Source organism: Podarcis pityusensis (genome assembly GCF_964106645.2).
Source record: "Podarcis pityusensis genome assembly, chromosome: 4".
NCBI lineage: Eukaryota > Metazoa > Chordata > Lepidosauria > Squamata > Lacertidae > Podarcis > Podarcis pityusensis.
The window spans coordinates 38147307-38199119 of NC_138027.1; the positions used below are offsets into that span (position 1 = coordinate 38147307).

At 41.8% G+C, this 51813-nt stretch overlaps 1 protein-coding gene across 1 annotated transcript; it reads left to right on the forward strand.

Annotated features, from left to right (window-relative positions):
- Nucleotides 1–695: 695 nt before the first annotated feature.
- PLCXD2 (phosphatidylinositol specific phospholipase C X domain containing 2) lies at nt 696–25033 on the forward strand. Its single transcript, XM_081003386.1, has 4 exons — nt 696–1774; nt 18045–18505; nt 20319–20560; nt 24410–25033. The coding sequence occupies exons 1-4, from the start codon at nt 1672–1674 to the stop codon at nt 24558–24560; spliced, it is 957 nt and encodes a 318-aa protein (XP_080859512.1). The 5' UTR covers nt 696–1671; the 3' UTR covers nt 24561–25033.
- The last annotated feature ends 26780 nt before the right edge of the window (nt 25034–51813 follow it).

The window sequence follows — 51813 nt, forward strand, 5'->3', positions numbered from 1 at the left end:
CAGTTCCCCTGGGAATGTCCCGGTGCCAAGGGACAAATTGATGATATCCCCCAGGGGGGCCCGCACCTCGTCTGGACACGCTCTAATCAGCCAGGACGGGCATGGGTCGAGAGGACAAGTGGTGGGCTTTCCAGCTCGGAGGAGTCTGTCCACATCGGCTGGGGATATCTGGTCAAAGTGGTCCAATACTGGACCCGAGGACAGTCGAGGGGCCTCCAGTTCCTTCATTGTATCCAAATTGGCAGGGAGGTCATGGCGGAGCAACAGGACCTGCTCCGCAAAAAAGCTCGCAAATGCCTCACAGCTGTGTGTCAATTGTTATTTAAATTTGGCTGTCCTTCGAGGGACGTTAAAGACCGAATTATACTAAATAATTGCGCCGGGTGAGAGCTAGCGGATGCAATGGAGGCTGAGAAGTAGGACTTCTTAGCGGCCTTCACTGCCATCTCGTAGGTTTTCATAAAAGCCCTATAAGATGTTCTATAAGATAAAGACAACTTCTGGAGAAAGTGGGTAAAATTGAGTGTTCTCTCACAAATGACAGTCAGATGATGAGCCTCATTCACCCCCCCCCTTAAAAGAAAAATCATAAAGGAAATTCAGAAGATCCTTTTGGCTACTACACTCCTATTAGAGAGACCCAAACAGTTGCACACACACACATAATAATAATGGCCTGTATCACCTTGCAGCTAACATGTTTATTGCAGCAGAAGCTTTTGTTGAGGAGAGAACCAACTTCATCAGAAGTTTGTCCATCCTGGAGTTTCATTTTTAATGTTTCTGTCAAAACTGGGAGAGGAAACCTGTGGCCCCTCCAGATGATGCTTTCTGAAAGCAATAGTTGTTTGACTGCGGATGATCTCCATCTGGAGGTTGCGGACTCTCCTTCCTTTGAGGTTTTTAAGGAGAAGTTGCATGGCCATCTGCGACGAACTCTTCAGTTGAGATTCACGCAGCGCAGGGGGTTGGAATGGATGACCCACGGGGTCCCTTCCGATTCTATGATTCTGCCACCTTAGTGCCACGTGCCCTCAAAGAACCCACACGTTGGGCGCGCCGGGGAGAAAATTAGCCCAATTAGCGCTGAGCCAGCCTTCAACCAATGGGCGGCTGGCTGGGAACTGCCCTCCTGTACCAACCGGCTGCGCCAGCAGCCCTGACACGCGACGAAGGGAGGGCTGTGCCATCAGCTCGTCGCCAGCCAATCAGCGCGCCGAGGCTTGGCCGGAGAGCGATAATTTGTTTTGACCGCTCGCTGGCGCGCGCTCCCGTGGGAGATGTCCTCAGGCTTGTTCCTGGCGCAAAGGCGGGACTCCTCCGTCTTCGCCTGCCAGGTGCGCCGCGGGGATCCGCGCGCTGTGACGTAAGCGGGGAGGGCGGGGCCTCCGCTCGAGCCCCTGGCAGAGGGAGCGGGAGGTCAGGCGTCCTGAGGGAGCCCCTTTGGCGCGAAGGGGCGCGAAGGCGGGATTAAGCCGCAGAGGCGGCGGCGAGGCAGGCAGCCGCTCGGAGCATGGCAGAAAGGGAGCCGCGGGCGCTGGCTGACCCAGAACGCGGCAGGTGGACGAGACCTCCGAGGAGACGCCGCCGCTGCTGACGAAGACTTGGGCGAAGCGGGAAGCGGCGAGCCAGAGCAGCCTCGGCAACGGGCGACGGAGCGCCGCGGAGAGGATGGCGCTGGAAAGCAGCAGCAGCAGCAGCAGCGCCGCGCACTGGATGGGCTCCCTGCCGTCCGCCCTCAGCGCCCTTCCTCTGGCCAATCTGGCCATCCCAGGTCAGACCCTGCTCTGCTTTGGGCTCCTCCAGGGTTTCCCGGCACCTGCTCCTTCCTGCCATGCTTGTGTAGGGGAATCCAGCCGAATTACTAGGAAGGGGGTTTTGTTTGTTTTTTAAGTGGTGTAGCCTAGTGGTTAAGAGACTTAGCCGAACGAGTTAGGAAATCCCAGGGAAGCCACTCTCTATTTCAGCACCATCGCTCCAGTGGGATAACGCTGACTTCGCTTGTTGTAACGATTACAGATGTATGCGGTGTTTTTTTTTTTCCCCTTTAAAAAATTGTTTAGGGGGGCTCTGATTTTGACTCGAGAAAACCCCCATTTTATTGTTCGAATCGGGAAAAATAAATACAGTAAATGGACAAAAGTACCGTACAAAGATTCACAAATCTTTTGGGGTATGCTCCCCCCTAGAAAACAACAACACTGGATGTATGTGATAATAGATCATAGAGTTGGAAGGGACCACAGGGGTTATCTGGTTCCAACCCCCTGCGATGCAGGAATCTTTTGTTCCACATGGGGCTCGAACCCTCGACCCCCAGATAAAGTCTCATGTTGGGTAATGTTTGTGAAACATTTTAATGTGTTGTACAAAATGTGAAGTATTAATACAGTTTTGCTGTTATTAGGCACTCGTGGAGTAAATCATCAGTCTTAAACCGTACTATCACAATGAGGAAAATCAGATCTTAAATTGTACTGTTTTGGTGGGGTGACTAACACACAAACATATAGTTCTTCTGATTGCAGTTTTATTTATGATGTCTTTCCCTTCCTGTTTATGGGGTTTCAGATTTTATTGTTGATTTATTCTATGCTGTCAGTTAAATCAGGGATATTCACTGAAACAGGTTAGACACTCCATAGGCAACTAAAACATTTTTGAATACTATTGTTTCCCTAATGTATTTTCACCAATCTTCTGGCAAGGCAGAACAACAAAAAATGAAAGGCCTCTTTTGGATAGTACCCAAAAGGCAGGTTTGTGAGCAGAAGCTGCTCATTTCAATTATTTTTTCTCAAGGAATGTGTGTGTGTGTGGTTATTTCAGAATACCAATCTGCAGCATAATTTTTGAGTTTTTGGAAACACACCAAAGTTATTAAAACCTCAAAAAATAAGGAAACAAGGTGCTTCTAGGGCTGCAGCATTAGGAAGTAGAGGAAAAAACTCTGGACTAGTTGCTTAGTGCTTGATCAAAGAAGCAGATGTCTTTACGACTAGAAAGTGTTGACTCTGAAATATATGTACTGAGAAGAGCTTAGTTCCCTGGATCTGTTTTCCTCCTACATTTCAACCTCTTTGGTGCAGAGGTGTTCCATCCTCCCAATCACATATTCATTCCTTAAGTATCTGAGCACTAGTCAAAACAATCTGGCTCAAAACAATCTGGTGTCATTCAAGAAATGATCCTTTCTTTGTGGTTAAATCTGTGGTAACTAGTTGTCAGTGTCTTGCCGTTTAAGGGCATCCTCTAATCTTCCACCTGAAATGGACCACTTTACCAGTAACTTTTCTACCTGGTCACCGAATGGTTATTTACCATTTGTTCATTTTCATTTACAAATATATTCTGGTGAAACATCTCAAAAGTGGTTAGCAATTAAAAAAAAATCAAAAATAAAAGCTTTCTTGGACAAACAACAACAAAAAAGTCAAGTCCAGTAAAAAAACAGATACAGACTGTTTTGTTGTTGTTGTTGTTTTAACCTACCTAAATGGCTTGTTCCTCAGGTTCCTAAACCTGTATCCCCCTCAAACAGTGTCTGAATAAGTAAGGGCCTGTTCAAACACTCATACTAGTGCAGTAGTGAAGAAGCTTTCCAATGGGGACTACTAGCCACTGCTGTAAAACCATCAGTGGAGGCGGAATTCCCACCTGTATCTGTCATTGTTGGGGTTGTGTGTGTGATGGGGGCAACTCAGCTAAGCATTGGAAAGCAGAGATTTGCTGATTACCCCTTGCTCTGCAAGGTTTCCTGGCATTCTGGACTAGATTTTGATGTTGTGGGAAGGGGAGATGAAGGGATGAGAAAGTTCCACTGCATAAGCGGAAGTCCACTTTAAAAGAGGACTTGGATACATCCCATAATTCCCCCCTGAGTCTCTGCTCCCTAAATAGCTTCCATGTCACTGCCCCAGTGAAAGTTGGAGTTATTTATGTGAAGGATTTAATGAGAAGATATGCACAAAACTTGACATTGGATTGCAGAGAATACTCATTCTTGGTACCACTGCCAAAGTCTTATCAAAAAGGTGATAGGGTCAAGCTTTTCTCTAAAGGGGTTTCCTGTGACCTAATATTTTGTTATTGAACTGAATTCAAATATCACAGATGCAGGAAACAAATTGACTATATATACTTGGTTTCTTCCAGGGGAGTAGGAGAGGAAACACATTTACATACATACTCATGTGCATATGTATTCTGCATGATAAGATAAAGAGAATGGTGGTTGAACATTACTGTAAATGAGCCTGGTTAACCAGGATAAAATGTTCAGTACTGTCTCCGGCTTTAGGATGTAATCGGATAACTAGCTGAGGTCAAACAACATTCCCCAACACAGCCTAGGTAGACTGTGTATTATTGCAATTATAGACTTATTATTGAGGAAGGGTGATCTTTTCTTAGAAATATTCATAGTTGGTTTCTGCTAGAGACAGGATACCAGACTAGATGAATCATTGTTCTGCTGTAGTAATGACCATGTCTGTTCATCTCCCAGAACTGGCAAAGCACAGCTAGACACGACCTGGCATTTGGCTTGTCATGTTTTGCATTTGCAGGACACTTGTCAAACAAGGAATGTCGCAGTTCAGCAGAACTACAGCTTCAGCCCTGCTCTTCAAGATATTAATAAATCTATGAAAGGCCCTGTTGGGGCATAACAGTACACCTGCTCCAGTAAATGTCTGCTCATAATCCTCCATATGTTTCTTGATAAGGGATGGGGAGTGTATCCCTATTAAAACTAATCTCATTTTAATGTCTAGAGAGACTGAGGAGATATGAAAACATGCTTCGAATTTAGAGGTCGATTGGCTTATTGAAAGAACTTTCTCCAAACCTAGATCCTGCTACTGCATTTTCCAAAATGGCTCAACATCTAAAATTGACCATAAAACTGATACCGGTAATTATAATGTTGCAAAAAAGAGGCTCTATTTATCAAAATTTGCAGATCTTCTATAGTTCAGGGATAGCCAACATATATTGTTCAACCACAACCCCCATCATCCCTGTTCAATGGCTAGATTGGTTGGGCTGATGGGAAGTGGAGTCCAATAATGTAGAGGGCACCACATCTACGCCAATCTAGTTCCTCTAGCTAGTTGTGAGAGGCCTTGTGTATGCTGCCAATGGAATAGAATGGGGAGAGATAAGAAGAGCTCCCTGGCTGTAGCATTCCAGAATTTCAGGCAGGATTCTTGCCAAGCCCTATGTGAAGACTCCAGGGATTGAAGTAGGGACTGCATGCAAAGCAGTTGCTCTACCACTGAGCTATGGTGCTTCTCTTATCTGGGTTCAAGAGAAGCCATAGCTAACAGACTAGCCTTGGCTGGGCATAGGCACTTCTAGCCCCAGAGGCTGCTTGAGGCTTCAGTCCATTAGGACTTTGTCTTCAGTCAAAGCATATATGGAATGAAACGTAGCTAGCAATGAGAACTTTTAGGTATGGCTTCCTTTAGTTATTAATGCTTACATCATAAATAGCCACGTGCCATAATGCTGATAATGAGTAATGCTCAAATGATTTCTACTGTTTATTCTAGTCATTCCATTGATGTGCCTTAACATAAAGATAACATGAGAAATTATGAGCTGTGTGAATAAGTACTGTCTTTTTCCACTCCTGAATCTCCCAACATTCAGCTTCTTTGGCTCTTCTTGAGTTCTAGTATTATGGGGGGGGGGGGACTTTTCTCTATCCACTTTCTCCAGATCATTCTGTATATCTCTGTTGTATCTCTTCTTATTCAAGTATGATTAATATTGGCTAACTCCCCATATCTCTAGTTTTCACAGCTGAATTATAACCAATTTCTTTTACTGGCTTTAGTCTCCCTCCTGGAAGTTAATACTAGCCAATATTTTGTTGTTGTTTTCTTTCTGCAGTAAGCATAGCATATCAGTTCACTCTGTGTGATGCTGTACATTGGTAAGTCACATTGAGTACTGAAATAATTTCCTATTACATCATGAGCCAGATACTTTGCAGCTTTTACACTAAGCAACTTAAGCCGTCTGTGTATCTATTTAACAGTGCAATCCTATGCATATCTACTCAGAAGTTAGTCCCATTGAGATCAATGGAGCTTACTCTCATTTAAGTGGGAATAGGACTTCAGCCTCAGTTACTTGTTGTAATTTTATCTGTCCTATGGTGTAATATGAATATGTTATAGTACTTGAAGTACCTTACAAAACTGATCATGCTGAAATTGCATGCTGTCTTCTGCTGAATATTAGTAATGAGTGGAAGGGATGCATCAAACCTTAGTTATATTCCTCAGTAGTAGTTATGTATCCTACATGTGTCAATTTAAAAACACTTGTTTCTTGATTAATGTTTGCTCAGTGAAATTGTGACAATATGGAATGGGAGAGCCATGTATTCTGAGCTGGAGCAATCAGCTCAAACCTCTACACATGTTGAGCTTCTCAGGTAGACTAGAGGTTGAATAGTAGGATTGATTATGCATTTTCTCCCAAGGTAAGGGGAAGTGACCTTGCTAAGCCTGGTATTAACCCATTCATACATTAGATTTAAGTATGTTGGTTATATGAGGCTGGTTATCGCACATGTTATGATTTAACAGTAAACAGTGGGACAACCCCCCACCACCACCCCACTGCTCAGACCTGTACCTACAAATCATGAACCTGTGACTAGAAATCGTCACACCAACAGAAGCGTGGATGAACCCTGTGCAAGTGTAATCCTTGTGATGAAGAAGAGTTGATAGCAGTGTGCTGAATACGTAGGTGCTTGTTAAATCATCGAGTTTAATAGATGCTCATCCAAGCTTGCCATATGATTAAACAAGACACATGGGATTGGGTGATGGCACATACAAGGTTCCTATTCTTTAGCAGCAAGTTTAGGAAGATGCAGGGAAATGATGACAAGCTATTGACTTGCCTTTTTCACTTTTCCTTAACCAGCATACGTCAGGAACAAATGTTTTACTTCCTTATAGCACATGACATTTTATGTCACGGGCTTCTAACATTCAAATTCATGGGCACCAGTATGTCTGTTTGCTAAGCCAAATTTCTAGCCACTTAGATGACAGCCATTTGGTGTCGTTTAACTTACCATTGTAAACAAGTAAACTCATTTTGGCAAGTTAGCTAGTTTAACTCATTCAGAATTGTTACACTAAGGTTTATATTGGTCAAATGCAAAATAAATGGTGGATTTCTTGCAGGTGGTCCTGATTGGTTAGAATTGCTTGACGAGGCCCTGGGCCCTGAAGTTCCCCTCAGAAATAAACACACAGACATGAGCATGTTGGGTTAATGGGATAAATTAGGCCACAACTTTATTGGTTACAGATGTTAGCGGTTTGGCTTAGGCATTTGGGTGAAGCCAGACTACCGTATTTTTCGCTCTATAAGACGCACCAGACCACAAGACGCACCTAGTTTTTGGAGGAGGAAAACAAGAAAAAAAATATTCTGAATCCCAGAAGCCAGAACAGCAAGAGGGATCGCTGCACAGTGAAAGCAGCAATCCCTCTTGCTGTTCTGGCTTCTGGGATAGCTGCGCAGCCTGCATTCGCTCCATAAGACGCACACACATTTCCCCTTACCTTTTAGGAGGAAAAAAGTGAGTCTTATAGAGCAAAAAATACGGTATATCCTGGCTCTCCTGCCCATCTGCAGGAAGTCTCTCAAGGGTCAACTACCGATAAGGGGGAGCCCTATGATATACATCAATTGAGAGCACCCCCAGGGTCACTGATGGGGTCATGGCATGGCCCTGTTAGGATATTTCCATTCCACCTTAAAAAGGGAGCAGGTTGTTGTGTCACAGCCTGCGTATTTCCTGTTAACAGGAAGTTTATGTTTTGTATATGCTTTCGTTCTCTCTCTGTGCCTGAACACACAAGGAGGCAGTCATGTTTTTTCTTTGTTCTGATCAACGCTGAATAAAGTTGTAAATAATGCTCTCCTGAGTGTACCTTTCGTTGTACGAACTCTGCTGATAGAGCGTGCATGAGCTCTGGAATGTGGCAAGCTATTTCTTGAGGCTCGTGTCACTAATTGACTGATACTGCGTTACTACGGGAAATCGATGGATCGCAACGGAGACGGCGTGGGGGCATGATGGCCTTTGTCTCCCTGGCAGTATCCCAACAGGCCCTAGCCCACGCCCAGGCTTTGGACAGGAACCGCACACCCGGATCCCTTTAATGGGATACCCTTAATGAGGAGGGGCAGGCGGAGGCAACAACCTCCCCTCCCATAAACAAAGCTTATTCAGTGCCTAACCACCACTCAAGCCAAAATGCTCGCCGCCAACAACCTCACCTGCAACCAACACCTAATGACATCAACAATATCAGCCAGCCAAAAATCATTACCCTTATCAGAAAGGTAAACACCATTGTTACGAAACAAGGCCACCTAGTTGAACATAATAGCGGGATGCCGTATCACCCGGCCCTTCAAGAGCTGCACATTCTGTTCCACTGCACGATTAGCAATTCTCTTGGCCCTATTGATTGCCGCCAGATGGGGGCAATCCCGCCAACAACACCTCTCCAAAAGCTGGGACCAGATTAACGTCAAGTCCGGGGTGTGTGACACTGCCGGGAGCCCTGATGACGTGGGCAGCACCCCTCTGCCCATTCCTGGGTTACCGCGAGGTCCCGGATGTCCAACAGCAATGGCTCACCTCCGGGGAAGGGGAGCGGTCTAATGACATCTTCTTCAGCCCCTCCAAAAAGCTCCCTTGTGTGTATCGATAGACCCAGCTCTGCTTTAAACAGAAGCATGAGTAAAAGCATGGTAAATTAATTTGGGGAAATGGTGTGTGTGCTTGTATGAGGGCAATGAATAAGGTATTCTTTACAATTTCCTCAAAATAGTTTTGAACCAGTATGAATTATTTCAAATAATAAAAAAATAAGTTGCATTGGACTCTTTTCCATCTGTACCACATTTGTCTGAAGTTTAACAAATAGCAACAGGTTCTTTTAAATCTGTGTTTGATTGCTTAATTATTTGACTGCTTGCTCAACTAGAAAACCATAAATGACAATGATTATATGTTACCATTGCTTTTTACAAAATATTAAAATAACTCATCAAACATTTAAAATGTGTAATGCAGGATAAAACATAAGAAAGAGTGGCTTATGGTCCGAGTTTCAAGAATTATGTTTTCCGCACTGTTTTTCCAGTATTGGAACTAACTCCAGGAAAATGATGATCTGCTAGCTGCTGCCTTTAATCTCTGTGGCATCTGTTGAACTGTCCATTCTCTCTTCCACCCGCCTCCTCCCTTCCTTTCATCTCTCTGTGTGCATGCTGGATATTAGTTTCACTGGGTTTTGACACAATTCTTTCCATGAGGATAGGTTCAGCTGTTTCTCTTCACAGTCTGCACTACGCCCTTCCGCTCTCGTCCCTACCTCAGCACTTAGCAAAATTATGATTCTTACAGCCTGTGGTGCTATGTCTATGACTGCACGTGTTTATTTCCCTACTTTGAATAATTTGCTGCATAAAAAGCTAAAAGTCTGTCAAATGCTTTTATAACCATTTCTGGGTTGCTGTTTTTCTTTTTTAAAAAAACCAGTTTAACGTTTAATACACACTGATCTGCTCTTGGTGTAAACAGTTATTCTTATCAATTACTGCTGCAGACATTAATAATAGACTCATAAAACTGTAGAGTTGGAAGGGGCCCTGAGGATCATCTAGTTCAACCCCCTGCAATGCAGGAATATGCACCTTTCACATGTGGGGATTGAACCTGCAGCCTTGGCGTTATCAGTGCCACACTCTAACCAACCTAGCTGTCCACACCTATATTAGTCTTACTCTGGATGTGTTACGTCTTCATAGTAAACCAGGGATAGCTATCCCTTTTCAGCTTGAGGGGCCACTTTTCTCTGGGGGCTGCATAGCAGATCGGTTATAGCCAAAAATGCGGCAAGGTCCACACTCTTATGCACATGTATTCACACACCATACACACAAACACACATACCACTTACACACTGTCACACACCCTAACCATGTTATTGTTTCATCCTGTTATGAAAAGTACTGACATCAAAAGATCTTGTCTGTGGTAGGCTTATTACTATGCGGAACTCCTTCAGTGAGATTATGCATGTGTCACCTGAGATAGCAGTTTTCAATAGCTATTGAAATCGCCCAAAAACTGAAGCTGTTATCTTGAGAGGGCTAAACCCTTTGACAGTGGTAACGAGGAAATTCCATCACAGACTTGCTTGTCATATATTTCTGGTGTTTGCAATTCCAGGATTTCAATTTGAGAGAGAGAATGTGGTGAGCATAAATTTGAAGAGGACAGGTGTTGATGGGCAAGTGTGCATTGATGAGACAAGGACGAAATATTTGAAGTGGGTGCTCACTGCTAATTTTCCATTTCCCCAAGTTAACATGTACATAGTTGAAATTACCTTTACACCTTGATGATCATCAAGTAAAAGACAGAAGGCATTCCATGTTAAGCATTGAAATTAGAACAAAACTTGGTTAAATGGAAACATTGTTTAATGTTGCACAAGAGGCGACCTCTGACTTCTCTGACGTACGCTGCAATTCTGCCATCAGCATTTTCTATTCCACATTTTTCCTCCCTTGATTCAACAAAATAAAGATCCTGCAACACAGTGAAGACATTTGAAGATTCCATGCCACCTTATGTCACTTTTGGGGTAGGGCCTAGAATGCTGTTGCAATTGTCATTTCATTTACTCAAGCTGTGATTCATTTGTAATATATACTCATGGAAAGTAATAACCTTGCAATGTACTTGTACAATGTGGAACTGAACTCACAGAAGATTACAGATAATGACTGTAAAATACTTCATGGTTTAACTTTGAACCTTGGACCCTGACCTACAGCAAAATCATTTTCTGTAGTATGAAGATACACACAGCCCAGGAAAAACGTAGGAAGCATAAAGACAAATGCTTCCGTTTAAAAGCTTGGCTAAGAGGGGAACAGATTTCTACTCCTATGGCATGGGGACCAATCTGGAATAGGCTGATGAAGAGATTCATTGAAGGGCAAAGCAGCTAAGCTTGACCATCTGTTTTCTTGGAGGTCATGTCAGCATGAAAATGCAGAGATGCAAATTTAGAGAAGGCAACACCACTACAAAAAAAAATCTGCTTTATTTAATCTCCAATTTACAGCAGCATAATTATGACTCCACAAAACAGTTTGAATAGAACAAACATTATACTTAAAAGCTCGATGTTGGTTAATTGGGCTTACAAACAGTGCGCTGCAGTGGGCAGGTCAGTCTATAATTGCCTACTGGATTGCTAGATTTTTCCCTAAAGGAGCGGATACTGACTTTGCTGTGAGATTAGCCTTCAGCTCTAGTAAGCCAAATTCATACGTTTGATAACATTTATCAATAGCCTACAACTTCTGCTTGGATTTCTATATGGGAAAGAAGTAAGTGCGCAAAAGTAAAAATTATATCACACCTGCAGAGACAGTATCTAAAAGCAGATATGAGAACATATCTCTGAGAAACGAGATGGATGTGGATGAGCCACTGTAAAAATCATCATCATCTTCATCATCTTGAAATAATTTGCCCCTGGAAAAGCAAAAATTTCAGTATCCAGAATATTGTTAGTTTCTTAGTATTGTGTATTTGCCACTTTTGCTGTGTATGGCATTTTCACTTTTATCCCAGAAAGATCATGGTGATCTTTTTATTTTTATTTTTTTTAAAATGGTTGCATGCATTAGACCTGCTGATTTCAAACAGCAAATGACCCTGGGCTGAATTTGAATAAGTGTTTTGAAACCACTGAGCATCTATCTCAAAAGATCCAATTCAGTGTCAAAATGACCTCTTAGAAAGAGAGCATGTGTGAATGCTAAGCAGAATTCCATGTTGCTGTCTTGTGTGCATCGTCACATCATGCTGATCTCTGCTGCTGAACCATGTCTGCAAACGTTTCTTAATGTGGGTTAGTGATGGGGGTGCTGAAAACAGGATTCAGGAAATGGCAGTGAGTGCATGTTATTGACTCAGCATGCCCTGGGTAGGGCTAGGAGTGAAGATGAGTATGTATCCCACGGCTACTATGCCCCTATGTGGCTATGAGAACATGGTCTAAAAATACTCAGCAGAACCCCCTAAGCATTCAAATGCTTTGACATGTGAGAGAAAAATCTCCCTAGAAGCTGCATTTTTAAAGTGGAAAAAATAGCAAGAAGGGAAATGGTTAAGCAGCCTCTCCCCATCTTTCTCCCAGTCTCAAATGTTGCCACTGAGTCTGCTGTAAACAAGAACCCCAACCCAACTGTTCAGAACATTTAAGTTGGCCCTAAGAAGGCTCTTGATGGCCTTCCTTGTCTCTTTGCTGCAGCACTGAAGAGAACTCTATTAAATGAGTGTGTTTGTCAAGAGAGGTCAGTTGCGTTATTCATTTGGCTTAATTTGTCAACATAATGTTTCCTCCAGCCCTTAGCCTTCTAACAACCAAAGCAAAGTGAGCAGTTCAGTTAGCTTGTATTTTAAAGGCTGGTTTAAAGATACTAATCGGCTTGTTAATGATTTGAATCCTCAAGCCTCATGAGGTTTTACTGGGTGCATTTCCAACTAGGTCAGCTTTGCTTCCATGCTAGTGCACTGCCAAACTGGCAGTCAGGAAATAATAATAAAAAAGCACTTTTCCACAATTGACCTGAGGGGGCATTTTATGAAGATTTATGGTGGTGTATCTACTGTTTGAGAACAAAATGCAACGTATTTTCATATACTGTATTCTTTCTTTCTTTTTTAAGTACATTCTATTCTGAAAATGTATGGTGTTATTTGGAAATACTACAGCGGGTAGTAACCACAGATTTCTGGGACCAAAATAATATTTATCCTTTTACCGCAGGATTTCCCAAACTTGGGTCTCTGGCTGTTTTTGGACTACAACTCCCATCATCCCTAGCTAGCAGGACCAGTGGTCAGGGATGATCGGAATTGTAGTCCAAAAACAGCTGAGACCCAAGATTGGGAATCATTGTTTTCCTGCATGGGACAAGGATGGAGAACTGTGGCCTTCTAGATTTTGATGGCTCTCCCGATCACAGACCATGCTTGCCAGGACTGAAGGTATGTGGAATCCAACAACATATGGAGGCATACCAGTTTTCCATCCCAAACATAGGACCCACAAAGATAGACTTGTCTGCTTCTTGATGTGTAGTTCCTTTTCTGCTTTCTGGACAGATGTGTTTAGAATAACCCATACACTCTACAGCAAGCTCAAATGAGGCTCCTGTAACTCCTTTAGAAAATGATAGAAATAATTTACAAATATTCTGTATATACTTACTGTTGTTATTCAACATAGTGACTGCTTAGCAAGGTGTGCTAGAATGGGCAAGTGATGGGTTTGCAATTGGCTGGGCTAATTGCAAGAATGTTAGGAAGGCTAAAGAGATTATCCAAAGGGCATGACATGTTAAATTAAGCAAAGTCAATCACTCTCCCCTGTTCCTCTCTCCCTCTCTCTGACTCAACTGACACAACTAGCCCAGCCTTTTCACTTTCTTCTCAAATATACGGAAGACAAATCAGTTTTCTTTTTAAAGCTGAGAAATAATAGTTTCAATATGTGTGTTTTAACGTGCATTTCCCCTTCTGATATGTACTTTTTTTCAAATGACAGGACTTCTCCCATGAAGTTACAGAATATTGTTGTCCTTTAAAAAAAAAAAAAAAAGCTTATTTTCCGGAAAACTGGGAGAGGGTATTTTGCAAATCTTTCTTAGATTTTCGAATACAACAGTTTGACTGACAGTGTGCATGATTTGCTGGAATCAGCTGGCTCTAAAATGCTTTTGTGGATTGTGAATATTAGCTTCTTCCAGTGCAACGAATTAGGTAGATTACAGATGGAAAAACCAATATACATATAAGGGATTAGCCTCACTTCACACTGGAGGTACTTATAGTCATGACGAGGGCCCGCAAATCTTTGTACTTAACTCTGTTCTCTGATTGCTAGCTAATGCATCTTCATTCCATTGTCATTCTGAAATTCTTGAAAGGGAGGAATGGCAACATTAATTTTCTTTCTTTTTGAGTAACATTTATTGGTTTTCATTGGAATAATAACTTTTCCATGGAGACCAGTACTGTATATTGAGAAGAATCTGAATGCATGCATATTGCTATCAAGCTCTATTTATGTGTGGGTGGGTGGGGAATATCTGTGTGCATTCATAGCCTTGAAGAGCATGGGGTAGCTACGAAGGTAAATTTACACTGAACCCTCTCACAATGCCTTTTACCATCACACTGTTAGAATGGTTGTGGTACTTACTAAACAACAAGATTAAAAAGGCAATTATGCACCTGCAGTTACCTTCTATGATTAAAAAGATAAGAGGGTTGGGGAGAGCTTAATAGGGGTGTGATATGCCCATATGCTAATTTTGTGGCTTGAAACATGCAAATAGGTTGTAGAACAGTTGTTTGCCCCTGCTACGTTGCATTCCAAGGGCACATGTGCATTGGTGGCTTTCTAAACTTTTCAGTGCAATACAGTACATGTTCACTCACATCTGAGTATTCAGCTGGATATTAACCATGATGGCTATGTTCCACTGTCAGCGGCAGTATGTCTCTGAATAACAGTTACGGGGACTTGAAGATGGGCAAAGTACTGTTGTTCCTGCTTGCAAGCTTCCCACAGGCATCTGATTGGCCACTGTAAGAACAGGGTGCTGGTTGAGGTGAGCCATTGGCCCAATCTAGCAGGTTCTTCTTATAGTCTTATGTAATGGGACTTGCTCCCAGATAAGTGCATGTTGAAAAGCTGTTGTGCACTTCCTTGAATTGTGTGGGAGCTGGATTTGTTCTGCTTATGAGACATAGTTTAGTTCCTCCTGGATGATCAGAGTATGAGTAACTCTCATTAGCTGGCATCTTTCCTTTTACATGGTTTTGTGCCAGCTCACTGTCATTTATATTCAGTCACAGAGGAAGAAATTCTTCTTTGTTTATCTGCTCTGGCTTCAGGCGAAAGAAGCTCTTACCTCTTCAACATTTATTTTTCTTCTGTTGTTCGGTCTCTGAAGATCAAATATGTGAAGTGCTTTGAACAAGAATTCCATGCGTAAAGCAAAAGAACCAATTTTTAACAAATTCGTAAAGTAAAAATAAAAAAGTCCTAAACAAAGAGGTGAGGAGGGTAAATCCTTCATGATGCTGATTGTTGCTGGCATTCTCAGAATGCGGCACATTGATGTTTTGATTTGTACACTGTATGGGCATCCAGGTGGATTCAATGCCACTAACAAGGTAATCCATTTAAGACCTTCATCTCATTTGCAGCTCAAACTGGGCATGGCAGGAGACATATTTTTGAAGAGTCTGCTTGCGAGAACACATTAGGTGGATTCCAACCCCTAGCAAATGGCATATGTCTGATAACTCTTTGCAAATAAGGAACCCTTTTTTGTAAACTTTACTGTTTGGTGGTTTTGTTTTGTTTTTTTAAAGGAAACAACTGGTGAAATTAAAAATAAATAAAATATCATGTTAGTTACAATGACTATGTTCCAAGAACAAACTCTGGCTACAGATCATGTTTCCTTTCATCCCTCTGTGAGCCAGGAGGAGCAAAGTGAGTACAGTTTTGCACATGCACAGTAAGATATGATTTATGCCTTTCCATGACATGCTGAAGCAGCCTAGAAGTGTCATCATACCAGCATGTGCTCTTTAGTGTTTAGCATACGATGTACCTTTAACAAGAAGATATTTCTTAAGATAACAAGACAATGGTGATACATCATGTATCAGTGTTCAACGCAGCAGGCTAAGTAATCCAGAGGGAAAAGCTAATGGTAAACTGACTGCTTGCTACTCCCTATCTCTGACTTGTTTGCAGGTACCTGTCGCTGGAAGACTGTCCAGTGTAAGACTAGTCCAATATTAGCACATGGAATGTGCAGTTAAAGCCTTTGATCTGAAAACATCTAGGAAGCATTTCTCTCACCTAACACAATCGCATAGCAGACATAGGATGTCGCCTTCTTAGGCCAGGGTAGGCTACAGTGTCAGAGGATAAACCATCACAGGAATGAATGGCTTCATCTGGAGCACCTTATTTGGGTGTGTTGGGTGTATACACTGTGGGGAAGTTCAGTCAAGCAATTAAGCTCACCCCAGAAAACAGCTGTTTAGCAGAGTTGTCTTTACTAGGTCAACACCAACATACACTACTATACATACACACACAAAGGTAAAGGACCCCTGGACAGTTAAGTCCAGTCAAAGGTGACTATGGGGTTGCGGCACTCATGTTATAAGTAGTCTTCTCTCTCTGAACCTAGAGAGGGCTCTCTGTTTCAAAGTGTTTGCTGCGTTAAAGTCCATAGCCAAGTCTTTAGTTCAGTTGCTTTGAAAGTCCTGCAACTGGTGGAATTCTCTCAAGTTCTGAAGTCTAGCAGTTTTCCAACTTCCTCCTCAGAAAATCTCTTGAAAAAGTCCTCACTCAAATCCACAGTTCCAGCAGAGAGCCATCAACAATTCCTGCAATCTCCCACCAGGACCCACACAGTATGCTGTAACCTGAGCTCCTTTATATACAAAGTGACTTACCAAGTAACACAGATAAGAGAGTAGCAAGATGCCTGCAGATGCATTGTGGGGAATGAGTTGTCTCTGCTGACTTGAGGAGAATTAACCCATTAACTGCATTCCTAAAGACACTTTTGTATTAGAAAAAATGACATTTGAATACAGTGGTACCTCAGGTTACAAACTTAATTCGTTCTGGAGGTCCGTTCTTAAACTGAAACTGTTCTTAACCTGAGGTACCACTTTAGCTAATGGGGCCTCCCGCTGCTGCCGCAGCTTCTCATCCTGAAGCAAAGTTCTTAACCCAAGGTACTATTTCTGGGTTAGCAGAGTCTGTAACCTGAAGCGTCTGTAACCCGAGGTACCACTGTAATGGGTTATTGCTTGTCAGCTTCTAATATTTCTGTATGACCATTTCTCATTAGACAAGGTCCTATCTGGGGATATCAGTAACTTTTACAGAAAATAGTGTCTTGGTAGTGAAACATGAAGTTCAAGGTTTTGTTAAATTCTGAGTTGGTAAATGCTGAATTGGTGGATGGTAAATGTGTGTGTGAATCCTGACATTGCAAGCTGGAAACATCTGTTTTTCTCCTTTGTGTGCATGGTTCTTCTTCCAAGGAATCTACACAAAAGTCTGGTCACCTGCTTATCTCCTTAGGCAGCCTCCACCAATCTGGTGCCCTTAGTTGTCCTGACTGGGGCTGATGAGAGTTGTAGTCCCAAACAACTAGAGGACAGCAGATTGACAAAGGCTTTCCTTTCATGACCCATGGATGACATTTGCTCATCACCAAATATTGGGTGTGGAGACGGAGGTGGAAAACATCTAACATTGGAGCTTCTGTTTCTCCAAATCCTGGCTTCCAGAACGCAACTACAAAAACAAACACCACAACTAAGGGCCAGTTCAGGCTGTAAAATTCCTCCACTGCGGATATGTGCAGCTGTTCTATATGATGGGTTTTTTTTTAATTCTTGAATTGTTAGTAACATTTCTATGTTTTTGTAATGCTGCAAAACAGTGACTGTTACTGTTTTGATTTTAATTAACTGCCTTAGGCATTTTGGTATAGAAAGGAAGAATATAAATCTTTTGAATTGAATAACATGTGAAGAGAGATGCCATGTCAGTGACTGCAACTGTTCCCTCCCCCCCCCCCCCAACAATCCTGATCAGAGGTGAGCCTGGCTGGCGGTATTCCATTTCTGTTGAACCAAACTCATCCTAGCAGTAGCTCCATCTGGTCTTATAACCCCACTTACAGCTGTGTGTAGTGATTTAGAAGTGTTAACAAGTGGCCCTAAGTGATTTTCCCAGTGTTAAAAATGAGCAATACAGGAATGGAATCCAGTTTTCCAGAATCTGCTTCAGCGAAGAGCACTTGGCAAACCCCAAGTTGTAGGACTAAAATGATGTTGTCTTTCTTCTCTGTAGGGTCACATGATTCCTTCAGCTACTGGGTTGATGAGAAATCTCCTGTGGGACCAGATCAAGCCACAGCGATCAAGCGGTTGGCTAAAATCTCTTTGGTGAGGAAGGTCATGAAGAAATGGTCAGTGACACAAAACCTAACGTTCAAGGAGCAGCTTGAAGGTGGAATCCGCTACTTTGACCTCCGTGTATCTTCCAAACCAGGCGAAGCAGGTCAAGAAATCTACTTCATACATGGTTTGTTCGGAATCAAAGTATGGGATGGGCTGATGGAGATCAACACCTTCCTAGAACACCACCCTAAGGAAGTGATCTTCCTGGATTTCAACCATTTCTACGCTATGGATAACAACCACCATGCATACCTGATCAGTAGGATCCAAGAGGTTTTTGGATCAAGACTCTGCCCAAAGGAGTGTGTGGAAAACGTGACATTACAAAACCTCTGGGAAAAGCAGCAGCAGGTAGGAAAGCGTTTCTCATTTAGCAACAAATTTCTATAATTCAAAGAACTCTTAGAATTGAAAGTGTCTTGCTTGAACTTGGAATGGGGAGGCAAGCATGGAGTGCACCTTTCTTGCTCTGAGCTGGAGAAAGGAGCAGAGGATTTCCCTTTGAGTTCATCCTGCATTTCAGAAGCATAGCATAATACCTTGTCCCTTTGCGAACAGAACTCTAGTTGGTCAGTAAGGCAAGCCCCAGTTTGATTCCTGTCTGTAACATTCATTAACTGTGTGTTCAGTACTGTTAGGATTACTTTTGGGCTGCAATCTTTCATAGCTATTGTTCCTTATTAGACCCTCACCCCCTTTAAAGACTGCTATGGGGCCTGGATGAAACTAAAACTTATCTCATGGTATGGCAACTGAAATGCTGTTCTTTAAAGTAGGGCTGGGAAGCCGGTAGTTTCTTCAGCCACAGCCAGCATAGTTAGTATGCAGGAATGTTGGGTTTTTGGAGTCCACAGTGTCCATCTGGAGGGCCACAGACTCCCCATTCCTGCTCTGAAGCACCTGGTATCCCACCACCTTCCAGATCCCCAACCCATCATGATCTGGCTACCCTACTGTCCTCTGCATCTGTATACCAATTGCTAGAAATCGCAAGTGGGGAGAATGCTGTTAGGCTTCCCATAGGCATCTGGTTGACCATTGTGTAAAGAGGTGGGCTAGAAGGACATGTGTTCTAGTACAGCAGAGCTATTGTGCTTTCCTTAGTCACTGCCTTTCCTATGAACAAGTGTCTGATGCAGTTACCCCAGGCTTTCTCTTCTCCTGAGCTACTGTGGCCTTCAGTCTCTTTCGTTTATTAGTTGTGGTGACAGCCCTGCTTCTGCTTGCCCTTCTCAACTTATCATGTTCTGTTGGTCCTGTGGATTGCTGCAGACACGGTCACCTGTACCTACCCCACCCCTTCCAGAACGTCAGTGCAACAACCCCCTGAAACTGTCTTTCTTGATTTTCAGTTCCTTTTTTTCTCAGTTACCAATCAGGCTGACAGCACAGCAGTCAGTGCTAAAGGAGCTCCTCCTGGTGGCGTATATGAGTATAGCGGGGTGGGGGTTAGTGCTACTAAAGGTGCAGTCCTAAAACACACATGAGAAAGTATGTCTCATGGAATTTGTAGGGACTTGTTTCTCAACAAATGATCTATGTTGTGCCGCATAGAACTACGGCAACAACAACAACAAATCATTGCAAATCCTCTTCTTTCTGCATGTTATGTTACAGTATACGTATTATATACTGTTTGGCACAAAGCAGTGAACGGAATAGTAATACAAAAAAAGACTACAGTAAATACAGCATACCAATCAAAACACTATGAAAAATCATCAGTCACACTGGATATACATTGGTTAGCTGCATTCATGCACTTACCACAGATGCAGCCAGCATTTCTGTTCTCCCTTAGAAGCCAAGGTACCACACACACACACACACACACATACACACAGTCTCTCACCTATGAGCAAGACCATCCACAATCACCCAAGGGAAGCATCCTCACCTCCTCACAGCCCAAAGATGAAATCCAAAAAGCAGACTGAGCAATAGTTGCATTCTTATGGTCACCTTGTGAAGTGAGTCTTGAACTCCCCAGCTCCTGCTTTTAACCTTTGTGTAATCCCTATTTGTGGCAAATATTGACACCAATAATACTGTCGTCCTGCTTGCCCAATGTATAGAAAGCAACATTTTGTGTGAATTTATTTTTTAGCGCTGAATGTAAGTGAAAGAAGAGCTTGTTCTGATATGTTCTCTCTCAATTTCCCAGGTTCTCATTTTCTACCATCATTGTCTCTATGAACAATATCCCTTTCTGTGGCCCGGGAATAAAATCCCCGCACCATGGGCAAATACGACCAATGTACATAAACTGCTGCAGTTCTTGGACACTACTCGTGGGGAACGAGCAAAACAAGGAACTTTTCACGTTTCTCAAGCTATTCTTACACCAAGGGTCAAAACCATTGCACGGAATCTCATCCGTGGCCTGAAAAACACACTTGTTCACAAGTAAGTGCCTGTTTTAGCTTCCTTTGGAAACCTTGTTAACCTGTGCTTGCAATCCTAAACCCAGGTACCTAGGAGTAAGCCTCACTGAATTCAATAACTTACTTCTGAGTAGATATGGTAGCCTTGTCCTTCTTACTTGAAATGCATATAAACATAATCAAGAGTCCTCTCCCAAACCTTCAGCCAACAGAAGATGGATGATAGAAAGAATAAATTGACTCCAGTTATTAATTTACTCAGGGTGCAATCCTGTTCACACTTAACTGGAAGTAGGTTTGGGTGAATCTGCCAATTTCATTTTTTCTGTTTTTCATTTTTCCCCCAGTTTTAAATTCAGTTTTCCGCATTTCCATATCAGCTTGCAATTTTTAAAAAGTCTTTATGACAGTTCATCAGCATTTTAGTTCAATTTCTCCTCAGATAGGCACATGTTGCATGCTTTTGTAAAATTCAGAACAGTGCAAATTTCAAAGGATGGCAAACTTTAATTAAACTGCAGCCGTTTTGCTCGGAGTTTGAATCAGATCAAATGTTTTCACTAAGAAGGCAAAAATCCATCACCACACACACACACACACTGATGGTGCCATGGGTACCAATTCTGTGCTCAAAACTTTATTCCATTTTACTGAAATAAGTAGGCTTACTTATTTCTGTTGATGAGATTAGAAACTGTAGTCAATACTGTTGCAAGTTGCTGCCACCTACTGACCACAGTAAGTAATTGAGCCCATTTCTCCTCACTATGTTACATATCCATGCATTTAGTGATGCATTTAGTGATGGCTTTCATTTCATTTCTTGGTTAACTGATCAAACTTAAAATAGCCATGTAATAATTTAATTACTTTCAGAATGCTCTCTGAATGAAATGATAAAGCACTGCATTCATTGAAATGAATATGTTTAAATGCAGGGGAACTTTTAATTCAACACAGCTATCAATCTATTAAAGCTACAGTAGCATGGTGTGCTAGTATAGCAACTAGCAATACTGGCTGCAAGTGGAAAATGCATACTTTTAACAGTAAAATCATATATGGGGTTAGGATGTCACTGACGTATCTTCATCTCTGACACATTTCTTATACATTGCCTCCAGACTGTCACTATTTTGTGAGAGGGACCCAAGCACTTGCAGGAAATTTAGGTTTGTGCTGTTAAAATGGGTTAAATCATTCTGTCACCCTAGTATAATCCGCTTTAAGGGGGGTCTTTTGCAGTTGATAGGGTGTTGAGAAAAGTGTGAGAAAGCATTGAAAAGTGTGGGATGAATGATGAACAGGAAGATGTTTGAATACCCCACAAACAAATCAGGATGAATGGTTAATAAGGATAGAATATAGTCTAACCTCCACATGAGCTACATACAAGCAAATCATGATTAATTCTCAACAAACAAGCTCTGTGGAGGAGCTCATATCCACAACTTGTCAATGCCACTTTTCCAAAGTAGTTGTATCTGCAGTAATAAGACACTAGATGGTGCTAAAGTGCTTTTTTCCCCTTCTAGGGAACAAATGTATTTGATTAAGAACTTTTGTGCATTTAGTCCCCTTACTCAAACGTTTAATAGCAAAAATGTAAAAAGAATGGATTACCATCAGCATGCCAATTCAGAAATGATACAAATACCCCGAAATACCTAGTATAAATTGCGTGGTATTTGTTCAACCAAATATTATGGGTCATTGAAATCAAGTAGCTTCATTCCATTGACAGGACTAACACATTGTCCTGTCTAACACAGTGACTAACACTCTTGCTTAGCTTTTCCTTCGGTAATTCCTCATTGCCACCCAGCTAAGCAGTGCCAGATTACTGAATAGGCAGGGTAGGCCCCAGCCTATGGGCCCCATGCCTTTTAGGGGTCCTGCAACAACGGACCAAAATAGTATTGATTTGATCTTGAAGGAAAAGTACAATCAAACTTTATTAGTTCAATGCTATCCCACTAGAGCACATGTGATGGGGGAGAGCCAAGATTTCTACTGCGTAGGGGCCTCCGCAGGATTTAATCCAGCATTGCAACTAAGCCATTGCTGAAAATTTCTGGATGTAAAGGTGACTACAAATGCAAGCCAAATGTGTACATATTGGCCCAGGTAGTCTTTTGTTAGCATGGAAGGAGGCTTCTCTGAAAAAGAGTGGGATGAAATTACTGCAAAACCTGGTAATACATAAAGATGTTATTAACGCAGTTTTAATAGAGAATTTCCTTTCAGTACAATACCTTCCACTGTTAAAACCAATACATCATATTTTATAAGCAATTCAAACAAAAAAATTAACTTCCACATTACATTTATAAAGACTTACTAACTGTACCAGATAATCTCAACTTTTAAACTTGCAGCTTTCCTGGGAAATTTGTCATGGCATGCTGTTTACTGCCAAAATGCAGTTTTTCGTTTCATGCAGATAGAGTTTTGAAAGAATAACACACAGCAATATTAATTTTTAAGGGAAGCTTGGGTGAAAAACTGCTCAGCATACACATGGGGGCTCCCTAAGAATGTGTGAACATATGCCTGCCACCTCCATGCACACTCATTGCATATATTTTGAGTGCCAGAACAAGGCCGTTGTGATTTACAGAGGTTTCCTTTAGACCTTGAAAAGGAATCCTGTACTCGGACACTGATACATTCACCCTAGTATCTTAGCTAGAATGTAAAAAATGTTGCTCAACGTTGTTCCTCTCTTTTGCATATATAGATAGATAACCTCTAAGCAGTTTAGATAAAAACAATAACAATACAGCAACTTTCAATAACATTTCCAAAACACAAGGAAACACAACCCAATTGTATATCACAAACAAAGCCAAGCAGGGTACAAAACAACAAAATAAAAATGAAGAGTCAGAGTCTAGGATAGGTTGGGTAAACATAAGGTTTTAAGAAGTGCTTAAAGGTCAGTACTCGCTTTGCCTCACAAATTACCCAAGGTGGGGGGCATTTCAGATGCCAGGTGATTTCATCTGTTTCTGTATTGTCGCCAGGTGACATCCTGCTAATCAAAAGATCTTAAAGATTGGCTTGGTCTGTACAAGGGGAGATGGTGTGCTAGGTACCGATTCCAAGTTGTTTAGAGCCTTAAGTTCAAGGCTTTGTAGTTGACATTTAGCTTGGTAATAAATAGGCAGCAGTACAGATCTTTCAGTGCTGGTATAATACATGTAACAAAGTACGCTGCCAGTTTCATTCTGCACTAGCTGCAGCCTCTAAACCAGATACAACGATAGCTCCAACAAGCTGGAAAACATTTCCTTGTTTATTTCCTTCTCACACACCTTGTAGCGTTGTTCCCGAGCCAATCAGAATTTTGATTTTAATGGGTGAGAGATTATCAGATGTGGCTTGCTCCACTGATAACTTCACCTATGAGCTTCTGCTGCATCTCATATTGGGTGAATTGCTGCCACCCCTGTTTCTCAAAGAGACAGTTCCTTATTGGCATAGTGGTTTGAATCCAAAGCCTTCCACTCATGAAAAGTTCCTCCATTCATGAAACAGGGCTTAGATGCAAAGGAGGCTTACATTAACAGAAGTACAGAAAGGACCATTTTTGCCAAAACCCCTTGCAGGCCCCTGGTCTGGAGAGCCCCCATCCCCAACTCCATAGCAGATGGGGGCATAGTGAGCTGCAGGAGGAAGGGGGTGAGACCTGAGTGCTCCCCTTTCTGTGAGTTGAGCTCCACTCACAGAACTCTGGATTCAAGACAATGCAGTTTGGGAGAACGCTGTATTTGTATGCAGTGCCAGCATGTTGATTATATACAGGATGCAATGTGCCTCATGCACACGACGAAGGATCATGTTACATTTTCCTTTCTTTTCCCTTTAGGAACCTCCCTTCGATTCTGGACTGGGTGAAGCTGCAGAAACCAGGCGTCATGGGCGTTAACATAATTACATCAGATTTTGTGGAGCTAGTTGACTTTGCAGCTACCGTAATTGCATTGAATGAGCTTCTCCTAGAAGACAATGAATCCTGACAATGGGAGAAGTTTTAATGTGGGAATGTTGTCCAGTCATATCAAGAATTTTCTTTCAAGCTCTCTCTCCACCTATGGGTTTTGCTGTTTCACACAATGCCAAGGCACAAGGCCACGGGTTGATTGGACTGCACAGTCCTCAACAGCACGGTTTCCTTCGTCCCTGTGCTGCATGTATGGCTGCTCTCCCTACATCTGCTGAAATACAGAATATGTGCCGGCTGGACACTTCAACATCTGTAAATCATTAGCAGGAGCCTCTCTCTAGACTTGTTGAGTGTGTGCATCCTGCATGTTATGAAACCCAGGAGCCCAACTCTAAAGATAATTATTGAACTCTAAGTACACATTTACCAGACTAGCCAAAAGATTTTGTTCTTGTTGACAAAAGTCAGGCATGTGCCCTGCTTTCTTCCTTTCAATTGTACTGTATATTAAACTACCTCAGTCACTAAAATACAAAGCACAAACAGCGTCTCAATTGCTAACAGTGACCTTTTTGTAAATATAGTACCGTGTATGAGTTTTTAAGAGTTTATTGTGAAGTATAAATGAAGTTTTTAAACCTCTTTCTTTCTTTTTTTACTTGAACTCTCATTTTAATCTATTTAGAAAATTTGGTAGGTTAAAACTATTAGAGCAGAAAGATGGGCATTTTAAAATACAATGATATTTATTTTGTAGCAATTGAAATATCTATGGTGGTATGAAGTACAACGGGAACGTAATAAGTTTGTGGATTTTGTAGGAAATGTTTCCCGGATTGTGTACCACAATCTGGTGGGTGGTGAAAAAAGATATTATGTATCTCTCAGCAAGTCACTGCTCTGACCTTGCCTTCCCCAATTAGCCACCTTCTGAGGGAAGTTAATTCTGCTGTGAGTTTTGCACCAGCTGTAACAGAATATTTCAAATACTCCCCTATGCAGAGTTGGAGCAAATTTGCTACCATTAGGGGAGTCTGTTACATCTTTGCATGAATTGCTTCATTGCCCTGGCCTCCTTCCAGTCAGAAGATGAACCCAGATCAGAAGGTGAAGATGGGTAATCTTTGCTCTTACATGCTCTGAAAGTACCCCTTTTTGGGTGTTAGCATTTTTAAAGTGTAGTTTGGTCATCAGAAGTTTGGAAAAAACCAAGTGAGTGCTCGTGGACATTTCCTACAGAATCCATATGAGTTTTGCATTCCAACATAAAGTGTGTGCAGTTTGGTGGCAGAAGACTAAGATCAAAACTACTTTTATCTTATTTTATTGTTTGTCTCCAAGACAGTATGCAAAAAACTATATAAGAGGAAGGCTAGGGTTTCTGTGAGCCTCAGGTAGGTCAATGTCACCCCTCCAATATTTGACCCAAAGGTTTGCTGGTGCTGCTACCTCTGCTGCTTTTGTAACCCAATATCTAACATGTAGCAGCTTAATTTATTTTAAGTTTCACATATGCACAATATGTGATTAGTGTCTCTTTTTGAAGTTTGTGCTGATGGGGAAAAGCATTTATGTTGACTTTGATAACTTCCTGTTTGGAAGTTCTTCCCTTGGTATTCATAAGGGTTAGATTTATCCACTGTTATTATATAATTTTAATGGACCTTCAGGGAAAAGCAGATTTGCTGAAAGGAATTTCAGCTTCAGATCTCAGGCTTGCAATGATTGCAAATGATGCCCAAAAAAATCCAGGTTTCAAATCTGATGGTTTGAGTTTTCTTTTATGTCCATTCCTCATGCTAGGAACCATTTCAACCTGTCTGAATTAGTTTGAACAGGAAATGAAAGCATTATTTTCCTGCCTTTCTAAAGGGCTTTCACAGGTGTATACACAGGTGTGTACACATTTTATGAACCTACTTTGAGGTGGAATCACTGGGCTTAATAGTTAGGTTGATATGTGGTTGTGTTTTCTTCCTTTCTTCATCTCTGCTTATATTTATTTGTACATAATAGTTTGATATAACAAAATGTGGTTGTTGAGCATACAGTGTAGCAATGAAAACTGGCATGAGGGATTTACTCTGAAACTGAAGCATTTGCACAGCAGTACTTTGAAGGTATTTGATGGTTTTGTCACCAGTAAAGAGAAAACAATGGTCAGGGACAAGTGCTTAAGATTTTGAGGTGTGTTCCTAATGAGATCTCCATTATCATATGGAGGGGACATACTTGTTGCAAGTCTCAGGGTGAAAGACAAGTTCAGACAAGTTCACCCTTTGAATAGACAATCCACACCTGAACTTGTTTATACCATTCAAGAAGTGAATCAGTGATTGGAAGAGTCAAACACTGATTTGCTTAGAATATCTGACTATATGATCTCACCTTTCAGTAAAAATGAAGTGACCTGTGAACGAATCACAGTGGTGTGACTGAAACTGCCTGGAATTTCCTATTTGTGTAGACAGAGGCAGTTGCTGAAAAAAGACTTGATAATGACCTCTGATTCTCGATCATGTATATGGATACTTTGATGTGGGGTTGAAATAGACATGTATACAGTTGGGTTTGATAGCTGCCTGTTATTAAGATGGCGAGTTTGTTCTATTTATTTTGTATTTATTTGAGTTTGTTTTCGGTCCTACCATGCAAGTTTCAGAGCAAAAGTATAATTTAAAGCAAATGAAGATATAAGAAAGGTATATTTTGATATCTTTGATATGGCCAGTTGAACTCTGTCAGAGCACCATATGTTAATGCCAGAAGCTTCTCAGTGTGGGGCCTCATTAAACTTTTTCACATGATAAAGTCACCACATGGTGATTTTTGTGATGTTTTGTTTGCATGATCAATATTTCATTTGGTTGCTTCCTCGGTGTTTGGTGAGAGGTGGTTCTCTCTGTCCTGGTTCACATGCAGTGTTGAAACATAGTTTAAGATGGTGCTTTTAATGTACATGAGCAATTTGATGCTCCTCCACTTCTGTGTTGCACAGCAGAGGAAGCAAAGCAGAATCTGGTGTTAGTTTGAACCTGGGAAAACAAGCCAGACTCTGCCTTGTTTCCTCTCCCAGACAGCAGCAGGGAAGGAACAAAGTACTTGCATACATTTAAAGCTACCATTTACTTTAAAATATGGTTTGATGTTGTGGTCAAATGCAGTCCCTGTGCAAGTTGGCTTTAATTGGGTTAAAGTTAGACCTGGCATGCTAAATATCATGCCTCAGTCCATGAAGGTGAGTTGCTACATGGAAATCTGCACTTGGACTGTATTGGTTTTCTTGAGAAAGGGGTTATATAACTTGAACAGTTACTGTGAATTTCATTTGCTGTCCTTTTCATTTGAGCTTGGTGTATAATAAAACAAGTCCTTTGGTGATCAGAAGCATAGCAACTAGACATAAAACAGGAGGCTGTTTTCTGGTTTATGAAGGACCTAATCTATTTGATTCCCCTGGCTTAATAAGTGTCCCTTGAGCATAGTCTATCCTCTACTCCTTTTCAGAAAGAAATTTAAGGCTGATTTGCACATGCATGGTTGCTTGTACCACAATGGGACAAGTGCAGATTCCCACAACACAACTGTGTGAATTGGCTCTCTTTTGGAGGTGGGGAGGGTATATTGGCATGATTAAAACTCACCTGAACCTTAATGTGGGTTGCCAACAGCTTTTCAGAGGAAGCTGCACTCAGAGGAAACTTCCCTTTTCAGAGGAAGTTTGCAGAACTAGGACCACTCATGTGGTTTGTAGTGTCTATCATTTGCCATTAGAGTCATGCAGAATACATTTAAGAGCAAAGGTATCAAAGGCAGAAAATAAGGCCAAGTATGTCAATATTATTTCAATTCTTACAAACTTTAGGTTGGGATTTTATTGTGCAATTTAGTGGTTGTGCAGATGAGACCTTGTGGTATAAAGGGATTAGATTTTTAAAAAATGGTTATTTATTATTCTGTTAATTTATTCTGTAGGCTTCTGTAAATTATTGCATTTGGAATTGTTATGGGCCATATTATGTTGTGAATTGTTATGGACTGCATAAAATGTTGTTTTAATGAACCAGAATAAATATTATACTTTGTCCAGTGCCTAGCACAGTAAGCCCTAGTACTTGGGGCAACTTGATGCATTCCTGCAGCCAACAATATACAAGGGTGGTGGTGAGAGTTTGGTTGTCTCCATTAGCATGAATACGCTTATCACTATGGTTCTGGCTGACCAAAGCAATGGGTGACCAGACACTTAACAAAAGTGCTCAAATGGTCTTTCATGTTCTGTAACTCCTTTGCAGTCTTGGAAATGTGACAACCATCAAAGTTGCAGGGGTGAAACAGAGAAACATTTTGATTTTGAAGCAGACAGGCAGATCAGGTGGGAAAGAGCTATGGTTCAGCCAAAGGGAAAGCATATTTGTGTGCAGAATCTCTCTCTTTGGGAACCCAATACATGGTTAGGAAGTGTGCTGTCTGGTCTTGGAGTCTATTTGCTTCTACTATGCAATGCTGATATGAGAAAGACTCTGTAAGAATTTGTGCTCTATCAGGTTAAAATTTGACAGAAAACATGAGAGATTTTTGTTTTGATTTTCACAGTGTAACCCATGAAATATATCCTTATGGTCCATAAGCAATCTGCAGCTAATACTTTTTGCTACAAACAAAAGTGATAGAAGAATACAAAGGTCTGTTAGGATGTCAAGTATTTATTATGACTATTTCCTATAAGTACCTGATATCTGACTTTATGTGAGCTATACTTTTTTGTGTCTGATGTCTTTCTTTAGTAGTCTCTGATTCTTTTCCTGAAAATATATACATTTCATTTTCCCCCCTCTCCAGAATGTTGACTGTTCCAAGTCGAATTGGTTCATTGTACCTTATGTTTTCTATTTCAAAACTCCTGGGTATTGTAAAGCCAGTATACCTCACTTTATTTCTGTACGTAAAATTTGGGGCTACATCTGTTTTTCACATTTACTTGCTGTTTTGTTTCTAATCGTGAAATTTCTAACTTTATATGCGTGTGCGCACCATGACTGGATACAATGGAATTATTCTGTTAATTGTTCAATTGTTGTGCAAAGCAATTACAGGAAATGTACAACTTTTCTTCCAACAACTTATAAATGCAGATAACAATAAACAGATGAATTCGCATTAGAAAGAAGTTTGTTGTATAGATTTCAAAGTTGTGTGCTATCTAATTCAGGAGTAGCTGACCTTTCTGACCTGGTGGGTGCATGTGCAGACCAGAGGAAACGTCATGGGCACCACAGACATTCCATAACACTCTCCATCCCAAGTGTAAACCCCACCCCCCACCCCTTGTCCTTCATGAGACTATTAGACTTGGTAGGGAATGCCTTCTGTTGTCTAAGGGAGGCTTCTTTCAAGTGTGATTTCAGCAGAGGGAGGGGTAGGGGCAGTGGGACAGGACCCTGTGGGACCCAGGGATGGCTTCTGTGAGCACAAGACTGCCTGTGGTCAACAGCAGTGATCCCTGATGTTGTAGTTCATTGCCAAGGTTTATTACTGTTGCTTTCATCTAGAAGGTGCTACTTCACCTTCTTGTCTTTCAATCTGGGAAATTACTCGGCATTTGATTCTCTGTAGAACTTCATTTTGGCACTGTCAGGCAATGTTTCAGAAACTTGGCTGTTTTTAAACTACAGCTCCCATCATTCCTAGCCAGCAGGATCAGTGGTCAGGGATGATGGGAATTGTAGTCCAAAAACAGCTGGAGACCCATGTTTTGGAAACCTCGCTGTAAGGAACCCTTTGTAAGATTCCTTAATAAAAGCAGGCACATCCAAGTTAGAGAGCATATTGGTCAGGTTTTTTGAGCAAGGGGCGGGTGTTGTTCTTTCCTCTCAGACAATTCCCACTATAGAGTAGAGTACTCCAGTGTAGTATAAGGCAATAAGGAGCCCAGAACCAGAGTGCTTATGTATTCTATTCTCCCCCAAATGGTTTGGTAGAAACAAAAACTGCCACGCTCCCATGATGACTTGCCGTTAGCTGTTGGAAAATGCTGAGGTTAGCTGTACCGTAATCAAACAAACCTGCTTCCAGGTTTGTTTGTTTGACCGGGCAGAACTGGTAAGGGGCAAAGTACACAAACAGAAAGTGTCACAAGGACCAGCCCTCCATGGACACATCCTGCCTTTGAAGAGAGCCACCAGGTGAAAAGGAAAGCATGACTTTTGCACTGCTATTAACCTTTCTGGGTATTCTGCATGAACGCACTGAGACATAGGGTTCAACAACTTCAACAGTTCTGTAGAGGAAGACCTGCTGAAAATTTACCCTTCTGCAAAGCTATTAAATGTGCAGAGCCCTGCCCTATCTCTCTGATCAGGCAGAACACTCAGAAAGGTCAAAAGTAGTGCAAAAGTCATACTGCTTATGACTTTACACAGATCACTATGCAAAATTAAGAGTGGCTGCATTTTCAGCTTGGTGGATCCTTTACCAGTTTCCTTTACCAAATATTGCTGACCAATATTTCTGGTCATGTGGTCAAAGGGGTCTTGATTTGGATTTTGTCCCAGAAGCATGTCTTTGTCTAAATAGGCCTGCATTTATAGGCAGTTACCTTTGGGAAGCTAGGAAACTGTTATGGGAAAAACTGGTAAAGATTAGCCCTTCCCCAACAAAAGACTAAACACCGCACAATAAATAAAACAGACAAAAAAAGCAGGCCAACCCCTCCTAGCAACAACAGAAACCCACTCATTTTTAAAATAAAAATTGTGAGGGCACCGTATGAGGATGGAAAATTGTGAGGGCACCACAACATTATATCTCTATCATTATTACTACTATTATTATTATTACTGAAAGTTATCCACTTTTTGTCAAGAGAAAGGCATTTAAGAAAACGAGTTAAGCTTCATTACAGAGCAGCCCAAAGTACTTTGGTTTGTGCAGCAGCTCATTAATTTACCTTGTGGAAAGGCTTTCTGGCAATGTGATAAGCCTCCTGGTTGCTGCTTCAAGACAGCCACATTCCTGAGTGGCACATGGCAGAGAATTTGCCTCTTATGAAATACGCATCACAGAGCCCTTGGCTGGGGATGGAAAATGCTCTCTTAATGCCTTTTGAAGGAAAGCCAGCTGGGGCCGTGGAGTGTTTGCCAGCAGGTCTTGTTGCACATATTTTACTCTTAAGGTAAGCACCGCATATGAAACCTGTAGAGTTAAGTAAATGTTGGTTACTAATTTAGCATTCCAGCCACATTCAGTTGGAAACAAGGTCAATCATTCACCTAAGGCGGGAGGTCTCTGTAAACTGGAAACAATCTGAAGTGCACTTGCCTTTGTTGGAGCTGGAAAAAAGGGTGTTCATCTTCTCAAACCAACATTTCAGATTAATCCACTAGATGAAATCCAAAGTACTGTTCAAAAAAGTAAGCAAACAAGTGGATTAAAATACTTGAACTAGAGTAGCCATATTATTACTACTATTTGCTATTTTAGTTTCATAAGAGAAGGTTTTACCTAATCCTTAGCAATAGCAATATTTGGATGCACTATTTGGAACAATTTAGGAGAATGTTCAGTATTTCTTAAGCCAGTCTAAATCGGAATTTGCAAACACAATGACTGGTTAGGGGGTACCTATGCGCCCCTTGTTTTGCTGCATGCCACATAGCTTCCTGTGGCTCCTTCCTATGTGAAATAAGCCACATTCCTAGAATTGTAGAGTTCGAAGGGACCACGAGGGTCATCTAGTCAACCGCCTGCAATGCAGGAATCTTTTGCCCAATGTGGGGCTTGAACCCACAACCATGAGATTGAGTCTGCTGTTCTACTGACTGCCCAGGTGTGACCTATATGACTTTTATTGTATGCTGCACTGGTAATCTGTTTCAAAGGTGGGGTATTATAGAAAATATTTATTTTACCCCCCAAAAAATAGCATGTTCAAATATTAAAATGAGAATTGGGTGTGTGTATTACCTAAAATTCCAAAGTTTAGTATTGCATTTTAGTGTATTAAATTGTACATATATGTGTGTGCGTCTTTAAAAGCTCCTTTTGGATACAGTGGCCTTATAAACTTGCTTCCAAGCATGTTGGGGCACAGTCCTCATAGGAACATCTCCTCTGCAAGCCAATTACAATGCACCACAGATACAGTCTTAACCCCGCTGCCTTTCCTTCCAATGAACCTTGCCAAGAAGAAGGAGGCTTCATGCACAGATCAGATACTTGCTTTTGCTTCATACTGTCTGGTTTTTTTTCAGAAAATAATATTGTGAAATAGTATTGTTCAGTTATAGGTAAGGATGCTACATAATGGAAATTAGTCATTTAAAAAGCAGAGAGCTGGAGAACAAGCCCTAAGGGTACATTAGTACAACCTTGAATCAGAAGGTAAAATCCCAAGAAAAAACATGTAGATGACAAAGTATCACGTCAGACACTAACCTTGGCCATACACCAATGCCATCTCATTCAGGGCGCACCTTTGCTAGAATGAGACAGGAAGTGGGCAGGGTTGGTATACAAAGAAGTTGTCTGGTGCCAGGCCTGAAATGAGTCATGTGCTATCAGGAGATCTTGAGCCTGATTGCTAGGATCCAGGAACAGGAGGATTATTGTGTCCTTGATACCTGAAATGCCCTAAGGCTCTGATTCTGCATGACATGTTAAAAATGTGTCTTTACATTTAACAAGTATGGTTTTTATGGTGTTGTTTTAATGCAAATAGCACCAGCTGGAGAAACTGATAATTGTTAAGATCACAGCAGGGGCAATTGAATCCTTCCTTGGGAAAATCCTTCCCATAAATCTCGAATTTGCATTGCTAGGAAACTCCTGACTGGTTTGGATCCCAGCAGCAATTAGTTCCCACTGAAATCACTGGGTCTTAAAGTCACGATTCACTTTTTATACCAATTTCATTGGCACCCCTTGGGCTAGATTCAATCCACTGGTGCCAAGAAAGAGTTAAATCCCTACTCCACAGCTGCTGTGATCCCAATAATGATGTGCACACCCACAGCTTGTGTGATTTGCGGTTTTAAAAAGCTACAAGTTAGATGCAGATTTAATAAAACATCCAGGTTAGCTCTCAAGTATATACATTTAAATAGAAGTTAACTTCCACTGTCAGGAACAGGAATTTTAACCCCCCCCCCCCCCATCTTACAATTTTCAACTAAATAAAGAGTGGCTAGACCTTGGTTTTGTAGTCTGACACTTTCTCAAGGCGTTATTATTGCAAAGTCTGATATAATCACATTCCTTATTTTGAAAAAGGTATCCCATTCTTAATATTTTGAGGTCAGATGGTCACCACAGCATTCTTTTCCTTATTAGCTTGCCTCCTCTGAGGAAACTAGATTCTCGGTTGCAATTCTTTTAAATATAAAAATGTGGTTCAAAATGTGGAAAGCTCCCTTCTTAAAACAACTGTGCTTTTGTCTAAAACATTACAACAAAGCAACATTTTAGCTCAGGCTGGTGCGCTTGCTGATTAAGGCACATGTGATACAGTAAGCTAAAGCGGCTGGGGCCATGTGGGAAATTTCCAAAAAGAGGATGAACATCCTTTTGGAGAATTATGGATTGCTGGACTCTCCACAGATCCAAATCTAAGATGGAAAAGATTTCTTGTTTGGTTTGACAGGAAGGAGGGGGGGGAAATATAAGCTCCAAATTACAAGTCTCACAGCATCAGCTCAATTGTTCGTTTTGGTCAATCTTGCTCCCAGCACTTGATTAGTCATGGCTGCTACAGAGGTCAGGTGTAACAGCACTGTAACTGGGTACTCAAGTCCATCTCAACCACTTCTGCCTTTAACGGTCTAGTCACTGAACCATGAGCGCAATGGGAAACAAATTCTCCCAGTGCTGCTTACATGTCTGCTGCAGATAGTTCAACATGACCTCTCACGAGCCGCCATGCACTTGGTACCTAAACATGACTATGGGCTAAAAATCAGATAGTTGTTTATTTCCTTGACATCAGATGGGAGGGCGTTCCACAGGATGGGTGCCATTACCAAGAAGGCCCTCTACCTGGTTCCCTGTAACCTCACTTCTTGCAGTGAGGGAACCGCCAGAAGGCCCTCAGAGCTGGACCTCATGAATGATGGCTGAATGATGGGGGTGGAGATGCTTCTTCTGGTATACTGGGCCGAGGCTGTTTAGGGCTTTAAAGGTCAGCACAAACACTTTGAATTGTGCTCAGAAACCCCACCACAATCCAGGACCTTGTAAACACCCCCATGTAATTGCAAGGCACTTGGAAACACAAATAAACTTGAAGTGGATTGGGAAGAGTTGAGCCCTACCTGTGCCAGTCTGTTTCTAAAGTGGAGAAGGAATTGGAGGTTGCCCAGCAACGGAAAACTTTTCACCCGCTCCTATTTCTTGATGCATTCATAATATATGTCAAACTCTTGATGCAACAGAAAACCATATGGGACACAGACAATATACACAATGGCTCTAAGCTTTTATCTTTTCATCTAAATGTAGGCTTATGTCATCACTAAACAGGTTCTCTGAATTCTGGACTGGATTAACAAGGAAACAGGTTGTTTATTGAATTGTGGTGCCTTATGGGCATGATTTACTGCACTCAAACTGTTCCAATTTAAAAATAGCATCTAGAATATTGTGTCTCTAGAAGGAAGGGCATTAACATTTGAGATGAGCTTTGTATGGCATTCAGGCTTACACGAATTTCAAACTACAATAAAAATTCTGGCCCAAACTTGAGCAAAGTCTTTCCTGGATTCTACCTAATACCTAAGGTTCTCTTGTTAGGACTGTTTCACACAAGACATTTTTCCCCCCGGTGCTGATATAACCTCACAATTGGAACAGCATGTAAACATGGGTTCCATATTGTCTGTCAGTTGTACAATGATGCATAAAGTATTTGAAGTTTGGTTCTCTTAAACCCAACAATGACAACAACAATTAATTTATATGCTGACTATCTGACTGGGTTTCCCCAGCCACTCTGGGAGGCTTCCAACAGCTATAAAAACATAATAAAATATCAAATATTAAAAAACTCCCCTAACCAGAGCATGTACCACTCTGGCAAGAGAGTGCGCAGGTAGGTAGGGTCTCAGCCGATGTACCAGATGGAGCTGGTAGCCCTGGACATAGAATTAACCTCTGCCTCCATGGACAGCTGTGAGTCCAAAAAAACACCCCAGGCTGTGCAGCTTGTCCTTCAGGGGCAGTTACCCCATTCAGGACCAGGGAGTTCCCCACACCTGTCTACCACCTGTTCCCAGGAAACAGTACTTCTGCATTGTTGAAATTCAACCTCAACCATTGACCATCATCCACCCAAACTATGCATGACTGATGGCAGCAGACCCATCTCTTTAAATATGGATTTGCCCGTTCACACGTAAAGGAATGGGTTATATACAATTTAAAGGGCCAGAAGATGTTGAGAGGGCATACAGTGGTACCTTGGGTTAAGAACTTAATTCGTTCTGGAGGTCCGTTCTTAACCTGAAACTGTTCTTAACCTGAGGTACCACTTTAGCTAATGGGGCTTCCCGCTGCCGCAGCTCCATCATCATGCAATTTCTGTTCTCATCCTGAAGCAAAGTTCTTAACCCGAAGTACTATTTCTGGGTTAGCGGAGTATGTAACCTGAAGCGTCTGTATCCCGAGGTACCACTGTACTCTCTCCATTTCCCCCTCCCATCCCTGTCCACAACCAGTTTCCTTCCAGCTGGACTTCCTTTCGGTAATGGATGAAGCTGGAAGAAAATCTTGGGAGGGGATGGGTGATAAGCAGGATGCATGTGGGATTCATTTGGCCTAGGACCCTCATACCTACGGGACCGTCTCTCCTTATATGTCCCATGGAGGACCTTACAGTTTGCAAATAACAACACCCTGAAGATTCTGGGCCCCAGAGAAATTAGACTGGCCTCGACCGGAGCCAGGGCCTTTTTGGCCTTGGCCCCAGGCTGGTGGAATGCTCTCTCACAAGAGACCCAGGGCCCTGTGAGATTTGACATCCTTCCACAGGGCCTGCAAGATGGAGCTGTTCCGCCAGGCCTTTGGTCAGGGTTCAGTCTGACTCATTTTCTCTTTGTATAAGAACAAGCACAAAGGAGGTTTCCCAGCCCGTTCACAGGTCCTTATAATATCAGTGGAAACAATTGGTCCTTGAGGATCATCTAGTCCAACCCCCTGTGGTGCTGGAATATGCAGCTGTCCCATACAAGGATCAAACCTGCAACCTTGCCATTATCAGCACCATGCTGTAACCAACTGATGAGACCAGTTGTGACCCATCTTCTATTGCAATGGTTTACAGAATACCAGCAGAGCTGTTTCAGAGAAGTACAGTGGTACCTCAGGTTAAGTACTTAATTCGTTCCGGAGGTTCATACTTAACCTGAAACTGTTCTTAACTGTATGTAACCTGAAGCGTATGTAACCCGAGGTACCACTGTATTCAAGTCTGTTTGAATACAGTTTCTATAACTCTTCTGTGACACTAACCCCCACCAGAAAGTTTAACATGCAACAATACGACAGACACCAATATCATCTTACTTCATTAATATATATACCCCAAATGTAACCAAAATACAATCTCAATGAATATTCAGGTTCATTGGATGATACCAATTTCTAGTCTTTCTATCCACCTTCTCTACACCATACCTGATTATACAGTGGTACCTCTGGTTACATACTTAATTCATTCCAGAGGTCGGTTTTTAACCTGAAACTGTTCTTAACCTGAAGCACCACTTTAGCTAATGGGGCCTCCTGTTGCCACCGCACCGCCGGAGCACGATTTCTGTTCTCATCCTGAAGCAAAGTTCTTAACCAGAAGCACTATTTCTGGGTTAGCGGAGTGTGTAACCTGAAGCGTATGTAACCCGAGGTACCACTGTATTCAAGTCTGCATTGAAACTATTAATTCAGCTACAAACCTTCTTTACCAGACCAAAGTTACTAGAGGATAACTGCCCTCTTGAATGATCCTTGAACATCTGAATTTTCCTGACATTGTTAGAACGAACAGCAGGCATCTGTTTTGAAACTCCATTAGATGGTTCTATGAGGATTTTATTAGCATTATTTATCACCATTCTTCTGCCTACTATTAACCTCATGCTTGTTTAAAACTGAGAAAGCAGACACAAGAATACAATCAGGCAGCATCCTCAGACATATAACAAAAGCCCTTTCAAAGCTAAAAATAGCTACTCAGAGGCTCTGGGGGGCGGATTTTAGCCCAGGTTTACATTTTTATTTTTATTTTTGTTTTACCTCATTTGGTCATACAAAATAGAATCCAGAGGGCTTTGGGGATTCAGCTGTATGGAGGTGGAGTCTCACTGGGATGAAAGGGGATTCTTCTTGTGCTGTAGATACATTGCTAAATATGGCTTGCATTAATAACAAATGAATCAGTTCACTGGCAGAGCTGAGGAAAATTTCTCCAGCATATCCTAAGACATGTGGCAACAACATTAATACTGCGTGCAACTGGGTAAGCAAGATCGCTGTTTTATACCAGCAATAATTATGTGGATTGGAGATGAGATTTGTCAAGCTGCTTTTTCAATCTCCTCTTAAAATGGTTGCAGCTAAAATAAAACAAAAAGCCCAGAAAGTTACACTTCTGATATGAACTTTTGCCAGGTTTTCTTTTTACTTTATTGCATTGTTTTATCTCAGAATGCACAAAATAACATGAATTATGCAAATATGAGCTGAAGTAAACAAAACTTCAACCAACAGATAATTGTGGAAGGCAAGAGAAGGTGTTTTCAGCAATGCCAAAAGGGCAATTTATTAAGCAAAATAAGGAATCTGGGGTATCAGCACATGATAAAGAATTGAAGGGAACTCGGAGAGAGGGTTGAGTGGTTGTTGGATCCTGTGGATCTCCATCTCCAGGAGCAGAGAGGGAGATTTGTTTGTGGAGAAGGAGATCTACATGCATCCTGGAGATGCCTTGGTGTGGTGGCAAGCTCTCCGATTGTCCTGCAACACCACCTGCATTGCAGGCCAGAAACATAGTTCTCTGGAAGTGTGTCATCGGAGACTGTGCATTCAGCAGATTCTGTGCCACCTCATTCGCCCAACATATACACCCAAACTGGCCAATGCAGGCAATGGGAGGAAAAGATTTTAATACCAGACAATGGAAGGAAAAGTTGCTCCCTCCCACCTTCCACAAGACAAAAGGGCTTGGGAAGTGGTGGTTTCTTCACTATGGATTTCCCCCATTGCTTTATGATCACTCTGCCCATAAAGTATTGACCCTGTCCAATGGAGCTTATCCTGGGATAAGAGTATGATGGCATCCTTCTGCTAAACAGATTTCTTAGGGAATAAGTTCATATCAGCACCATGGGATTTGCTTCTGAATAAACACACACAGATTGCACTGATAGTCTGGCTGAAATCTGAGAATGAGGATGCAAAGAGGATTGTGTATGTCATGCCCAAGTCATCTCTGCCCTGGAGAAATGAAACCATGAGCCTGTGAAGGTGCCTTCCATACAATGGGAAACCAGGTGCCCCATGTTCTTCTTTCGCCTGGCCTTCCTAGCCAGCTGGACTCAGTAAGTAAGTTTGTATGATGCTTACTAATTTATATGTAAGGATTTGTCTTCAGGAACATAGAACCAGAACCAGAAGTGAGAAAGAAATAGGACTATTCTGCTTTAGTGACAGGGAAATGGTTTAAGCTTCAAGCCTAAACTCACTCACTAGGAAGGAAAAGCAAGTTAGGCTGAGACATCCAAGACTTTGCCCAAGACTTCACAGAAAATTTCATAGCTCAAAAAGGTTTTGAACATGAATTTCCCAAATCCAGCAGTCTAGTTACTGCACTTCCTGGTTCTAAACTTTTAGTTCTTCATTTTTATGTGTGTACCTGATGCCCACAAGGCCAGTGTATGTATGTATGGATCTGTCTATTTCTGATCGATGTAAGATATACATGTCCTGAATCATGGGTCCATTTTCTCCTTTTTGCAGGTTGCATACAAACACACACACACACACACACACACACACACAGCACTGTACTTAAATTGCTCACTTTTTGTACACATTCTTCCCTTAAATGTTCCACATTTTTATACATTTTCCAGTGCGTTTTCTTCTAAAACAACAATTTTTGGTACACATTTTTAAAAATACATGTATAAATTTTTTGAACCAAAAGTGCACTGCAGAATTTGGAGACAGGCATAATCCTAATGGCAGCTGCATTCTGATCTGCATATAAGTCAAGAACTGGCAAGTTAGACCAGTTCATTTTAAATTGTGGACTGAACAAATTTCTGCATCCCTAGATGAATGCCAGCTGTTAGATACATTATTATTTTTTTTAAATGATATTTATTAAGATTTTCAAAAATACAGAAAGTAAAGATTAAAATACATTCAAAGCCTTATTTTCATACATCCACTTTCCGGGACTCCCCCCTTCCCCCACCCCTACCATATTCTCCTTTCATATTGTTGGCTCCACAAGCTCTCAGTTCTAATTGAAACTTAATTTGTTTAGACCATTATTCGAATTTAAAATTTATACACTCCTCATCGATACCCCTAATAAAAGACAAAAGTTCTCTCCCCAGGGCCCACCCCATTTTCATTCCACAATTTCCCTTTTTTTAATGATAAGGACACCCCACACAATAGAAATATAAGAAATAAGAAATAAAAAGTATAATAGATGAGAAAGAGCTCATTCAGAAAAAAAAGTTGACAAGCCTTTGGATTTTAGTTCTCCCCCCCCCCTGTCCCCGGTTTAATTTCCCCCTGACCACCAAACCATGTTATCTGCCTGGAATTCTTAAAGTCCATAAATCACCTATTTCCCCCAACTCCTTGCTGGCTTTTTCTTTTTATAATTATTTTTTAAAACATTTAACTTCAAATCTTTAATAAAACTCCCCCCATTGTTCTTTCCAAGTTGTAGTCCAGTTTCCTCTTGTTCCGCTGCTGAAACGTTCTAATTCAGAAGCTTAGTAACTCTGCAGGGATTATTGTTATTCAGGAACAAAAACTTGCGTTCAGTCCCTTCCTTTCTTCAATAGAAAATTCTATTGTCTCCTTTAGCTGAACACCCTGTAGACAAAATATTATTTCCGTTTTGCAGCTTTCCCAGAAGATAACCAGTCCTGTAAAATTCCAATGGTATTTTTCCACTTACGACCATCTTTGTAGTGTCCCGAAATTCCTCTAGGGGGATTGTTGTAACTTTGTTTTCTCTAGTCCAAAAGTCCGATTGTTATCCATGTTTTCGCCATTTTGTATCCAAGTTTTAACGGGTTATAGCAAATTGTAACAAATTTAACCAGCAAAGTTCTCATAATAAAATCCTCTCTGCTTTCCGACTTTGACAGCTACTTTGACAGCTGTCAAAATCTCCGACTCTTTTCACCAGGCTCTCTCTTCAATCACCCCGGTTCCCAGGGGGGGGGGTTACATTTCCCTTCTCCCTCAATTCTTCCTCCAGCACAGTTCTTGTAGTTCCCCATCGTGGAATTCTTAGTTTTTATCAGCAATACAAATCTTTTTGGACCTTGGTTTCCCCATCCTTGTTTTGGAAGGTTTACAGTAGGGAGGGGGACTGACTTCCTTTTTGGATCCCCCCCCGCTCGTGTCCAATCCGAAAAAAAAAATTCTTTTTTTTTCTCCTTTTGAACCCGGTTTCCAAATTACTCACGGGTTATTGTTAAGAAGTCCGAATTTTCAATAGAAGAAGTCAGCGCTCTCCGCCGGATGGCATGCGGCTTCGCTCGGCAGGGATAGCAGAGGACTCAAAGCACCACGCTTCTCCCCGGCACCCGATCCGTAGCCTTTAAAAAGGCTCCTTCACGAGTCGGGAGGGCGCTAGCGGTGCCAGCCGAGTCTCCATGTCCACGGCCCCCGTGGCCGTGGTTTTTAAGGGTCCCCGCATCGCCGGTGCGGTAGGACCCAGCCCCTGCCGAGCAGGCTCCCTCCGGAGCTCGGAGGGAGTCCGCCATTCGGCGATGGCGCCAACCCGGAAGTCTCAGTTAGATACATTATTATATCATTTGTTGAAAGCCACTGAGCAAAGCACAAGAAGCACTAAATATGCTTTTGGAATGTGCCAAATACAGTGGTACCTCGGGCTTGGGCTACATATGCTTCAAGTTACAGACTCCGCTAACTCAGAAATATTACCTTGGGTTAAGAACTTTGCTTCAAGATGAGAACAGAAATCGTGCTCCGGTGGCGCAGCAGCAGTGGGAGGTCCCATTAGCTAAAGTGGTGCTTCAGGTTAAGAACAGTTTCAGGTTAAGAACAGACCTCCAGTACGAATTAAGTTCTTAACCCGAGGTACCACCGTACCGTTGATGTGGCTTGCAGTACCAAAGAGGTCATTATAAAACTGAAAGCATCTTTTAGTTAACAAAGATTCTTTATTCCAGTTGAAAAAGTCTAGCCAGGAGAAAAAGTAATTTAAGTTGTCTCTTTGAAAAAGGTCTCAGAATTTGTCTCTGTATGTTCTGTTCAGTAAAAATGCTCAAAATAAGTCTCTGGACCAAACTGTCTTCTGTAGCTGAAGTGCCAGAAGTAGAAATGGGCCCTGGGGGATACTAAGAATATACTTACAAGATTTACACTGACGGTTAAAATATTTATTTATTTTGACTGCGCGCTACAAGATAAACACATTACATAGTTGGCACAGGGCTGTAGTGCAGTTGTCATGATGCCAGGTTTCCATATATCCCTTTTCACCCAGGTAAGAAAATGTTAGGAGTAGTATTTGCATCTGGGCTTGCAAGGTATGTAGAAGTGCACTATCCATTTGTAGAAATAGATGGAGAACTGCTATAGTTTTAATGGGAAGTTTGCCTGGACAAATTTGTAAAAAGGTCCTGTGTTGACCTTTGGAATCCCATTCTTTGGAATCCCATTCTTTGTCACTGCTGATCCTGGGAATGCCTCATTACAAAAATCCCATCAGAGAGGGCAGCTTGTGGGCAGGTGCTTTGAGACAGAATACAGCAGCCTCAAATGTTATACTTGGAAGCTTCTCATGAAAAAAGGGCTTGCAACCCAAAGATGGGACTGTGTTCTATGTGTTCTATAACAACCACCTAATTTGGTTTCCATTGCCTTATTTATTTATTTTTTTAAAAGTATAGTACCACCACCTAAAATGAATCTTCGGTTTGACATAGTGTTTCTCTTTCCTGTTGTTCTCTACCCCAAGGAACCTGTGTGTCTCAATTTAGACAGGAGACAGGTCTAGAGGAACTGCTAGATTTTGGTTTCTAGCGGTATAGGTATAAAATAATATGGAAAAATTGGTTTTTAATATGTAAAAATTTAATGTTATAATATCAAGATTAAAGATCAGGATTAAAAAGGAGGGAAAGGAATTGTTGGATTAACAAATTGAATTGGAATACAAAAGAGGGAGGTATGAGGAGGTCCGGGAAACAAGTAAACGTAAAAGAAGTGAAGAAAAGATGGAATTGTTTTTAACTGTTTTTTCTTTTTACTACTTTGTATTTTTTCTTTTTATTGTTAATTTTTTTCCCCTTTTTTATTAATGTGATTTTTCTTCTTTTGAAACTTTAATAAATATTATTTAAAAAAAAAAGATTTTGGATCTTTAGAAGTAGGGGATCAGCCATTGTGTGTTTCATCATGCGAGGATCACAAGTGTAACCTGGAACCTACATAATCCAAAGAGAGCCAATCTAGGAATGGCAAATCTGGGCTCTCCAGGTGTTGAACTCCAACTCCAACCACCCCTGGCTGATGGGAGTTGGAGCTCAACAGCAACTGGAAGGCCACAGGTTCCTCATCCCAGGTCTAAAATTATTAAGTCTATGGCTTCTTCCTGCACTCCATCTTAAGACTGACTTCAGTGTAGCTGTTGCGGCCTTAACATTATGACACAATTTTCTCTTCCTTCTCCCACACCTTGTATAATATCCAGCCAAATGAAGAGTCCTGGAGAACTCAAAATCTTGCTCACTATTTTGTGACTTTTCAGTCAAGCTGCTAATTATTTTGCCCTATTGTGGATTTTGGAACTTTTCTTATGAACCAACGCAGTTACCTTTGCTTTCAGGGGGAAAAACTACTGAGAGTTCTATTCTGAAGCTATCTGTGTGTGTGTTGGACTATTTGTTTATGACTTTTGCAAAGAGGAGGAAGACGCTCCATTCAGATTCATGTTGTGGGAGTCTCAAAACCTGGTAGCCATTTCACTATTGGCTAGAGCTATGGACATAATTCATGAGGGCTTCCATTCAGTCTTCTGAATGGCACCACTGGCATTCCTAGCTGTCTGGAGATACACTTAGGCAGTCTTCCTCTCTGAAGCTCAGCCGTGCCCACGCATTGAGATGCTATGAGACAATGCCTGATTTCAGATCTGGAATGTTTTAAGCATGCCATCCCACCCACTCCCACTCCAGACTTGTTTGGAGAAAGCACTTGTAGACCAAAGGGCCATTCCCCGCCTCTGATAAGCATGCAAGCTAATTGTTTCTGGCTAAAATATTCATGAGGTGGAATGCACCTTCCTTTCAACGGCTGATGATAATAATAATAAAGAGTTGTGCTGGGAGCATTGTTGGATGAAGGAATAGTGTTGCAAGGCTGTGCATAGCCTAGAACGCTTTGGAGGGAGCAGTTTCCATGCTCTTTTATAACAACACTGAAGCAGCTTTAAAATATTTATTAATAGAACACTGGATCCGGCTTGCAAAACCTTCCAGAGTTGAATGCCTTATTCATCCACATGCAATGTCCCGCGGAGCCTGAAGCTCAGCACTTTTAAACCACAGTTCCTATTTTGAAGGAGTCCACTGGAAAGAGTCTTCTTTTTCCTTTTCTTTTTGGTCTTTTCCTCCCTGTTGAGAGAAGTGATAAAGTCAGCAATATTCCCTGGAGGCTGTCAGGGACATTTGGCATGAGACCAGAGACAAGAGCAGCAGGCGAGGATCTGGTCTTCTCGGACGAGTTGGCCGCCAAGGCAGCGGGTGCTGAAAGTAATACGGTAGTAGCAGGAACAATGCAGTAAGGAAGGGGCAAGGCTTGCCAGGGCAACTCTCTCTCTCTCTCTCTCTCTCAGCAGCACATGAGATTGCCCATAGTCATGAGATCACAGGTCCATTTCTCAATAGCAGAGTACAAGGAGAAGGACTGTCACTTAGTAATAGAGCAATATGCCTTGCAGCCCAAAGTTCCTAGGTTCAGTCCAGGTAGAGTCACGGCTAGTCAGCTGACAATACTGAGCTTCATTGACCAATGAGCCGACTTGGTGTTTATTATTTACTTATTTATTACAATTTGATTCCACCTTTCTTTCAAAGGAGCTGGTTTTCCTTCTCTGGTTTTATCCTCACAACAACTGTGACGTAGGTTCGGCTAAGAGATGATGATTCATCCCAAGGTCGCCCTGTAAGCTTCATGGCTGTGTGGGGATTCTAACCCGGGTCGCCTAGGTCCTGGTTCAACACTTTAACCATTACACTACACTGGTATATAAGGCAGCTTCCTAGGTTTCCATGCATGTTTTTGCATGCAGGACGTCCCAGGTTTAATTCCTGGGACCTTCCGTTAGAAGGATCATCCAGGAAGTGTTGGAAAAGGCTTCTGAACAACCTTTGCCAACCAGAGTAGACCAAAACAAGGCAGATGGAATGATAATCAGACCTAGTATAAAACAGCTTATTATTTACTGGAACCAGCTCTTTCCCTGGGCTCCTCTCTATGTCATTTGTCTACAGGTTAGATTAGAACTGGTGTAGATGGACCTTTCTTCAAATCAGTAATTCCTTCTGAGCTGGAGCACATGATTGTGCTGTGTGATCATTTGTTTATGTGTTCCAAGAAATCAATATATGAAATACAGTAAGCAGGAAAGTCATCTGTGCCCAAAACACCCACTGCTAGACCTAACAATTCACTGCTCAACCACACTTTTTTTCTGAGGTATCTCTACCTGAGGTGGGACTGCATAATTAGATCCCTACTGATTCAGATAAGCAGCCGCATTGCCTGCCCTCAGAGGGAATTTCTAGTTGTACTCTGCATAAGTCACTGTAGTGACCTTGCTTCCTCCTAATCAGGATGCTTAGGCAGAGCAACGATTCACACAGAACAATCCTTACTCTTGCACAATCTGACAGCAAATTTCTATGCTATCTTCTCAGAAGTAAATTTGTGCACGCTTGGCATTCCAACCTAAAAGTAAATATGGGTGGAATTCAATGTCTTACTATGGTATACATTACATCAGCACAACCTCTACAGCTTGCCAGCTGAACAATCCCACCACCACCCCATGTGTGCTGTTCTGGGGGATCTCCCAATACCCACAGAGCCAATGGGGTAGGTGCAAGGAAAGGAGCTGGGGAAGCCCTGTTGTGCAAGCAGAAACCATCCCACAGGGCTTCCACAAATGGGACTTGTTAAATGAATCCCACCCCATGGATGGAAGCCAACACTAGTCCTACTCAGAGTAGACCCACAGAAATTAATGGACATGGTGAACTTCAGCCCATTAATTTCAATAGGTTGACTCTGAATAAAACTTAGTTGAATGTGTGTGTCCCCATCCCCCACAACAAAACGTTGCAGGCTGAGGTGCTTCTGTTTATGGCATGGGTAGGCAAACAAAGGCCCGGGGACCAGATCCAGCCCAATCACTTTCTAAATCCGGCCCATGGACGGTCCGGGAATCAGCGTGTTTTTACATGAGTAGAATGTGTCCTTTTATTTAAAATACATTTCTGGGTTATTTGTGGGGCCTGCCTGGTGTTTTTACATGAGTAGAATATGTGCTTTGATTTAAAATGCATCTCTGGGTTATTTGTGGGGCATAGGAATTTTTTCATTATTTTTTTTTCAAAATATAGTCCAGCCCCCCACAAGGTCTGAGGAACAGTGGACCAGCCCCCTGCTGGAAAAAGTTTGCTGACCCCTGGTTTATGGTTCCAGCTACCCCAGCCCATTCCCCTTTAGCAGTTGCAGTGCACCTTCCGTTCTGCAACTGTTAGCACTGCATACCCAATAAGCATGTTCAGTTTTCATGGGCTGTTTCAAAGGATGAAAGTGATGACCAGACACGCTGAAATCTTGGATTTCCCAATTGATTTCTATGGGCTGCTCTCTCTCCAGTCCCTGGGGGCAAATCTTCATTTGCTCCATTCACTCCTCCACATCATTTTCCATAGCCACCTCTTAGTCAACATTCCATGAGCACTGAGCATGCTCAGTCCACACTGGGCTGTTGGGGGTAGGATCCCCCCATCAAGGCTTCAAATCTTGGGGGTACCCCAAGTCTTCTGATACCTCCCGTGTGCATGTGATGCCATTTTGACTGTCCTATTTTCTTATCTCAATCCCCTCTTTGCAGAACCGTGCAGAGAACAGTTGATTCCTAAGAGAGGCCAGGGTCAGCAGCAGACCTCTGCATGCTGCTGAGACAACTGCATGCTTTGGGTGACTTCCAGAGAGCATCTGCCACAGTGATCTGACCAGGGTCCTGACACACCCTGCCTTGCCTGTTGTGATCCCATGTATCGTATCTTGACTCTCCTGGCCAGGACCCTGCCCTGCCAGTTAGTGCCAGTGCTGGAAATCAGTCTCTCCAGGGTCCTCCAGCTGATTTAGGGCAGGATGCAAAGTCTTGAACCTTTATTAGTATACAAAATAAACAATGCAAAACACATTCATGTTATTAATTACACTGTAGACTTTGCAATCCAGACATCTACTGCTTGAAAGGGCTTTCAAAAGAATTATAAGCATGCCATATGTTTATCTCCAAACAATGATAAAAGTTAGTGAAACTTTTCTTGGGGTCCCCCCCCCCATTTAACATTTGGCCAAGGACAGGATAAATGGGCTAATTCTTTTTGAAAATTAAGGTAGCTGCAGCCAGCAAATCAGATATATCAATGAATAATGCACAGGTTTGGCACATAGCTGTTTATGAAGATTTTGGGATTGTCAATGAATTACTCTTTATTATAGTGATCTATTCCTCACACACAAACTGTAAAGAAGATTGAAACTGGCCTTGGTGTTAATTCCAATAAAGCTTCAGATTTCAGAATTTCAGGGAACACTGTCTTTAAAAATCCCCTAGGAAGAGAAATCAGAAATGGTGGTGCTCCATATTTTAGGGACAAAGGAAGTTTCCTTATTTTATGCCAGACAATTGGTCCATCTAACTGAGTATTGTTTACACTGACTGGCAATGGCTCCAGGGTTTCAGGCAGGAGACCCTGCCAGTCCTATCTGGAGATGCCAGGGATTGGACTTGTGAACTTCTGCAAGGAAAGTCTACTACTGAGCAATGGCCCTTCCCCACATCCTTAAAATGGCAGAAACTGTCCAAGCTGTGATATTGGGCCTTCCTACGCTGATCCAATGGCTTAGGCTGTGGTTCCTGTACTTAACAGACCTTCCGGAGCCATAAGAAATGCTTTGGAGTAGATTAGGAGAGTGGATTAAACTTCGAGGGCCTGAGAAAGGGCATGTTATTCAGGGGAGCACACGCATTAGTCTCTGCTGTATAATCTTGTTTTACGTACCAAATGCTTGACTTGGAGCCAAGCTTCAGCCACCTAAATGCCTTCCATGTTTCACATGCAGTGGTTTTCTTTTAGCTGCACAGATCAATCCAAAGTAAAACTATTTTCCTCAAGGGAAAGTTAGATATGAATGGAAATAATTCTGAAGGCAGTAACATTGTCATTTATCACTGAAATAATTACTTTACTTTAAAAGGGGGGGGCAAGAAGGAGTAGCTTAGTCAGTGAAAGTTTCTCACTGCATTGCTGGTAAAACTCCAGCAACAAAAGAAAATACATTGGCCTTAAATGTGCAGAATTTGGAATTTAAAAGAAAGAGCAAGTATAACTCATAGGAATGTACTATATTTAATTACAAGGATGTGTCATTTGTTAATCAGTATGTTCTGGGGATTTAAAAGTCAAGTTTAGCTTCTTTATTTTCTGCTTCCAAATCTAGGCTGTGAGTCAAGAAAAGCATACCTTATATAGGTCTCCTTTCCCACTTTCCCCTCTTGAAATGGAGCCCCTTGCATACCCACACATTGCACATGGCTTTTGAAATGTGGCGGAATGATTTTCAAAAGCAGCTTGCAATGCAGTGTGGAAGGGCAGCTTTCAGGGGGGAAATACGTCAGAAGCTGTAGCATGTGAACCCAAGTTTTTCCCTTCACACGAAGAGGTTTGCTGGAGTGGACACAAATCCTAAACTGCACCACTGCAGTTCCTCAGTTCACAGACAGGAAAGGGAGAGAGGAAATAAAAAGAAAACAAAAGGGCAAAGTTCAAAATGTGGGAAAGAGAGCACAAAATGCAACATGCCCAATGCTTTTCAGCGTATCTTCTTTTTCAGGGGAAATAGATTTTTGTTTAACTTTTTTTCAGTGATTCATTAACAGCATTTTGCTCATTTTATTGCCTTCCAGTTCCAGTATTCAGCTTCATAGAAATTATGCCTCAGCTCCTTAGATACTTCAGCAGCCGAACTCCTCTCTGTCTCCTGCCCTGCCTCTTCTCCAGTCTCTGATTCTGGACTGCTCTCTGTCATAGCCTCTTCCTGCTCACTAAACCCTGTTGCCTCTTCAGCTTCCAACACCTCCTCCTTGTTTTCTGCTCCCTCTTCTCCCTCTGACCATTTATCTGTCAGTTTGCATTTCTTAGTGCAAAAAGTATTGCTCTGATGTGTAGAGTTTCCCCCCTGTTCTGATTAGTTCAAGAAAGTGCTAGAAGCTTTTCTGTGTGGAAGAGACAAGCAAGAAGGTTCCTGATGTTTGGATTATACCTTCTGGGAAGCTGAGTACAGCTGGTTTTAACTGGTTCTGTTATCTTTTTCTGTCAAGGTCATGCTGATTATAATAGTGAGGCCAGAAGGAGCCTAGGTTTCACACACTTTATGTTTCTGTCTCTCTTTTTTTCTGGTGTAGTGTTCTGTACATGGTATGCTATAGTGTTAAAGTTTAGACTTATTATAAGTAATTGTAAGTTTATTAAGTCTGCTGCAACTGGATTTCTTATGGACAGTGCCAATCCTGATTGTATTGGATTTGTGACCATTATGCTCATTTGCCTTCAGTAGCAGTAAAGCTCTGCTGGATGAAATACAATTGCCTCTGGTCTATTTTGGGGGGAATACTGCTAACTATACATTGGAATCTACTCTGGATCAATATTGAGTAGACTTCCAATGACATTATCATCATCCCACCACCGATCCCCTCTCTCTGAGACCTTTTCTCCTGGGGGTTCCCCAGCTGGTTCCACCCCTGCAGCCTGCCAGTCCATGACACTTGACTGGGGGAAAACTAGGGAATGCATTGTAATACCTCCTTCTTTACCCGACTTTCGTCCAGTCCTAAGAATGATGATGATTGAGGAACTGTGAGATTTGTATCACCACCCTTCAGTTTAGCATCTGTTGACATGTACTACCTATCTGCATCACTGGCTGGGTGTACAGGGAAATCATCCCTGAGTGCTCACTGAAAAGACAGATCGTGAAGCTGAAGCTCCAATACTTTGGCCACCTCATGAGAAGAGAAGACTGCCTGGAAAAGACCCTGATGTTGGGAAAGATTGAGGGCACAAGAAGAAGGGGACAACAGAGGACGAGATGGTTGGACAGTGTTCTCGAAGCTACAAACATGAGTCTGACCAAACTGCAGGAGGCAGTGGAAGACAGGAGTGCCTGGCATGCTCTGGTCCATGGGGTCACGAAGAGTCGGACACGATTAAACGACTAAACAACAACACAGGGACTATAATATTCTTTATATAACCCCTTGGTCTCATGAGCAACCTAGACAGGCCAGAGTGCTCCTTTGCCAGTTCAAAACAGTCTATTTTATGAGTTGATCTGTGCGACTATTCAGTCTAACTTGACACCGACAACTCGAGAAGTTTCTGAGAAGCAGGAAAACCCTTTCCAGTATTGGCTATGCAGAGAAGGCAAAGTAACTCCCTCTCTAACTTCTTGATCTGCTTATACCATGAAGTGTGAAATGTGATTACCATTCTCCAGGGCTGGAACTGAAAGGTTGATGTCAGCATTATAAGCTTGGGCTAAAATGTGAAGAGGAACAGACAGGAAACAGACGTGACCACAGTGTGCCGTCTCACAAGGGGTGTTCACATCCTACATTCAACCGGTATACAATTGGCCTTGATCACTACTTCATTTTCTTCTAATGTTGATGAAGTACTAATCAGGCTTAAGCACTGAACCAAAGCCACAAGGAGACAACTAGACAACACTAGACAACAAGAAACTAAAAATACCACCTTAAAATTTGCACAGAATTCTGGTTATAATTTATAAAACTTTCCATTTTGAAGTCATTTATAGAAGTAACTGTATTCACTTTTGCCCTCTCATGGACATGGACATCCATTAAACCAGCTCTGGGAGCTCTGCAGCCTCAAATTCTTTCCTTTGAACCTTAATGTCCATATCACCGCTAGATCTGGGATAACAATACACCATAAAAGGCCAAACCATGCAAAATTGCACTTGCTACAGAAAGAAGAAAACAGACCCAGCTGCACTGCAGTTGGTTTTCTCTAGACTTTTAATTGGCAAAGTCAAAATGATGCTTTGTAATGGAGTCAGGCTTCAGTGAAGTTCACAGCCATCAGAGTTAATTGGTGGCTGCTTGAAGAACAAAATAATTGAGCCAAGCGAAATAAAAATAGCTAAACAGCAAAATAAAATCCAGTGGAATCTACACGTTCTTCTTGGTTGCTCATATGGTGTGATGTGTTGATCATATTTGCCAAAATACAGCAACACATGCTCATATCAGCATCTAAACACTATAGATAATACCAGGAATTTGGTCATAAAGTGTGTGTTTTATTTGCAGAAGATCCTATATTTAATTCCTGGCATTTCCATCTTAAAAGGATTGGAAGAGCTCACCTAAGACCCTGAGGACAATATTAGCCTAACAAACAAACAAAAATCTGACCTAATTAAAGGCAGATGGTGGGGAGAAACTATTGTCCTTAGTTTATGCAACTTTAAGACATTCGAAGGCAGCCCTTGAAATGGAGCCCCTTGCAGCTTTTAATGTTTGATGCATTGCTGTATTTTAATATTTTGTTGGAAGCTGCCCAGAGTGGCTGGGAAGCCCAGCCAGATGGGCAGGGTATAAATAATAAATTATTATTATTATTTTATTATTATTGCTACTATTATTACTATTATTATTAATGTATGCATTGTTCAAACATTCATTGGGGAACTATCACCCTGCTGTAACTATTCCAGAACTA

Coding starts and splice junctions, on each gene's coding strand:
- PLCXD2 (XM_081003386.1), top strand. CDS start 1,672: ATGGCGCTGGAAAGCAGCAGCAGCAGCAGCAGCGCCGCGCACTGGATG. Junction 1,775..18,044: donor GGCCAATCTGGCCATCCCAG/GTCAGACCCTGC, acceptor TCTTCTCTGTAG/GGTCACATGATTCCTTCAGC. Junction 18,506..20,318: donor TCTGGGAAAAGCAGCAGCAG/GTAGGAAAGCGT, acceptor TCAATTTCCCAG/GTTCTCATTTTCTACCATCA.